Consider the following 68,746-nt stretch of genomic DNA (forward strand, 5'->3'; position numbering starts at 1 on the left):
CATCCATCTTGCTCCCACATAGAGTATTTGAAATCTTTCTAGATCCAAGTACACTAAATAGTCGTCTAAAAATTGCTCGATCTAAATAATTATGGCTCTCTGTAGACTCTTGTTTAGTGCTAGTAACTCAGTAGAATGATTGTGATGAGATTCAGAGTTAGTAAGCAATAAAACCGCTTTCCCTTGATTTTTGACTTGAACCTTGCCTCGCCTTCTTGTCTTTCAATCTGTTGAGGTGGAGTTTGACTGTTTCCAGCTACTGGTTTGTTGTTTTTAGTTGGTTGACCTGAAGTTGGATCTAGAGGTGTACTCCCGATTGCTGACCCCCCAGCACAACTGAACCAGTATTATGGCCACATGTGACATCCTCATCATCATCATGATAATCATATGGTTTCTTCTCGTTTTGATGATCCTAATCTTGATCTTTATCCTCATCATCATATTCTTCATAATCCTTATCCTTATATTGCTGAATGTTGATGTACTCAATGATGGATTCATTAACTAGCATTGTCTTGATTGTTGTAGTGTATTGTCTTGCTTTTACTTTGAGCTTTGCCTGGATTGTCTCAATGAAGGTCTGAGTCAAGATTAGATACATTAAGGGTTAGGTCCACATTCTTACCCACAATTTGTACTAAGTTGTGGTAGGTGTATTTCTAGGATATAACGTCTTTTTTTGCTTGACGTGCTTTGAATAGGTCCCTATAATCTGATCTCTTAGCCTCTAGAAATGTCTAGTAACGATCAACATCTCTTAGAGAATCTTCTTTTGACTCTTGCATTATCCAATTTTCCTGAGGAAGTTTTTGAATCTTCTTTTCTAGTCCTTTCTTCTCTCGCTTGTGTTGTTGTTCCTGTATCTCCATGGCTAGGTTTCTGGCTGACCAATTGGTCTTTTGCTCCCTTAGCTTCTTCTACTCCTCCTGGGCCTACTGAAGTTCCTCTTGAAGTGTTGTATTAGCACTAGTGGTAGAGTTTGAGCCTCTATCATTTGACCAATGGCATTCACTATTGTGTTCCAACCACACTTAATACATTTGAATAATGACATTTGTATCCGTTTGATCTATTTCATAGGCTATTACTGGAAATGGATATGGTAAGGCAGCTCTATCTGGTTTCTTTATCACCAGCCTTCCCTTAAGAGGTGTTTTTTGCAACCTCTGTAGCTGATCTAGCTTCATTATTGCTAAATTATTGGTCTTTGGTATAGAGCCATTGCCAAATTCCTAGTTGGTTGCTTCAGTTTGGGTGATTGTTTGTTGCTCCAATGTATGGACTAGTTGGTCTGCATGTTTTTCCTTTTCTTGTGTACTTTTCTTAGTAGAGGTGTCAGTGCTAGCTGATCTTTGAGTTCTGGCTTTGAACACCTTGATCAATCTAGAGTTATGGGCTTCTTAGATGCAAAGCTAGTAGATGTGTCAGTAGCAGGTATTTCTCACCAACTAGCTCCTTGGCCCTTGCCTTTGTCCTCAGATGGCTTGGCTAGACTTTATTTTTCCTATAAACCAGCCCTGTCTAAACCATTTCTATCCTCCGTTTCTTCATTAGTTGAATCTAAATTAATTTTTTTTGTTATTGAAGTAGATATGTTGTCCCAAATTGTCCGAATAGTAACAGGTATAGTAGGTAAACTTTCCCAATAGACAAATTTCCAGACATACCAAGCCTTAAATAGACTTCTGAATTTGGCCTTGGTAATCTGTTGAATGACACTGCTACACAAAAACTATGTAATGTGACTTGGACTTTCTGCCCATACACAACTCAAATGAAGAAGTGCTAGTTAAAGATGACTTACTTGTTTTTGATGTTGTAAACGAGTCATTGAAGGAGTAGTGTAGTAGTGCAGTGTGTTGGGGATGGTATAGTTGCAAAACGGCTACGTGGCGAAGAAGCAGGTATGTGTGGGCTTGAAGCGTTCTCTGCAGGTTGAGAGGCAAGCGGCACTAAGGTTTGCAATTAAATTGTAGATGGGTGAACCCATTGTATAGTTATATGTATCCTTGCCATGAATTTTCCACTAGCTTCCCGCCCTTGATCTCTACGCTCTGCTTGTGACGTGTCAAACATGCATTGGCTTATATGGTTAATCATTATCGAGAGGAGATGTTAGAGATTGGGTATTCTCAAATGGAACAATGAGACTCAGAGATTTGTCGGGTCTATTGTTGCCTGGAGTATACAATGGGCACTGTTCCCTCATAGGGTCCTGACCATGCTATTTTTAGGTTCGATTTCTTTGGTCCTAGTTTGGACTGGTAGAGCAAAAGTAAGTCACCTCTCTAAAACTCTTTGACCTTGATCTTGTTATCATTCCAATTCTTCCTTATCTCCTGCACCACTTCTTGTTCCAATATAGCCCTCTCTTGTATCTCATCTAATTGTAGTAGATCATCTAATCGTTGCTTCAAGTTCTTATTAAAGTCCATCCCATATTCAACTGCCAGTCATAAACTTGGAATTACAAATTCCATGGGCACTACTGCTTCTTTTCCATGAACCAGTTTAAATGGATTTATTCCCGTAGTGACTTTGTAAGCAGTTCGGTAGGCCCATAGTGTTCTCTGAATTTTGGCATCCCACTGGTGTGGTTTCTTTTGAACAATCTTTGTAAGGATATTTTTGATGGTTTTATTACTACTTTTAGCTTGGACATTACATCTGTGATAATATGGAGTTGACTTCTTGTGTTTGAATGAAAACATCTCCATGAGAATTTCCATCGAATCACTAATGAAATGAGTGCCATGGTCTCACACTATTTCAAAAGGACAACCATATCTACACATGATATTCTCATAGATAAATGAAGGAGTAGAACTAGAAATATTATATGGAAGAGCTTTAGTCTCCACTCATTTGCTAACATAGCATGTAGCCATAATGATGTACTTGTTCTTCCTGGTAGTTACCTTCTTGAATGGTCCCATGAAGTCAAGTCTCTATTTCATAAAAACTCACATTGGTAGAAGTGTAGTTAGTGGTGTCATGTCAGTTGTTGTAGGCTTATCCATCCTTTGCATATATCACATGTTTTACAAAAAGCTATGACATCTGCCATCATGGATTGCCACCATAATCCAACTTGAAGGAATTTCTTATATGTGATGCCAATTAAAAAATGATCGCCTGCATCACAAATATGTGCCTCAATGATAACCTACATTCGTCCTTTTAATGGTACACATTGTCGAAGTACACCATCAATACCCAATCTATAAAGTGCTCTAGTAATAATGGTGAACTTTAGACTTTGAATAATTAGTGCTTTTTTTCTTGTTTTGAGACCAATCTTCTGGGAATTTGCCTAGCAAAGGAAATCATACACTTCTTGCCATTTTGGACCTGGCTCTTCCTCAGTTGTGCTCTTACATGATTCAATAGCTACTAGTTCATCTTGCAAGGATGTTTCAAATAGCCTTCAATGCTTCTAGAAATAAAATCAGCGCCGCAATGTGAGTTTTCTAGCTTGTGGAAAATCTTGACTTCAAATTCCATTAGGAACATCATCCACCTAATTAGCCTCCCTTGTTCTGATTACTTTATTGATTAGAAACAATAAGGCCTGATGATCAACATAAAAGTGGAATAAATTTCCCAATAGATAATGTCTAAATTTATTTGCATTGAGCACCATTCCCAATGTCTCCCTATATGTTGTTGAATATCCTTGTTTTGATGAATTGAATTTGCGATTGGAGAAGTAGACTGGGTAGTTTGTCTTCCCATTAGGCTGAGCCAGTGTATCCCCCATCGCCATTCCTGAAGCGTCAACATGTACATGAAATAGAATATCCCACTTGGGGCTGGTGAAGGACTAGCTTCTGCTGATCGCATCTTTCAAGCATTGGAAAATGCGTTCACATTCTTCAATCCAAATGTATTTATTCCCTTTCTTTGTGAGCTCATAGAGGGGTAATGCTTTGGCTGCAAACATATGAACAAATCATTGATAAAATATAATGTACCCCAAGGAATGAACTTAATTTTGAAATAGTGTTCGATGATCTAGCTTGTTGAATACTCTTAATCTTATCTTCAGCCATCTCAATGTCATTTCTTGAAACAATATGTCCCAGTAACTGACCTTTCTAGACCATAAAAACAGACTTGAACAAATTTACACAGATCTTCTTCTCCTTGCACCTTTTGAAGACCATTTTCGAAAAAAAATTGCATTTCTTCACTGGAAAAGAGAGTAAAATTATCCACGAAGATGGCGAGAAATTTGTGCAAAAACTCACTGAAGATTTCCATCCTACACCATTGAAAGGTTGCTGGAGCATTACAAAGTCCAACAAATGGCACTACCAAATACATAAATGCTCCCCATTGAGTGGTAAATGTCATTTTAGCTATGTTTTCTGGTGCAATCTTCAGTTGATTGTAGCCACTGTAGCCATCCATGAAGCTATACATCCCATGGCCAGCAATCTCATCTAACATCCTATCTGTGAATGGTAATGGGGAAGGGATCTTTAATGGTATGGGCATTTAGTTTCCTATAATCCACGCACACTCTAAGCTTGTCGTTCTTATTTGGGACAACCACTATAGGAAATAGCCAGTCCTCGCTGCTTGCCACCTCTGTGATGAAACCAGCTTTGAGCAAAGTATCAATTTCCTCCTTGACTTTCTTTGCATAATTAGGATGCATTTTGTATCTCTGCAGTCATATTGGTCTTCCATCGGGTTCCAGTGGTATATAGTGCTAGCACACTTCTGGATCTACTCCCTTCAGATCGATATGTTCCCCGGCAAATACGTCTTTGTATTTTTGGAATAGTGCCTTGGCTTTTTTCTTGATCTTTGGCTTCAAATGTTTGTTGATTTTGATTATTCTAGGATTATCCTCTGAGCCAAGATTCCATTCTTCTACTTCTTGATCATCTGGAAGCAACCATTTTGGCCCACCCCCCTTTCTCTTGTTCAATGATTCTGCTTCCTTGTTTGTTCTAAAACCAGCACCATATTCATTAAATGAATTATTGCAGATCATTATAAAAATCTGGTTGTAGTACTACTAGAATTATTCATCAACCACTGCATCATTCACTAAATTGGGTTCTGGTCTGAAGTTAAGCTTTTCTGGTGTAGACTGATCTATTACCCGAGCATCAATTTAGATTGGTCTTTCCCCTGTGTTCAATTTAGTAAATTGTTATGGATACTACAGCTTTTGTTGTTCAGCTTGTTCCTTCTCCATCAGTATTGCATTGAGGTCAATATTTTTTTAAAGGAAAGATGTTCATGGAAGCTAACATCCTCTCAATATTCCTTGTACCATACTTCTTACATAGCTCTTCTGGTCTCAGTGCTTTCCTCCATGTCCTAGTGTTATCTGTCTTTATTTGAATTCTTCTACTAGAGCCTTGAATCATTAATGTTTGGTTTTCATAGTCATGTATAGCCCCATCAGTTGTGAGCCATGGTCTTCTGAGAAACATTCCATGGGCTCCTTGAATGTCCAAGACCAGAAGGCGTTTTGAATCTTTTCCTTCCCCACCCTTATCTGCATGTTTTTTATAAGACCAATGGCTTGGACAACTCTATGATCTGCCATCCTTATTTTGAATGGAGTTGGATTCATTTCAATTATTCCTAGCTTTTGTCAAAGATGCTTGCCACGAATATGCACCCTTTCTCCTCCATCCAGAATGACACCAAATTATTGTTCCCATTGATTTTTGAGCTTATAGTCTATCTGGATCACTGGAACTTCATCATCTCTGATGGCTATCAAATACACCATTCTGGCCTCTACTCCAACTTTTCTCTTTTGTCTAATAAATTTAGCCACCTCAAGCAATGTGCATCGGATGTTGTCTAATTCAATTGTTAATTTCTAAATTCATTCATAAACCTTGACATATTTTACATATTGCTCATTGCCCGAGATCCCATTGTCTGACCAGAAGACTTCTCCTCCTGAGAATCTTCACAGTTCCATTTCATTGGTTTTCCTGTAATTGTTGGCTAGCTCCATGATAAATCCACCTGATTCTTCCCTAGGCTAGTGTTTCCAGCTTTGGCCAAGTCTACTTTGACTTGCCTTGTTTCTTCTACTAGGCTCTGTACTACAGGAATCATAGACTCTTCAAGTCTATCTGCTGGTTTCTCTTGTCTTGGTTCTAAAAATTGAGGTGGTATTTTGTGAATGGTCCGAGATTTTGAACTTTTTGGTCGTTCTTGTAGCTTTCTTGACAAGTTCTCAATGCTTTTCATTGCAGGTTCCCTTTGTTTGTTCCATTCATCTACAATCTTTTCTTTACCCTTAGCCTTCCACACCTTCCTTTGTTGTTCCAACTCCTTGGCCTCAACAATTTAATTCTTGTCTTTAGTAGGGATCACTTCAATCTTTAATCCCTTGCTTCTGGTGACCATTCTTACTGGTATTGGCTCTGGCAGGTTTTGGTCGGCTACCTCTGGCTTTGGTGTATCTAAACACTGAGTTGCAAAGTGGTCATACTTTCCACAACCATAGTAGTTCATATTCCTCTTAGAGAAGTCTCCTCTACCTCTATCCTTGCCAACTCCATTCTGGTAGCATCCTCTGCCCCCTCCAATGCTTGTACTAACTTCATTTTCTCTAGCTCCATTGGCTTCATCAGCCTTAGGTGCTTTTGAATTGGTAAGTGCAATCATTGACAAGTCCTTTCCCTTTTTTAAACGATGAATTCTAACTCCACAAATGTTCCAGAAGTGACCAAAGGCCTTGCAATATGTACATTGAGAACACTCATTTGACATGTGGTCCTTTGATCTGCATTTAGAGCACCAGATTTTTGCTTTCTTCACTGAGAGTCTTGTCTTGGCTATCTCAGCAATTTTCTTGGACATTTCTTCAATTTTTTTGGTCCAAGACCCTTTCTTAGATTCACTTTTGTCAACTGGCTTGCTTCCAGAAGAACTCAAACTAGAAGTGGATTCAGAACTCCCTTCAATAGAGGATTCATCATCATTGGACTGCCTTCTCCTATGGCCTTTCTCCTTTTTTGCCTGCTACTCCAATTTTAGTGCTCTTTGTACCAAGTCATTGAATTTATTTGTTGATGATGGTACTTCCTGCTCCCTCAACTTCTTACTCTTAAAGCCATTCAGGAACCAAGCTCTCGACCTTTTTTCTGAGGGAGGTTCTTACAGTTGTCTGGTTAGTTTTTTAATCTTTTCTACATAGCTTCTAATTGACAACTTTCCTTGCTTGATCTTATCAAGCTCACAGAGAATATCTTCGTCCCCTTATTGTCTAAGTATTCCAACTTTAAGGCTTTAATAAGCTTGTGATACAATCTGAGTCAGCAAGCTGGTAATGGTTACTAGTACCATTTCCTAGCTGCATCATTCAGTGTTTGAGGGAAATACTCCCCCCATTCATCTTCGTCAATATATTTCATCTCTACATACTGCTCAAAATCTTGTATGTGTACATCAAGGTCATCCTTTTTCCCTCCTTTGAATATTGGAAAGGAAATTTTTAGGTCAGTGGAATGCTCCTTGCTTTTCTTGATTCTGGTTCTGTCACGAGTTGCATTATATGTTATACAAGAAACATATAATACGTCATATACGGGCGTATTTTATTTGACCTCACATTATACGGGTGTATTATACGGTGCCACATCAATAAAAACGAGCAACGTATTTTTTTCCCAAATTTTTGATTGAAAGAAATTCAGGACAAAATATTTTTTGATCGAAGAATGTTTTGATTAAAAAAAAAAGTATGTATATCTTCTCTGCAGTGAGCCAAGTGGTTGCACATCACGAGAAAAGTGACTAGTTTCTACCCACTTTTGGAGTGAGCCGGATGGCTACACACCACGAAGTGGCTTATAACCTGCAAGCCAACTCTATGGTGAGAGAAAAACAACTGCACCACACAAATCTGGCACAACACACTAAAATAAGTTAGAAAAAAAAGTAACTTCAAAATTATACCTCAAGCTTCAGCTGCCTAATGCTCCTTCTCCTGCACTCGCTGGTTTCAATCGAAACCGGCAATGGGGCTTATATAAATATTTTTTTGATCAAAAGATCTTTCAATCAAAAAGAAATAAAATGGCTATTCAGTGATTATTTGGGATTTTGGCATATAATGACGTTTTATATGTATATTTTTTTCCGTAGGAACGTATAAATGCAATGCAAGTTTTGTGTATTGGCTTCTTGTCACGTGACTTTTTCTTGTCATAGTGGTCAGTATCAACCTCATAGTTCTTTGTCTTTTTCTTTGGGATCGTCTCTTCTACTGCCTTCTTGGTTTCCTTGTGTGGTGAGCGATGCGTTTTTTCACTCCTTTACTTTCATCAGTTTGCTTTTGACTTTTAGATCCCTAAGACCTATTCCTTTGTGCAACCCTCTCAGCCCTGTGGCACCTAGAATGACTAGAAGGCTATGAATCCCTTGATTTGTCAATAGTTGCCCCTCTTGGAGTAACCTCAGTTTCATTCCTAGGGTGCGGATCGGTTTCAGAGCCTACTTCAGTCTCTTCTAAAATTGGATTGACCCTTTCTTAGTTTTCCATAAAGCGAGTTGTTGGTCGTTGACCTTTTGTGCTCGTTTTGGGTGGCATTGTGGGCATACAATAGCTCTAATACCAGTTGGGGGGTAGCTCACATGTCTTAGAGCAACTTAGCTCAAACCACCGTGATCACCAAAATGGAATGAGTTGGATGTGTTCAAACAGGTATTCTAGGTTGGTACTTAGATGAAAGATGTCAAACACAGATAGCACTTTAGATTAACACTTTAGAATATTGGAACTGAAAAGATAGGACACTGGAATTGAAAACACAAGATACTGCAGCTAAGATGGAACTAGGATTGAATTCAAAATATCATATTACAACTAGTTAGTCTCTAGTATGCCAGTAGTTGGATTTGGAATTACAGAGAGAGAGAGAGAGAGAGAGAGAGAGAGAGAGAGAGAGAGAGAGAGAGAGAGAGAGAGAGAGAGAGAGAGCAACAAATGATTAAAAAGTGATACAAGAGTACAAGTGGCTCAAAATCTGGGCATCTAAGGATTTTAGGGAGTTAGAGGTTGTACAAAATGAGTAATGAATCTTATTTATAGGCCGTCAAACTAGTGTTTGGTTGACTGTACATTGTCGGTTACTATGGTAGCTCATTGGTTCTTCTTTTGAAAGCTTCATACATCTGCCAATCCTACTAGAGGTAGTTTCCACCTTCTACATTCAAAATGGAATGATTTGGATGTGTTCAGACAGCTATTCCATGTTGGTACTTAGAACTAAAGATGTCAGACCTAGATATCAATTCAGACTAAGACTTGTGGACTGCACTTCTTTGACACAAAACCAACATTGATAGCCTAGTTAGGTGGTCCATACTATTCTTTGAGGTGGGAGGTGTTGAGGTCAACTTGTACTACCTGTTTTTAGGTTTTTAGGCACCTTGGGTGGGTTTCAAAAATCATACATTGCATCCTATGATGTATAGTAGGTCTGCAAAGCCCCTTTCCCATGCTAGCCATGACAAATGAGCAGTTCCCCTTTTGAAGACAAGTGCCTTCTTAACCAGCAGTCTCTCATGCTAATATAGCAAGCACTCCCACGACACATCTTTTGGCCACTAATAAACACACACAAGAAGACCTTTCCATGGTCTACAAGCCCTGCAAACCCAAACTTTGCAAAGAATTTGTTCCCACGGCCCACTAGCCCTGCAATATCAAACCCTCAAGGCCTCTGTATAGAGTGCAACACATAATCCTTGCTTCCAACAACTTGAATTATGCCTTGCTCATATGAAGCTCAAGTTTTTATTTTATCCGTGCTTTACAACAAGTGAAGAGTGGATTCACAAAACTCCATCATTTTGTAAAAAACCCTTGCAGATTAGTCACATAGAGACTAGACACTACACATGGGTAAGACCTTCTCTACACTACACATGGGGTACACCATGGGCAAGGAAAATCTAACCATTGGGATGGCCAAGGATTCCATATCTGGAAAATCAAAATGAAGGGATACTTAATAAAGAAGCAGCTATGGTACTCCACAGTCATACCATTGGGAGAGGGGGAGAGAATTATGACAGACAGTCTCAAGTATAGTTCACAGCACGAGATGAGCAAGCATTGGGAATCCTTCTCACCATTTTAGGGGATCATTACATCCACTACCTAAATGAATGCACTACTTCCTATGATGCATGGGCCACACTTGAGAGACACTTTGGGGCCATAGCCAAACAATCCAAAATATCTTTCAAAATGCAGAACTATGGTCTCACCATGGAAACAGGAGAAGATCTCCCTTCTCTTTTCAATAGAAGGAAGAAATTTGCACCCAATTGGCATACATAAAATTACCAGTGGAAAATGAAGAGGAAATAGCCATTCTATTCAAAGCGGTACTAGATGCACACTGCAATCAGATTGTCATAGTAGTAAAGGAAAAAGAGCCCGTACCAAACCCGGGAGGACTTCATCAACTAGACCCAAGAGCACAAGAAGAATATCTCAGATACAAAACTTCAGGAGGATGTTACAAAATCAACCCTTGTTTGCATTTTGGTAATTTTAATCACGAGTCTAATTAGTGTCTGTAAAAGGATCAAAATAGAGATAAAGGAAAAGTCAACATAAATGAAGAATCTAGTGAAGAAGACAATACAATAGTGTGCTATGTAGAAGTACTCTGAGACACTTACATTCTCCTACACCCTAGTTGCTTACAATTCTCTAGAGGAGGAATTCTACCCTACGCTCTTATTGTCCGTCATTCTCAAGGGGAGGGATTTTTGGCCTAAACCCTACTGCCATCACTCTTTAGGGGAGGCCCTCTTTTGTACACATATCTAGATGGGAGACTTAGAACCCATTATAAGGTCTCTTTGACATTTTGATGTGCTCAAACTCAAAAGGGAATAACTTTCAAGCTTTGTGACTAAGCCCACACCATGGAGCTCTCCCCTTACTTCACTTTTTCTAGATTCAATGTATCTGCCTACTACACATACCCACACACACTCATGGAGTACATACACAACCTAGAAGATATTTGGGATGATTTTGATGACTGCCATTATCTATGATGTCATCCAAAGATCCCTCCATAAGCCTATATCATGGCTCATTATGTACTTACATTGTAGTTCAATAATCAATCCAATTTGTGCTTGTTATATTTGTGTATTGAGTCTCCTAAATGTGCTTAGTTGATTGAACATGATGCTTTAACCATCACCCTGAATGCAAGCCTAATTTATTCCCCTTAAGCTATGTACTTAACAAGAAAACCTACAAAATATAGAGAAATTGGGTTTAAAAGCCTTCAAATACAATAAAGTTGCCCCTTCTCATACGTAAGTTTTCCAAGTTTTTAACGTGCCTCAACTCGATTAAGTGTAACCCCATACAAATTTTTGAGATTTTTGTTGAAAAATATAATTTTCCTTTAAGAGCTCAAAAAATTCTAGATTTAGTGCATTCCCACATTGAATTTGGAGATTCACCTTTAAACTCCATGTCAACCCTAAGGTGAGAGCACCAATAAAGCTCAAAGAAATCTAGCATAAAAACCTTAAAAATAGTCAAGAGTTGTCGGAGCTGCCTCCCGTTGTCTACCTTTGCCATCTGTTGAGGTCCACTCTTGCCTTGGGCTTTCATGCCTTTTGAATGGATCCGTCGATCAAACTTTCTTGCCTATGTCGATTTCCAATTTCGTAGATGTTGATGTCTATTTTAAATTCTCGATTCTTGATTGCAGATTCCATTGATTGTTGCTTGTTGATTGTAATATCAGTGATTATTCTCCCTCCCCTCTCTCCCTAGTGCTAGGGTAAGAGCCCTCTCTCTCTCTCTCTCTCTCTCTCTCTCTCTCTCTCTCTCTCTCTCTCTCTCTCTCTCTCTCTCTCTCTCTCTCTCTCTCTCTCTCTCTCTCTCTCTCTCTCACACACACACACACACACACACACACACACGCACGCACGCACACACAATCATCTATATACTAGATAGTAACCAAATTATCATAAGATTTGATATCTCTCTAGCTATAGTATGCATTGAACTCCACCTCAGTGTCTATTAATATGTCTCTTTATCTTAGGCTTGAGTTGGTTGTGAACCTTTACTCTACCCTGGTGCACACGCACGCACACACACACACACACACTCAAGAATTTAGTCTCTATTTCTTAATAACCTAACCACCTACTATGGGAATTTTTACGATAGGCTATTGTAATAGTTGTGATCTATGACATACACCCATGTACATCCACACATTATCTAAACATGCACTGAACATATATCCTATTGAAGGCGCACTTGGAAGTTTTCACTGGAGGATTTTCATACATCGAGTCTTTTGAAGGGTGGCTTTTACAATTGAGTTAAATGTTGGGGATTGCTTGTGGTTGATAACTCAACATATACTGCATGCCTACACTTATGGCAGATGCACTAAGAATATTTTACATGCTATAGCTGCACACATTAATCACCACACTATTGGCATAGCTTAGTTGGGGCACTTGCTTCATTAATGGCAAAACTAGTGCATGCTACTTCATGCTACTTATTGCATTCAATTAAGCCTCGCAATCTAGCAGTGACTATCTAAAACCATATTGGTTTACCTGCTCAACACGTGTGTGCTACTCAATATGTGGGCGCGTTCATGGCTTGCTTGTGAAATTCAAAAATGATATGCCTCATCTACTTTTAAAAAAAATTTGGTTGTTGTTGGTCCATAGGCTCCTTGTTAGAACACATGCAACTTTTGGTTGTACCAACTATTTCTCTCGGCCCTTCTCAAATTGCCCTCCCATTTTCTTGCTTTGCAATCTCACAAGCATGATCATTTTCAATATCTGCTCTCTGTGTGCACACGAATAGCCTTTTGGGGGTCCTTTGTTTGACTTCACATTTCACAGTTGCCCGCCCTTGCCCCCTGCATAGTTGGTTGCAACACTCATGTCGATATCTTGTATGTTGTGGATTGTGTAGATCATGTCGTACCCCTTCCCCCTAGGGCCTACACAAGCACACACTACACCTCCCCCCAAAAACTACACATGCACATATATCACCGGCCCACCCACACACACAAAAACACACTTACTTACTTGAACACGCAAGCCCTCACAGATATTTTTTATCTAATTCCATACATCAACAGAATGATTTTTTGCTACAACCATTCATCAGTGTACTCAAGTATTTTCTAGTTAATGATAAGCTGACAAAATGCTGGTTTTTAATTGTTACATGATTGTTAGCCCAATCTCCCTCCTAATGGTATTAATCTGGAAACATGAATATGAAAGATAGCACTAAGTAATGGAGATACTGGAAAATTTCCTTAATAGCTTATGGGCCAACTTGACAATCTACTAGGTGCTTTCTAAAAAATGGTATGCCTTCATATGATGATCTACTGGTTTTTTTGAACAATGGTCCGCTATACAAGTGAAATGTTGGTAGAATTCTTGCAAATTTTATCTTACTTGTTAATAAGGAAAAGCGTACACACCATGTCATAGTGTGAGATTTGTTAGGAAATAGGACGTAGCTAAATAGATATTTGGTAGCTTACTTAATGGAGAGAGACAAATTTTCACACACAAGAGATTAGAGAGAGAGAGAGAGAGAGAGAGAGAGAGAGAGAGAGAGAGAGCACTTGATGTACATGGTTCACCGATTGTGGGCCACATCCACGGGAAAGCAGCCACTCAATGGATTTAGTACTTCAAACAAGAAGTAGGTTACAAAGGGATTATACCCTTAATAGAGCTCTCACCTTGCTTCACTCTCACCACCTCACACCCACCTTGTTGCATCAACTTCACACTCCAAAATGTGTGTAGAAATGGCCTCCTTTTATAGTTCAAAAGGGTTGCCCTCTCTCATGAGAGCCAGCCGTGTGTAGCAGCCACCCTTGTGTAGACAAGTCAAAATTGGACTCTCCAATCCGCCCATGTGTGGCCGCCCTTGAGAAGACAAGTACGCCTTTGAAATTGGCCACTGGCCATTGACTATCGGCCAACTGGCCAGATCGGTCGTAATCTGACCACTTTCCGACCGTTGTCCGCCGACCGTTGTCCGGCCATAATATTCCGACAAAAAGGAATATTTCCGTGAAAAGCTCGAGACTGGCCGTGAAAATTTTGGTTTCCGACGAGTGATTTTTCTTCATGCAGGGTGGCTTCTCCCCGTAACGGGGGCCTTACAAATGTGCGTTTTTAATACAAAAAATTGCAAGGGGTAAATCAGGCTCTATACTTAACAAGAATTTGGGCCAATACTTATCATAGGTGATTTTTGAGATCCATGATAATGCTGCGCTTTAGATTTGCATGCCTTCAGCCTCAAGTGAGGGTCTCTATAAGATGGCCATAAGAGGAATTTTTTGAAAAAATGATATAAATACAAACAAAATGCTTGCAATTTGCAAACAATAGTAGGATTTTGGGTGGTTTATTTATTTTCATGGATGGGTTCTTGTTATTTGATCTCATTATTGAATTGTTTGGTAATTAAATTCATAACATATATGTGATTGCAAACGTAGTTGCAGATCACACTCAGACTAAAGCATGTACAAAAAGTGGATTCAAGCCTTTTTCTCTTGTGGAATTTCCTTTAATATAATATGTAACCCTATCTTCAAGGATGCTTTATTGAGCACAACAAATAAAGGATTTGTGGAACATGATTACAACAAGATGCATATGGAATATTTAGATAAAGGTAAAGCTTCATCAGAGAGGAAGCACAGAGTGCTTGAGTACATGCCACAATATGGATGTGCAATTTCTCTTGATGGATGGACAAATTATTTTTAAAAAATCCTTGATAAATTTGATGTTGATTTTCTCGAGGGGGCCCATTTCCATTGTAGAAACTGATACATCCTTGAAAGAAACAACAAGAAATTTTCTAGCAGGCATCTATGAGCGTGCAATTCAAAAAACTAGTGGCCCAAAAATGCTACTACTATTGTCACAGAGAATGCATCTAACTACAAAGGTGCAGGGCGTGCAATCAAAATCAAGTATCCTGAACTTACTTAGGTTCCATGTGCTACCCACACTTTGAATTTGCTTCCCTAAGACTTTGAAAAAGTGTCATCAGTGCAAGAGACTTTAATAAATGCTAATCATGTCGTCTAAAGAACATGCTTTTACTCATCTACTTTTTAGAACTAAATCACTCGGCAAGAATGTGTAGATCTTTTGTGAGACATAATTTTCAATTGTTTACTACATTGTTGAAACGTTGTGAAAGGTTAAGCCGGCCCTTTGTGAAACAATTTCAAATAGAAGATGGGATATTTGCATTGATAATTATCCTTGCTATGAGCCCACAGCCACTAAGTTCTTTCAGCTTGTGAGATCTCCTTCTAATAATGAGGTCATTAATAATCATGAGAAAGTGTATGCACAACTATTGGGTGATGCATATGCCAAGGTAGCTTACATGCAGAAGACGGCTTACACCAATAGAGAAGGAATGTTTGGAGATCCAAGGCACATAGATGCAATCCATACAATGAGTATACTTGTTTGGTGGAATGAATATGGTGGGGATAAAGTGGAGCTATAGAACATGGCTGTCAAAGTCTTGTCAGTGGCCACCTCTAGTGGAAGTTGTGAGAAAAATTGATCATCTTTTCCTTTGTACACACTAAGAAAAGAAATCAATTGAGTTCAAAATGGGTTGCAAATTTATTGTACGTCAATCCGGCAAGGATAGTTCTTGGGGGGGGGAAGGGGGGGGGGGGGGGGGGGGGTTGATTTGTGCTAATATTTTTAGGAGTTGTCCATGGATAATCTCTGTGTGTGAGACTATGCTCTACAACAATAGGGCCAGCACAATAAAAGTTAATCACAAATAATAAACAATTAGGAAAGTGTACTAATCACCTCAAGTAGCTCTTCAAGGGCTCTGGCTAGTCAACCATAGGGGAATTCTGACAGTTTGTTTGAATTGTCAATGCCCTTTTTTTATATAAAAAAGACAAGTTCAATCAAAATATAGTTTGATCAAAATATATTTCTATTGAGCTATACTTTTACATGGGTAAACGTGTATAATACAAGTATATATCATTTAATTCTATTTTATACTTATTATAAAAATCATTATTTGGGCATATAAATACAACTTAGCATGCAGATTGTAGTAGGAAAAATTGTGCGCTTGATAGCGTTCATGTGTCTATGCACACGCACACATGTATGCACTCTGTGTGTCATCACCTTGTGTTAGAGAGAGAGAGAGAGAGAGAGAGAGAGAGAGAGAGAGAGAGAGAGAGCTACCACTAGAAAGTAGACAAAGAAAGAGAAAGAGTGCGGTGGGTCACCAAGACTAGGACTAAGGCCAGGACGAGGGTAGTTGGTGGTGATCATGTATAGGTATGGTAGGCCGACAAGAGATGGTATCACTACATTCAGCAGTAGTAACTCGATTGTGAAGCAAAAGAAAATAGGAGACATGCACCACCTGCTAGTGGGGAGTGCTTTGTAATAGCAGATGGGTGCTCAAGGCAGCAGGTTTACATAGGTTTGCTCAAGCTAGTGAGTATTGCAGTTGGTAGTGAGAGGGTAAAGAGCTAATGGTTTAGGTGGGAGCAACTCCAGTCGCAAATCAAAAAAGAGAGAGAGAGAGAGAGAGAGAGAGAGAGAGAGAGAGAGAGAGAGAGAGTGAGTGAGTGAGAGAGAGAGAGAGAGAGACCTTAAAAAAGGTTTATTATCTCATTTTTTTATATTAATTGTATGTTTGGTCCTATATAGCCCAAAGTTTTATAAGTCCTTAGATAGATATTTAACATACATATCATTTTTATCAAAAGTCCATTACCCTTTTGATCCAAGTGTCCTATTTTAACCCATAGGTTAGTTTTTAATTTTTTGTTTTGCCATATTTCGAGGCCAGAAAATCCTAAGTGTCATAAAGTATACAGTAAACTAATTTAACAACTTGAGTTAAGTACGATCACTTTTGGTTTAAGTAAAAACCAAAACTTGTAGGCCCTCATGGGTATATCCAATCCAACTTACCTCCTTCAGTATGTGTTATGATAAAGCGAGAAATCTACTAAAACACTCCTAGATTTAAACTATTTTTCACAAAAAAATGACTTTAAAAAATTGCATTTTCAAGCTGTAGATTATTTGGATATGAACTTATAATCAGTTTTTTGTCATTTGCAAATTCCCACAACTTATCTCTTTAGAATAGTCGTACTTCGGAGCCAACTTTACCATTAACTAAGTGTTAGAGGTAAAAAACCTTTTTTTTAAAAGCTACATTTTATCAAGAAATATCAATCTCATGGAAATACCCAGTGTCCAAAGTTTTATCTTTATTTTGTTGTTCAATCCACGGCGTTACCTAGCCACAAGAATTAAGGATAGCTAGAAGTCTTAATCATAAGTCAATATACAAGCTAACCAACAATTTTCTGTGTCCTAGACCAAAATAATGAAACGACCAATACCCTACCATGAAAAAACCAAAAAAACATAAGTTTACAACGTGATATGTTTATAGATTACAAGATCATTAATCCACTCAATGAACAAAAACCAATGTTGCAACTCACCCATTCAACAAGCCGGTTTATGTACAGTACGCAGTCATGGAATAATATCAACAAAAATCCAATCGATAATAACTGCTCAGTTTTAGCAAAAAATAAAACCCCACCCTATTTTATGCATATTATGAAGTTGCGACATAGTTTCCTAAAAAAACAAACCTTTCCTCACTTTATGCACAGTATGCATTCCCAGCTTTAAAAAAACAAAAAAACCAGTCCATACATGCGCAGAAAAAAAGCAGACAATATCAAGAACTTTTCAAAGTAATACGACCAACCAGTGTTGGTAGTTCGACAACCTCCATTGCGGCACACTATCAAATCTCTCACTCCTTACTTTGAAAAACACACACAGAGAAAGAATACCCAAAGACTAAGTGAGGGGCTTGAAGCACCCTCATCTTTTTATAGGCTATTCGAGTTGCTCAACGACAGTAGACGCCCCACGATCTGCATTTTTAATGGTTAGATCCCAAAGTGGCTTCATGGTCAGTCCTGCACTCGTAATGGTGGTTGAGAGGGAGAGAGATTTCACAGTAGGCTGTGGTGTGTGTTGATCAAGCTAGCCAAATAGAGCAAGGGCATGAACGGGTCAAGTCAGGCTCGTGCTTGATAGGGAGAGAGATTTGCAAGTAGGTGTGCGCAGTAGTCTGTGATGTACAGTAAGACAAATAGAGCAAGGAGGTGAGAAGTTTTAGGGTATTCATGAAGGCAACATATCATGCATATAATGCCTAAGGGTGGGTACCCATGTAAGGCTACCTGGGAGAGGTATATCTCCCCTCCCCCCCCCCCCAAAAAAAAAAAAACAAGACTAAGGTACATAGTACTCTTTGCGAGGAACAAAAAATATATATATAAGCTGTTGTTTAAGTATATGTGTGTGTGTGTGTGTGTGTGTGTGTGTGTGTGTGTGTGTGTGTGTGTGTGTGTGTGTGTGTGTGTGTGTGTGTGTGTGTGTGTGTGTGTGTGAGAGAGAGAGAGAGAGAGATCAAAGATCTACCTGACAAGCCATGATCTCAAGGCATGTGTGTGTGTGTGTGTGTGTGTGTGAGAGAGAGAGAGAGAGAGAGAGAGAGAGATCTACTTGATGAGCCCTAATCTCAAGGCATGTGTGTGTGTGTGTGTGTGTGTGTGTGTGTGTGTGAGAGAGAGAGAGAGAGAGACAAAAAAAGTAGCAAGAAACTCCCTTGTTCTGTGAGTTTGCCTTGTGCTCACCTCACCTCCTTTGTGCGTACCTGTTATTTCACACGTTCCTTGCTCCCTGCTCCTGCACGCAGTGCCCTTCAGTCCCCTACAGGTTTTGTACAGCTCGCGAGTTTTCAGCTTTCGCTTCGTGGTGGTGGTGATGTGTGTGTGTGCGTGCGTGCATGCGTACGTGCACGCACGTGTGTGTGTGTGTGTGTGTGTGTGTGTGTGTGTGTGTGTGTGTGTGTGTGTGTGTGTGTGTGTGTGTGTGTGTGTGTGTGTGTGTGTGTGTGTGTAGGGTGGCATCGTCTATGTCCTCTCGACTTCTGCACGAGTAGTATTTGGCCTAACCTATTTTCCACCAATGACCTGCAATTTTCTATTCAGCTTGTCAAGTCCCTAGTTCGGGTTTGGTGCTAGTGTGTGACATAGACAATGTCTCATTATCTCTCCAGCTTAGGCACACTTCAGTTTCATTAATAATAGGCTTGTGTACAAAGAACTTTTTTGGGTACAGTATTGTGGCAGTGTACAAAATATATTCTTTTTGGCTTCCAATAGTCAGCAGTACATAAACGCTAAGCTCTCAGTGTATGTCAGATTCCGGTGTGCCCTTTATCGGCTCATACAAACGCAAAAAACAGATGGCACCTGAGTCTTCAAAAATGGGTGAAATTCGAGCTTGTTTGTTAGAAGATTTTGAAGGTGCTCGAAACACTTGGGAGGGGCAGGGACCCGCTACTCAAGTGCTCATTCCTATTCAAGCTTTGATGGACCCAGTGGTGCAATATGCTTTAAAATGCTATCATCTTTTTCTTCCTGGGCAAGATGCCTACTGCACAAGATGTGGGTCAATGGGTAGACTTGTTGGGTTTTTAGGGTGGATACACACATGTAGCATTCATGTTGTAGACACAAAATAAGGAGAGATGAGAGAGAAATAAAATGTCTATGCAAGAGGAGAACTTACACCATTGAAATGAACAAAATAACTAGTGCATAAGCAAAGCTTGTAAAGTACAAGTGATGTCTAGAGCTTATGGAGGGTGCCTTCTTATGTAGTCTCTCATGAGATGTTCTAGAGTGTTCTAGGGCTAGTTCCCACATGGCTAAGAGATGGAGTGAAGGCATGTGCTTAATCCTTACAAACTCCCCCTTAAACTCATGCTTGGAACTCCTAAGGTTGCACAAAGGTATGTAGAAGGTTCATACATTTTGGATACATCATTTTTGGGTCTAATGTGGTACATAATGGTTCTCATATGGATATAACATTATGCCCTACATTGATACAACATAAAATGGTGCTTAAAGAGATACAAAGCATCATCACCCTTAGGATACAACTTAAGGAGTGGGTAACTAAACGTAATGGGCTGAAAATGAACATTTAGTAAATATCATCATACTCATAATTGGATTTGGATTTTGAGCCATATTTGGGGTTACCCTCCACATGATTTTTATTAGAAAAACTAGAGGAAGGAGAAGAGATGGCTGAATGGATGAAGTTGATGCTCTCGGCATCCTCGTTGTCGTCATCTCCGTCGTCGTCATCATCACTATGCATATAGTGAACCTTGTTGGAAGACCTTTTACCTCGTTGAATGTCAGAGGTAGTGTCGGTGTTGAGCCCATTGTGGTTACAAAATTGAGGCGCACGCCCCTCTTTACCACACTTCACACACTTCTTGATTTTGTAGCAATTGAAAGACATATGATTTGTCTTTCCACAATGCTTAAATGCTTTGAAGTTCTTTTTAGAAGAAGATGAAACATACAAAGCTTGTGAGGTGTTCTCTTCTTTATGTGTGTGTTTCTTCTATTGTTCTTGTAAAGAGTTGACAATGCTCTCAAGTGAAGGAATTGGTTCCTTCTCTTTTAAGACCGTCATGATATTATCATATTGCAATGGAAGAGACTTAAGTAATACGGCAATTTTGTCTTCTTCTTCAATGTTGCATTCTATGTAACTTAGTTGCGTGCAAATTCTTTTTAGTCTATTGACTAAGCTAGATAAGCTTTCACCCTCTTGCATAACTAAGCTATAGAGTTGCATTTTAAGAGAAATCTTAGAGTGTTCTGATTTTGCCCCAAAATTCCTCTCAAGTATCTCCCATGCATGCTTAGCGGTAGTGGATTGGTCTAAATAGTGAACTATCTCATCCACTACACTTGTGAGAAGAATGCCCAATGCTTTTTCATCCTTAATTTGAAGTTCACGTTGTTGTGCACGTGAAGGTGGGTTATCTTCATCAATAATAGATGTGATTATGCTCCATAACCCTTTCTTCATTAGATATCCCTTTACCTTAACTTGCCAAGTGTGGAATCCTACCCCATTAAAGATAGATAGATTATCATTACCCATAGTGTATGATGGTAGGTGAATATGCAATGGCAAGAGCGGTCCTATCAAGAGACTCTCTTGATGGTGTCTTGGCCTGTTACAATAGCATACAAATGAAGCAAGTAAAATGTAGCATATAAAGTTACAAAATGCTTGTTTTGGGTTACCAAGTGCGGCAATGTATTGCCACTTCAAAGTAGAGTTGAGGCACCCTTTTCCCCCATTGTTGAAGAGTGTGGAATGATGAGAAATAAGCCTATTGCTTGCTATTTTTGCTGATTTGAAATGTCCCCCTTTGTTGAAGTAGAATCGGCCTCAAACTAGTGATGTAGATGCTCCCGATTGATGTAGTCTTTGTCAGCAAGTGTCGTAGAGTGTTGCCCACGCCTTAAGAGTGCTTAATAGAGCATAAAAATTAGATATAAGGGCCTATGTTCCACTTTTAATTTTCTGATATGAAAACAGAGAATTAATGAAGCTTAAAACTCATCAAAATGTGACTAGTAGCTAGTGACTAGTTAGCTAGTCTTGTACTATTAATGTACGGAGCTTTAGGCATCAAAGGAGCATGAAATGGGGCTGATTAGAGCAAGTAAATGGACTTTTTTTGAAGAAAACACAGTCATGGAAACTTTGTGAAGTAGAGGATAAGATAGACGAAGATAGGAGCTAGTAGAAGCCTAGTCTTGCAAGAATGAAGCAAGTGAGAGTAAGGAGCATTGAGATCAAGCTTGGGGCTGATGGAGAGCTGAAGCTTTCCATGAAAGCTTGGTGGGAAGAAGGAGAATCTCCTAGAGGATAGAGAAAGTAGGTGGTTGAATGAGCACGAATCAAGTGAAGAGCACTTCCACATTTCAAGGCCACTTGTCCACTTGCATGCCCACTTGTGAGGCTTGACTTTCTCCTCTTTTAGCTCTTCCAAAAACTTTTTAGAGAGAGTGTGTGAGAAAACCACCTAAAAGTGAATGCTAGTGTGTGCTAGTGAGCCCATGAGGGTCTTTAATGCTCTGATACCAGTTGTTGGGTTTTTAGGGTGAATACACACATGTAGCATTCATGTTGTAGACACAAAATGAGGAGAAATGAGGGAGAAATAAAATGTATATGCAAGAGGAGAACTTACACCATTGAAATGAACAAAATAATGAGTGCATAAGCAAAGCTTGTAAACTACAAGTGATGTCTAGAGCTTGTGGAGGGTGCCTTCTTATGTAGGCTCTCATAAGATGTTCTAGAGTGTTCTAGGGCTAGTTCCCACATGGCTAAGAGATGGAGTGAAGGCATGTGTTTAATCCTTACAAGAATTCCTTCTTAAACGCCAGGCGGTTTGACGTGTTTACTTTCGTGCCAAAGGATTTTATGAAGTTTTGTTAGCATACACTAATGCCCGTAATATGTTTCTTAAGTTGTCTCCTTTGTTGTTTGGTACTCAGATGACACATGTATTTCCGTGGGACCTTACCAAGGATTATCAAAGTTTAATCCGTCATAAGTGCCCGATATGGGTGGAAATCCTCGATTTCCCATGCACTTGGAGCCACTTTCTTCCTATGCTCACCTCACATTTGGGGAAAGTGATTTGTCCTCCCAACTTTGATGCCAATACAAATCGCTTTTGTGTGCTTTGGGATACAAATATTCCCACCCTTGAAGGTATTAGTGTCAATTTGGGAGACCCACTCATTGGGAAAAGCTCTTTTAAGCTCAGATGGGGGAAATTTGCGGATTCATTTTTTCGCTGTGGAGAATTTGGACATATGCAATCTAAATGTTCTGAGCCTATTTTGCAACCCCCTCCTTCACCTATCCCGCAACTTGTGGTTTCTATTGGGAGAGATTCTCTAATCCCAGATCTATCGTGCTGTTGTGGCTTCTGTGTTGTCTGATGCTTTATCTATGAATAAAGGCAAGGTCAAACCTGTTGTTTCCCCCAATCCTCAGGGTAAAGGAAATTCTGTGTCTACTCTTGAAACCAAAAACAAGGGGAAAAAGGTGGACTCAATGGATGAATCTCCCTGGGTGACTCCCAAGAAATCTGTTAAGATGCGTTTGCAGCTCTCCTCTCGTAATTATGTACCCCCTGAGGTGAAATCTGTGGGCAAACACATCTTCCCTGTAATAATAATTGCACTCTTGTGGATACATGGAATAAGGTGGTGCACTCTTACAGAGATGTCGTGGTTCATGGGACTTCTCAATCGCTTGCAGTTCTTGTTGCCTCTGAGATAGGCATGCAGAATATTATGGTTGAGTCGTGGGTTGTTGATGTTGATGTGCTTATGGGCACGTCAACCTAGTCCCTTCCTTACTTTGCCTTTGTACATATCTCTTGAATGCATAGTTGTGTTAAATGCATTTCATATAATGTGCATGGATTATGTAACCTTGAAAAATGGAGATTAACCTAGCACTATGTACATACATGTAAGGTAGACATTGTGGTTTTGCAAGAGCATAGTCAGCATGAATATGCTGGGCAATGCTCGTATTTTGCAGGATATTGGATAGCATATGTTGGTTTGTCAGGTTTTTTAGTTGTTTTGATTATGGTTAGGCATGAGTTGCAGCCAGTTCTGGTGTGTAATGATCTAGAGGGTCATTGAATGGTGGTCCAATGTACGATCAATGGCTAGATTTATGAATTTGGTGGTGTATATGCGTATATAACCTCGGGACAACGAGCTGCTTTGTGGCGTGAGATATCTTCTTATCCATGGCTTTCCAATGCCCTGCTTTGTGGCGATTTTAACAATGCACCCGCTTTATTGGATAACACCACAAGGTTGGCAAGCTTGGCCAGATCTTGTTGCATGCACACAGATGTTGGATTTGTGGACCCTCTTGCATACCAATGTTTCAGGGTACACATTTCAACATAATGCTTTTTCTTGCAAGATTAGATCCGTGGTATGTCCTCGACATGCAAAAATTTGATGAGTTTGTATGAAAAATGCACATAGACCATTCTTTGCTTTTATCTGATCATACTCCTGTTGTGATGTTGTTGCACTATGTGCAACTACACTCTGATCAACAATTCTTATCTTTCACATGAAGCATTCCACGAGATGATTTATGATGTTATTCCCCTTTATTTGCCCAAATGTATCTTGATCTTGATGTTGCTTGGGTGCGCTTTGTTGTACATGTGCAGAGTGTAATTCAGGACTATGGAAAGCAGTACATGTTTCAATTACATGGTGATGTTGAGGATGCCAAACATATGTATCAACAACTCCAACTCTTAGCTGACACACATTTGTTGTTGGAAAGTGAATTGATAGCTCTTTTGCAGGCTCGGATGTGTTTGCAGCATCATGATAAACAAAAATTGGTTAAATGACAGATTCGTGCTCACCGACATTTATGGACAAGGGATGTGCCTCAAAACAATTTTTTAAGCACTTGCATCATTCAAGGGCTTCTCAAACTATTAAGTGGGCTATATTCCGACCTGGAGCCTGGACAACCTCAAAGCGCTAGCTTGAAGATGCCATGGTGTCACATTTTAGGAATGTTTTCGCCACCCCCCTTGCGGCATCTGCTGAAATTATAAATGCACGCAAAAAAAATTTATCTACACTGCATTCAATTCTCTTGCCTCATGATGCTTTGGCCATGGAGACGGATTTTACAGAAAATGAATTGCACTCGGCATTGCTTGCTCTAGGAAGATGGCATTCACCAAGCTGGGACGGGCTCACTGTGGAATTTTTTAGCTCCTTTTGGGAGCCTTTGAAAGAAACTTTGCTTTACATGATGAAAATTGCACGGGTGAAACAGTGTTTGCCGATGTCTTGGAAAGAGGGTTTGCTGAAATTATTGCCCAAACAAGCGCTTTGTGAGCAGTTCTCGCATTGGCGGTTGATAACTCTTATGCCGGTTATATATAAAATCCTGGATAAAATCATTTTGAACCGTATCAAGGAACCTCTTATGGTTGGGATCCATTCCATGTATGGCTTTATTCCTCGTCGCCAAATTTTGGATAATCGTATTGATTGGAATGGAATATGCAAAGTATACCGAGCAGGATGTTCATGTGATGCAGGTAGACATTGAAAGGCTTTCGATACGGTACAATGGAATTTCATTGCTGCCATGATGTGGGCCCTTGGATTTGATCCTAAGATGGTCAATGTGGTTTACTTCTTGTATGCTCACAGTATATCTTCAGGCCTCCTTGATGGGGAGCTGAACCTTGGCCTCTTGGATGCTTTGTGAGACAGGGTTGCCCGCTTAGCGCCTTGTTGTATGCCATTGCCACTCACCCCTTGTTATTGCATTTGGATCATTTGACTTCGCTCGGTCGTCTTCATGGGATGAAATTATCTAATGGGAAAGACTTTGCAGGGCAAGCCTATGTTGATGATTCGTTGTTGATGCCCACAATAACCAGGATGATGTGCGTGAAATTATGCAAGCATTGGATACATTTGGCTTGGTTGCAGGCCTTAAGGTTAACTTTCACAACTCCAAACTCTTGCCTCTGGATTTTTGTGACTGGCATCGTCTTCTATGGCTTGGAGAGATTCTTGATCCGCATGTGGTGGTCAGGCACTTAAAATACCCTATCATCCGGCAAGTAACTAATACACAGCAAATTGATTGGGCCATGCAATGATTGAATGTCAAATTGCACTATTGGAAACTGTCTACATGGCCTCTACATGTTTGACTTTGTATTGTGCAAAGTATCATGATGGTTTATGTTCAATTTTACTTGTCATTGTTGCATTGGCCTCGCTCTCGTCTCCCATTGCTTATGTCTAATATTGTATTTCACTTGTGGCACACTAGTTCTCATAAGAAAGGCCTCTGTTTGTTAGCAATGGAGAAACTTTGCACTCTGAAGCGTCTTGGGGGGCTGAATATTTTGGACCTTTGACGACATGCATTGGCAAGGAAGGCAATGTTATTGCCTACTCTTGTGCGGCAATCTCATCCATGGATAGTTATGGTTGTTGATCTATATCGGCACGTTACCACTCCCACTTTTGGTCGTTGGCATACTTCCCTTTGGGAGATTGTGTTTGGCAAGATGGATGATTATGTTCCTAGTTTCTTATTCACCTCTGGCTTTCTCTCTGCTTGGAAAGATGTTACGGATCGTCTCTTTTGGCATAGCAGGCAGCAAGCATATGGAAATTCGTTGCGTTTGGAAAGCATTCACTAGAGTAAGGTGCTCTCTATTACCCTGGTTGATCAATCACCTCGTCCAGCCTACTTCCTCTCTGGTCATGGCATAGGCACAGTGGATGATGTGGTGGATTCATCTGAGAATTTGCTTACTTTTTCTCAGGCAATGGCACACTTTGGGTCGGGCATGCATTATCATCATATTTGGAGCCTACTTCACTACATGTTGGCTGATTTCCTCCTTATTCCACGGCTAACAGGTGGTTGTCATATGCAGGATTGAATCTATGGGACACTCATGTGGATGCAATTTCTGCCTGACATATCTATGGGACACTCACGGCTAACACGTGGTTGTCGTATGCAGGATTGAATCTATGGGACACTCATGTGGATGCAATTTCTGCCCGACATATCTATGGGACACTCACGGCTAACAGGTGGTTGTCGTATGCAGGATTGAATCTATGGGACACTCATGTGGATGCAATTTCTGCCCGACATATCTATGCTTCCCTTGTGAAAGACTCTTGGCTGGCTGATCACTATAATGTGCTCTAGAAAATCTGAAAGATGGTGAGTGTCATAATAATCAATATCTAATTCTCCTAAATGATTTTCTCATGTTAAACTGATCATTTAATATGGGGAAGTGCCAGGGGAGAAAAAGCTAGAATATTGGTTAAGTTAGCAGATTGGCCACAGTAGGGATCCAAAGGAGGGAAAATAGGGATCCAAAGGGGGGGGCATCTGCAAAAGAGCTATGTGCACCAATGGGCTTCAAAGACCCTAAGGTTCAGCCCATTAAGACTTCCAAAATGCTAAGATTCCAAAATTCAAAGGTTGAGTCCAAAGGTCAAACATTAGGGAAATTGGATGCTTTGTGTGTGCCCCAAAAGTCTTCATCCATCCCTACATAGGAGGGGGCAAGCCTTGCAAGTAGGGGATGAGAGAGAAAATCACACACACACACACACAAGCTCCCTTTACACAAAGAGAATGAGGGACACATGTCAGCTCCCTAGCCCAGATGCCCACAAGGTGTATTCAAATCCTATTGGATGGCCTTGGAGGTGGACCAATGAGAATTAGGCTAGAGTAAATCTAGTTTAATTAATTTAAAAACACTTAATATTAGAACCAATGGGAATTAAGCTCTCTAGAAGACTATTGGACAGTCTCCCAAGGGGTCCAATGAGCATTCAGCAGCCCAATCGCTTGCTTGATTCCTATTGGCCAGGAGGCAAAGGGTCCAATGAGAGTTTAGTTGCATTACCCAAAGCTCTCACAAAAGGGTGTCAGAAGGCTATCACTTATGCTGCTTAATTACCATTGGCTAAGCCAGGGGAGGTCCAATAGGATGCTAGCAAGAGCAAATAGCAAGAGGGGTTGACCAAGAGAGACAGGGGGCTGATTTTGAAAGGCATTATCACCTACACACTCACACTAGCTCATGTGTGGAGTAAGAAGACTCTCTCTCCTTCTCAAGCTTTAATGGAAATCTTATCACCTACTCCAAGCTTGTGAGAAGGAAGGCCTACAACAACAACTCTTGGCTTTGTGATGCAAATACAACCAAGAGCCAAGCTTCAATGCATGCTCATCTCCTCTACCATGCTAATTACTAAGCTAAGCTATGCTAATATGAGTTATGTGAGGAAATGTACATCTTTCTTGTAAGAATACTCCTTCTTCCTCTCAATCTACTCTCATACACTGCTAGCTCTCACCATCTTCAAAGGTGTGTGAGGTCTGGGGTCTGAGACCATGAGGGAATTGATGTTGTGTTTGATAAGTGTTTTTCTTAGTGCATGAAGTTTCCATCTTCATTGCACTAGCTTGTATTGAAGGAACACAAAGAATTGTATTGTAAAATGTCTCTCTTGATGGGAGAAACCACAATATAAAGCCTTTTGGAGGGGGGACCGGCTCCATTCAAATACGGTCCTCAACTGTTGTCAATTGCTTAATTTCTCTCTCTTTTGAAGTATTGTTCATGCTATCTAACTAGGTGTTATGCTTTTTGTTGCTCTCTCCACCCAAGCACTCTTGTTATTCTCATTAGGAAGCTATTCTAATGAAATGCTCACTATGTTCATGCTATTTTTCCACTACACACAAGTTACTAGACCATTAAATGTTACAGTGGAGACATGCTTTCGCTACGATTTGGAAGTCTCGCTTGCCTTTTAAGGAGCGTCTATTTCTTTGGTGTTGTTTGTTGGGAGTTTATCTGGTTGTAACTCTCCTTGCGGCCCACCACATTAGCTCATCTCGTTGTGTTAGCTGCTCTGCTGCTGATGAGAATGTCAGACATCTGCTTTGGGATTGACGATGCACCATGACTTTCCTTCGATGTGTTTCTACTTGTATGCATCTTCAATATCCCTCGGTGGTTTTCCACAAACATTTCTGGCTTTTTGGCATTTTTCCGACTTCCCTCCAACGTTTTGCCATCTTCTTCTCTTGGGTCAGATTTTGGTTGATGTGGTCCCTCTGGCACCATCACAATCTCCTATGTTTCATCGACATGAGGCGGATCCATTTCCATCATTCAAGATTTCGTTGAGGAAATCCTTACATTTTTCCTTCAACACTGGGGACAAATCCATGGAAATCTTGCAACTTTTCTTTTAGTGATTTTACATCGCAGAACACAATTGTGTTCTTCCCCTTGTATTTGATCTTTTTGGTGGGTTTTCCTCGCTTTGAGGTTTCCCACTTGTAAATTAATCAAATCATATTTACAAAAAAATGTGTGTGTGTGTGTGTGTGTGCGTGTGTGTGTGTGTAGCTGTTTGACCATAAATAATATGACATAATTGAACTTTTTACATTCAAAAGACAACTGGCTTTAAAAAAAGGAAAATGATAATTACAAAAACAACTCAGTTTTAGAATTTTTTGTACAATGTTTGTAAGAATGAGGCCTCATTCCAGTATACAAATAACATAAGAACTTCCCGAGTAGTAAGTGAATGTGTAATCCAGTGTAGGACAGCTTGCCAAAGCTAAAGAAAACCTTCCAAGACAAGATAGAGTCCTTACCTGCATCCATCCAAACAAGACAATAGATATGTTAGTCTTGGATGTGTTTTACAGGTATCAATGGACTATACCAGTTGTTATCCATGTCCATCTTACGAACTTTTTTCAACTTTTTACAAGCTAAGTCCATAGTAACTGTTTTTTCAAAAAAGAACCCAAAAATTTCCGATTTATAGAAGAATTTTACATCATTCTGATTAGAAGGCCATCACCCCTTCTAATCTAAGTGTCAGAATCCCCCCCTCTCTTATTATCACAGTTCATCATTTAATGAAAGCACCAATTAGTGCAGTAGGTTTTCTTTAGTAAATGTAAAAATTTGTTTAATAGTTCCAATCCAACCTTGGGCTAGTTCAATGTTTGTTTTTAAGTTGGGCAAAGTTTAGGCCCACCATGTTATTAGAACTCACCAGTTTTGTAAGTGACCTACCTTATACATCCTTATGGCCAACCCAAGTGGCAAGAAGCCCTTGTTGAATCAAATTAAGAACATGAGTCTTCCCTCTTTTTTTAAAAAAAAATATGCTATACAGTATGCAATTCCTTATGTGAATAAAAGAAGGAGATCCTTGTAGTACTTTTATCATGACGGTTTTAGCCATTCAACTAGTAACCAAAAGAAGTGGGGCCAAAAAAGAACCATCTAACACCCGTAAGCAGCAGGTTCAAGCCCTACTTTCATTGTAATTTACAAAACCATAGTGCCTATGTAAACTCAAAAGGCATTAAATCAACCAAAATTTGGGAACGGTCACATAAGCCGTAATGGAATGCAGTCATGGCGACATCCCATACCATAGTGATGGAATGAAGTCATGGCGACATCCCATATCATAGTGATGGATATAGCATTGTGCAATTGTAAACCCTCTTTATTTGTTCAAAAAACCTTCCTAAGCAACAGTCGACAGTATCCCAAAAAAAAACCAAGTACCAAAAGGGAGCAATAACTGCTAGTGAGTCAGCAAAAAAACATAAAGTATTGCCTTTTTACCCTAGTTATAAAGCCATGTTCAAAAATAGTAATAGCATGCCACCAGTCCCAAAACCTATTCACTACCAGTGTGCAGAGGGTGGAACAACACCCCCTATTTCAAGCTCTCCATCAATAGAATAACATAAGGTTTAACCAGTCATAGAGCAATAATCATGCAACAAGACACTAGTTAGCCTACCAACCTGCAATCAAATTAGTAAGCACCAAGAAAATGTATGTTTGTATCGGTTGTTGGGTTTTCAAGCCCTTGTTGTCATAACCCATGGGAAACGGTTCTTCTACAACATGCAAATTAAGTTCAGTGTGCATGGCAAGTTTGTGGTTATATATATGTAATAGGCTTTAATCAAAATATAGAGTGAGTTTTCTTTTGTGCTGAGTATCGAATCTCTCTCCCTCTCTCGCTCTTGTTCTCTGCACATCATCCTTCTCACCATGGCACCTCTTAGGTGGAACCCTCCATAGCCATTGCACCCATCATATGGTATCAGAGCACCCAGGCAACGAGTCCTAGGCAGGCTAGAAGACCTTGGCGCTAAGCAGGTGAATTCACAGTAGCATCTTGAAACGCTGCCCCTGACAAGGTAAAGATCGTCGCAGGCAAGGCAGCAGATTCTCAAAATTCACGCAAAAGGAAGCATCTCAAGACGCAGTCAGGAGGTTGGCATATCAAAACACACGTGTGGAGGTTGTAGCAGGGCGTGCTCACTATGGTGGTGTAGACAGCATCTCAAAATGCCCTATTTGTGGCAGTTTTGTATTATGCAAAGTAGGAAATTTTGTGAACATCTCAAAAGGCTGCCAACACTAGTTTCATCAATTAAAGACATTGAAGGTTGGGCAATTTTTGAGCCTATCAAAAGGGTAATGTATGTAGCTAGTTGGTGTTTTTTGAACATCTCAAAACGCTCAGAAGTTAAGCCAAATGGGCCTGTCAACAAAGGTATTTCAAAACCTCCTTTGGCAAAGGTTGATAGTGTTTCAAAAGCCATCTCATGGGGATTTGTCTTATGCTTTATGGCTTCAAAGGGGTTCACCAAGAGGTGATATAACAATAGAGACTAATCCGATGAGACAAGTTGTTCTCACAAAAGGTGATATGATCAATGAAAAGCATTTGGTACATCAACAAATGCAACACATGAAGATATTCTTTGAGATTGCAGTACAAGTTTTCAAAACCATTTTTTCCACTTTTAGTATCCTAGATTTGTCAGACTTTGTTTATTGCCAAAACAACCATACACTTTTGAGTCAAAGCCTTATTTCAACCTTTAATTTGTCGGTTATTTCCATGCAGTCAAAATTTTGTACAGGGTTATAGACACTGCCACATAACAAGTGGTAAAACCACCCTTTTGTTGTTTGGTCGGGTTCTGGTATGTCTCACGCTGATGATTGTTTGAGGGAAGTACACACACACCTATGTTATAGTCAAGGGGGGGGGGGGGGGGGGGGGGGCTTCTACTCATGGTTTTAGGTGATTGGACTCTGCCATGGTCTGTATCAAGTCCATAGTCAGTGGTTTGGGCTTGAGGGGGGGGTTGTTGGGTTTTCAAGCCCTTGTGGTCATAACCCATGGGAAACGGTTCTTCTACAGCATGCAAATTAAGTTCAGTGTGCATGGCAAGTTTGTGGTTATATATATGTGATAGGCTTTAATCAAAATATAGCGTGAGTTTTCTTTTGTGCTGAGTATCGAATCTCTCTCCCTTTCTCGCTCTTGTTCTTTGCACATCACCCTTCTCGCCATGGCACCGGTTACTAGGGCAAAAATCCATAAGCAAACCAGTGGTCAAACCATCGAATAGTAGTTAGTAGGTAGATTTCCATTTTGATAGAAAAACCACGGTTTAATAGCGACAGTATGTAGTAAGCTATACCAAAATGAACCATCAAAAATAACACGACACAGAGAACCCCAATACTGGGATTAAATCCTTGTAGGAAAACACAACCATAGTTTCCTACTATACTATGTAAAAAATCCTCTCAAAGTGACATGCCTACGCAGCATAAACATATTGCCCTAAAGCAAGTGAAAATAACCATAAAATAAAAGTTGTCGACCTGTGTTACTTGAGTTGAGAGCTCCATGCTTTGATGCAGTAGAGATACAGACACGCAGTCACTTTCTTTATGCAAAAAAACAGAGTACAAACAAAGCTAAGTGAGGGGTAGAGATGCGTCCTCACCTTTTAAATAGAGGAAGGAGGGAGTTCGCCATAACTGCATAGCGTGCAGATTTCCATGAGAGGAGAGTTATCCAGTTGAGATGGTGATGCTGCCTGCAAGGTGCAATGAAGAGGCAACCTAGGTGCTTTCACGGCCGGGTTTTACCCGAGGTAATACCATGATGTAGTCACTCATGTAATGAGAACGGCTATGTCCCAATGTAGTGACCATAGGTGGTGGGTTTCAGTAGAATCCTAGGAGCTAAGTAAGCTTGGGATTACATACTAGGTAGGTGGTACAGTGTGTGTGTGTGTGTGTGTGTGTGTGTGTGTGTGTGTGTGTGTGTGTGTGTGTGTGTGTGTGTGTGCCATTTAGCCAAGGCAGAAAAAATTCACCACCACAACAAGTTTTTAGTAATTCCGAAGGGCCAAGTCCTATAGTGGAGACCCAACAAACTGAAGTTTTAGGGGGTGAGTGACAAATAAGTTAGGAGTTTTAAAGTACTATAGTGTGTGTGTGTGTGTGTGTGTGTGTGTGTGTGTGTGTGTGTGTGTGTGTGTGAGAGAGAGAGAGAGAGAGAGAGAACATAATTTTTAACAGCATAGGAACATTCCACCGGAGCATTTCACCAACCAAAACATGTCTTGCTCCAACCAACTAAGGTTCATGAGAAGCCCGTTTTTTGGCAAGCCATGGTTTTGATAGCATGGCACAGTAGTAGTAAGCTAGTAGAAATCTGGTACATTGTCATTGGTTGATGAGCAGGGAGATATGGGCAGCTTGGATTTATTAAAAGGTGTGTGAAGGATGACTCAATCACAACCGGTCGGCTAAAAGCACTCTATGCGCTCATTGAGAGAGAGAGAGAGAGAGAGAGAGAGAGAGAGAGAGAGAGAGAGAGAGAGAGAGAGAGAGAGAGAGAGAGAGAGAGAGACCCAGCAAGTCTTCAACTCAAAAAAAAATGAGAAGGGACAAAAATAAGGTGGAAAAAGAGATATCAAAGATTTAGTCGATGAGTTTTGATATCAATATCTAATATGAGAGAGAGAGAGAGAGAGAGAGAGACATTAGGAGAAACTTGGACTCAATTTTGGGCCCTGTAAGAAACGCCAACTCAGCATAGAGAGAGGTAATTATGAAAAATGCAAAAGTTCTTTTTTGGAATTCTATTTCTCATATTACATACGTACAAGTTTGCTCAATCACTTAAATGCATGCTCATACAAAATGCTTTTTGAGAGCCCAACTTAAGTGTACACAAAAATCCATGTCTGTGAATCTTAATGAGTGATGTGATGTGCGATGAGAGAAAACACATAAGAGTTGTTTTCAAAATACAAAAATAATGCCATGGATGCATCCGGAACGTCCAAAAACCTTAGGATAGCTCTTTAAAACGCTGAAATCTGACGTCTCTAGCTCAAGATATGGCATTTTTAAGCATAGGGCCTCATGGGGTCAGTACCAAGCGAATCAAGGCCCTTGATTCGCTTGGTACTGACCCCATGAGGCCCTATGCTTAAAAATGCCATATCTTGAGCTAGAGACGTCAGATTTCAGCGTTTTAAAGAGCTATCCTAAGGTTTTTGGACGTTCCGGATGCATCTATGGGCTTTAAAAATGCGATATCTTAATCCTAGGGCCTCATGAGGTCAGAACCAAGCGAATAGAGGTACCAGAGACCCCTCAAGAGCCTCTATTCGCTTGGTTTTGACTCCTTCATAGTTTTAAATAGTACCTATCAATCACTATCAAGTACGATTTGTTCAAATTTAAATTGCGAGTACTTCATAAAAAGGTGATTGATACTTATGCGAGATGCACAAGTACAAGTACTTTACTTTATAGGATAGCAACAGCGGGTCATAAAAAGACGTTCGGCGCTTCTGCAAGATGTCATTATCAAGCGCCTGCTTTTCTGATGATAGTGACAATTCCACCAAAATGGTTTTCATGGATATTTTCAAAATGAGAAAAAAGGTTTTTTGAACGTAACGTTAGCCTTCTTCCTATTGGCTAAGGAGCATTCTCTCACTAGAGCTAAAAGGCCCGAAAATGAGTCCATTTCTTTCCTAATGGAGAGAGAGAGAGAGAGAGAGAGAGAGAGAGAGAGAGAAGGCATACCTACGCATTGTTATCTTCCTAGAGTGATTCCAAGGATTACTGTTCCATTCTCCTCACATGTGGGCACATAGTATCTACAATTTTTATCTAGCTTATTCTGATTGTGCCTCATTATTTTTCTTGTTTTATGATTTTTGAACAACCTTCTTCTGTGGGCTTCTGCCACATGTATCAAAGCAAGGACCTTGCCTAACACTGTGTGCGAGCCACAGATGACTCCAAGCATGCAACTAGCCTAAACTAGTAAGCTCAAAGATGACGATGGTGTGTCACTCACCGCTCTATGCTTGCTGTCGTGGACGATTTCTCGCCGCAAAGAAGAAAGAGCCACCGCTGTGCCGCACTCAATTACCTTCGCTGCCATCACGCTGCCGCAATGCTTAGTCACACACGCCCCATCTCTCTCTCTCTCTCTCTCTCTCTCTCTCTCTCTCTCTCTCTCTCTCTCTCTCTCTCTCTCTCTCTCTCTCTCTCTCAAACACACACACACACACACACACACACACACACAAAAGTACACAAAGGAGACGGAGAAGGAGATGGAGCAAGAGCACTCTTCTTGCATTGCACAATGAGAGAATGAGGTATTTTAGGTTTAGATTGACTTTTATATGGGCTTGCATGTTCACATTTGGGCGCCCACAATTAGCCAATCTTACCCAAACGTTATAGGTTCCAGTTTTAGAGTGCGCCTCTCATCGACGATCACTCTTAACCATTTCAACCTGACCGACAAGCCCGGCCAATAACATAATACACTACCAGCAGGTCCAACAAGCCCGGCCCATGGCTACATAAAAGGTGGTCGCTTGGTGGTGGTGATCGCTTGGTGGTAACATGCCCCCCTTCCTGATGTAGATTTCATCCTCGGAATCTAGTGATAGAAAGCCCGTTTTGTCCATGTTGTAGAGCATCTGGATTTGAATCTGCAAGGCAAAGTCATTGTTTTATGAAAGCGAAATTACATGGCAATAAATCAGGAGAGGAATGTAGAGTACATGTGGAAATGAGTAAATGCAATATTTATGAAATGCTAGACTACTATTAAGGACAAATAAATTGCACATTGATGAAATTAATTAATCAAGATTTTTGGGCTTATGGGTGATTTTATCAATTAGTTAGCTATGACTAAGGTTAAAACAACTATAGTACTAGCTAAGCTAACAAGATTATCTAAATGCAAGATTCCCTAATTGTGCTTTTCAGCTTTGATTAGCCAACTAGCTCTCACAACTCCAAACAAAAGCTTGATATTTTAAATGTAAGCTCGATGGAAGTCTTTTAAATGTCTTTTTTTCTCTTTTACTTTGATTCACAAGCATTTGACATGTGTGCTTATTTTGTATGTCCGGGACTTTTTGCTTCTCAAGGAAAAGCGCCCACACTGGGAGCCTCTAGGGCTTTAGTACCATAGACAATACATGTGAGTGAAGTACCAAATCAAGCCAGGATTTCTCTTCCAACGTAAGATTTTTCATTTGTGGCACTTATGTTTTTTGCTTCCATTTTCTTGGTATTCTCACTAGTGTCTTTTGTTGTTTAAGTGATCAAGCTTCTCTATGCCTAAAACATTCCTAAGGTCTCAAACACTCATATAGTTTTATCAACTAGAACCAGTGGTCAAGTAAATGAGTTAACCTAAAGTCACGGTCTCCTAATCTCAAGGCTCATCTATAAGATTAAACTCTAGTTCAATCAACTTAAGCAAAGACAAACTTATACATCTATAATGGCAGATAAAAAACATAACTATTGTACTCAAACAAACCATGCAAAACCATAATTAGCAATTATACATATCCACCAGCATGAATCATGGAAAGTAGTACACCTAAAGGGATGGAGTTGCTCATTTCATCGAAGAAGATGTCCTCAGCCATGTGGATGGAAATACATATAAGTCCTACATAACAATATCAAACAACAAGGCACTATACCTCGAGGAGACATGTCAGTGTGAAAAAATTAAAACTCCTAGAACACAAACTCAAAACACAATCCAGACCCCTAACCTACCTATATGTCGTCCCTTTTAGAATCAAGAAAAGAGTATATTATATAAACCATGTGGCATCCCTAAGGCTAGGCCTCTATCCTCATCATCTAGATAAACGAAATCATTTTCCATGAGGCCATAGTCTTCCTCGGTCTCTATCATTTCTTCTTCATCATCCCTTTGCGCAAGCATGTAAATCAAGAACCTCGTTATGCGTGGATACTCATCTTGTGCAAAAGAATAAGCATGTGCCACTAGAGAAACATTCACTACTGGGTAGGGATCACTAGTTATCCGTAGACGTATCAGCCATTCTAACTCCTCAAAATTTCTCTCACGTACAAGTCTCTCTACCAAATCCCATTCGCAAGAAAGTACAGGGTAGCAGATGTGAAACACTTGAGAAAAATAAAAAGCGTACCTTTTGTTAGTGGGTCGTCGTGACAGACGTCTGCAACATAGTTTTCTAGCACTAACATAATGTCAATACTCAGGGAAAGTGACTCGGATGGGGCACGGAGACTCTATGAGATCGTCAATATCACAAAGTGTACCTTAACAAGCAAACATACTAGCTCAACAAGCAAACCAACACTCAATGATCAGGGAAATTTGTCTATGTCCTTTCTCACAGCTCTAGGTCATCACGCCATTTCGGCACTCGAACGGACTCGAAATGCAACGAAACTTTAGGAGGAGGTCTAGGACACCTAGGGGCACTATCCTAGCAAGTTTGGTCGCAATCCGACTCTATGAGATCGTCAATATCACAAAGTGTACCTTAACAAGCAAACACACTAGCTCAACAAGCAAACCAACACTCAATGATCAGGGAAATCTGTCTATGTCCTTTCTCACAGCTCTAGGTCATCACGCCATTTCGGCACTCGAACGGACTCGAAATGCAACGAAACTTTAGGAGGAGGTCTAGGACACCTAGGGGCACTATCCTAGCAAGTCTGGTCGCAATCCGACAAGGTACCAAAATCATGATCCATCATGAAAAATGTCCTGAAAATTGCAACAGATCGGTCCAAAAAGGTCGCCCTATGGTCTAAGAACACTCTCCTATGGTCAAAACGACTAAAAACAATGATTTAAGCACTCAGACCTGCAATTATAGCTCACAGACGCATAATCGCGAACCACAACAGAATTGACAGTGCTTACACTTAGTTTAAAGACCAAAGAGAGAGGAACACAATGCAAGTTTCGGAATTGAAAACAAATTACCAAATCATTAGTTGCATCGATTACAAGTTTGGAGTAGCTTGTAGCTTGGGCGTATGTTTTTTGAGCTCCCTCCTTCTCAAGATAAGCCCCCTTTCACATTGAGGTTATTGACCTTTATACCTAGGGCATTCTAAATGGCCAGTGGCCGGGTCACATGGACCTTTATAATTGTCATGACAATATTACAACTCATGGAATTGACCTTCTACTCTGGAATTAGTATTTACACAGAGTATCACTACACTAGCTCGGACAATTAACAGAGTACAAATGTGGTGTCCGGCTACGTGTCCGACTAGGTGGACGCCCGTTTGATCTTTCCTCAAACATTCCCCCCTTCCTAAATCATGTCGTCCCTTGACACGACCTTGTACATGGATCACGATCCATGTTCAACCACATCTGGACTTGTCCTCTTAGGGGTTTGTTCCTGACTATGTCCACAAGCTAAATCTCAAATATTTTTGGATTTGGACTTGTTTTGACATGTCAAATACCCAATACTAGGTATGCACTTCGGTTTTCTGTGTGTCACCTGTTTTGCTCCCTTTTGACCCAAATTTGCTCAATTTTTTCCAAAACTGGACATGGGGATATGTTTTCTTGTGTAAGCACTACTGATCTGGAAAGTTTTCAGGTTAAGCTGTCACTAGGGTACATGGATCGTGATCCATGTTTGGAGCCCAAATTGACTTCTCTTGGTATCATTAGATTCACCATGCTTAGGAGGTCCTATGGTATCAATTTTTTTTGAAAATGGACCTCTGGATTGAAAGTTAGGTCAGCTCTGGTACTTGCACAGAGTACTTTGCAGTTCTGGGCTTTTGGACTGGTTTTTGGTATCCAGATTCACTTTTGAAAAGACCATTAGACTCCTGGTGATGAGCTCTAGCTATGGTGCAAATATGATATCAGTCTGTGACAAAGGAACATGGATCGCGATCCATGTACCTATGTGTCAGATTTCATTGAAACTTGGCACACAGCTTGCCCTTGGCTCACTGATCCCTGCTTTATGGTTTTTATGTGATTTGGACTTGTTTAGGTCAGGCAAAAGTCAATTCACATGTCTGTTTTAGAGTTTTCACCTTGAGCAATTTTTGGCTCTTTTCACCCACTTTTTGAACTTTTTTTACAAAATTTCTTTGGAGACTTTTGTTCACAATGGTCTCTGCTACTACAAGCTAGAAAAGTTTTTGTCCAAAAATTTCACAGGGGTACATGGATCGCGATCCATGTTCCACCACTTTTGTATCTGAAGGTTTGGTGTGCTAATAGCTTGTGATGTTTGTAGGTTGCTCACATATTTTTTTGGAATTTGGATCAATTTTGCCCTACCAAATCTGACTTCTACAGTCTGCTACGACAGTTTTGATAATGTTCTATTTTTGGCTCTTTTGACCACATTTTACAACTTTTTTGCATATGATTCTTTTGGGAAAGTTTTTCCAAATGGTACCAGCTACCTACTGCTCAAATCTCAACCAAAAAATTTTCAAAAAAAAAAATCATGAGGTACATGGATCGCGATCCATGTTTGTCCACATTTTGACATGAAACTTGGTCAGCTTGTAGTCACATGTTATGGTGATACTCTTCCCCAAATATTTTTTAATTTAGCCAACTTTTTTCTAATCAAAAGTGAGTTTTTCTGTCTGCCCTACAATTTTTGACTAGTTTCTGTATTTGGCTATTTTGACTAACTTTTTCCAATTTTTTGGCATGGTCCTTTTTGGCAAAGTTGTTTCAAATGATATCAAGGATGTACTTGTCAAATATCAACCCCAAATGTCAAAAAGGTACATGGATCACGATCCATGTTTGGTAGCATTTTTTCATTAATTTTGTTCTGTTGGTTCTTTATGCCCTGTAAAAGCCAAATCTCACCCCTTTTTGAATTTGGATCCCAAAATCTCAAGATCTACTCAATTTTGTGTCTGAAATGCCTATTTTGTTGTTTTTTCCCTAATAGCCAATTCTGATGTGATTTTTGAGTTTTTCTTTCCGACAAACTTGATGAGAGCAGTTTCCCTATGATGTACATTGTAACTGGTCACTTTTCACCAAAAATTGTTTTTTGGGGTACATGGATTGCGATCCATGTTCCTCCACAGATTCTTGTCAAACTTTCTAGATTGATTCTAGAGAGTATGTTGATGCCCTTGATCCACAAATTTTTGAATTTGGATCACTTTTGAGCTCTCTACCATCAAATTTTCAAGATTTCAGAGTTATGGTCGTTTTTGCCAAAATATGGTTTTCACCCTTTTTTCCTCAATCTTTTAGCCCAAATTTGATGGTGGTAGTTTCTACTTACCCTACTCCTAAGTATTGAAATGAAACATGAAACAAAAACAAACACAACGGTACAAAATAAAGTCGAAACGAAAAACGGAACATCACTCTGAAAGTAATGAGAAAATTGAAGAATGAAATGCTTTTGGCTATCTCACTCACAACCCTCTTTACTTCTCAAGAACAGATCTAGCAAGTTCTCGACTTCTAAACTCTACCAAGCACTAAACCCTGTGTCTAGCTGCTTCACTGCTAAGGTGTAAAGGGAATGGAGAGACAAATCTTTGAAAAGAACGCTCTAAATACGCACTAGGTCACTCACCATCTAAGGATCATATCCCCGGCAGCGGCGCCAATGTTAGCAAGTCGCCGCGATGGACGTCTGCATCATAGTTTTTTTGCACTGACATAATGTCAATACTCAGGGAAAGTGATTCGGATGGGGCACGGAGACTCTATGAGATCGTCAATCTCACGAAGTGTACCTTAACAAGCAAACACACTAGCTCAACAAGCAAACCAACACTCAATGATCAGGGAAATCTGCCTATGTCCTTTCTCACAGCTCTAGGTCGTCACGCCATTTTGCACCCGAACGGACTCAAAATGCAACAAAACTTTAGGAGGAGGTCTAGGACACCTAGGGGCACTATCTTAGCAAGTTTTGTCGCAATCTGACAAGGTACCAAAATCACGATCCATCATGAAAAAGGTCCTGAAGACTGCAACATATCAGTCCAAAAAGGTCACCCTATGGTCTAAGAACACTCTCCTCTGGTCCAAACGACTAAAAACAATGATTTAAGCACTCAAATCTGTAATTATAGCTCACAAATGCATAGTCGAAAACCACAACAAAACTAACAATGCTTCCACTTAATTTAAAGAGCAAAGAGAGAGGAACACAATGCAAGTTTCGGAATTGAAAACAAATTACCAAATCATTAGTTGTGTCGATTACAAGTTTGGAGCAGCTCGTAGCTTGAGCGTACGTTTTTTGAGCTCCCTCCTTCTTCTCAAGATAAGCCCCCATTCACATTAAGGTTATTGACCTTTATACCTAGGGCATTCTAAATGGCCAGTGGCCGGTTCACATGGACCTTTATAATTGTCATGACAATATTACAACTCATGGAATTGACCTACTACTTTGGAATTAGGATTTACACAGAGTATCACTACACTAACAATTAATAGAGTACAAATGTGGTGTCCGGCTACGTGTCCGACCAGGTGGATGCCCGTTTGATCTTTCCTGAAACACCTTTCATCAAAAATAGAAGCGCATGCCTTTGGTGAACTAGCCATCTTTGAGAATACAAATAGATTTGGTAGGTCTTTAAAACATAAGAGTTGTTTTTGTGTGCTGCTTGATGTGGCATGGTGAACTCGGACTTATGTGTAGGATCTGATAGGGTGCTCTCTCGTTGCTAGTTGCTCTTGATCTTTTACTATTTGCTATATTTTTCTTTTTGTTCACTAGAACTAGTATAAGGCTATGTATACAATCCCTCAATTGCAGAGTTCAGATGTCAAGGAAGAAAATTTAAGAGGATGGGGATATTGACGTGAGTGAGGACTCCCCCCTTCCTTGGGTAGGTCATACTACTCTTTGAAACCAATTGTTTCAGTTGGTAATAGCCGTGTCACCCTGGCTTCCACCCAGTTTGTCACATAGTCAATGGCAACAATAATATATCGAGATTAAGTGCTACAAGCTGCCGGACTAATTGGGCCTACAAAGTCCAAACCCCACTTTTCAAATGGTTGAGTCAATTTAACGGGATGTAAGGGCATCTTATCCTTTTGTTGTGTGATCTTGTAATGTTGGCATTCATCACATCCTTTTGCAAAAAGTGATGCATCCTTGAATAATGTAGGCCACCAATAGCTTGATTGCAACACCTTTCTAGCTATTAGTTCCCCTAAGAAATGTCCTCCGGCTATACCCATGTGGGCTTCTTGAAGTATGTATACATACTCATCCTCACGAGCACGTCGTCTAAGAATATCATCCTTCCCTACCTTGTAGAGAGTTCTTGCAATGAGAGAATAAGGTTCACATTCTTTTTTTAAAAATTGAGCTATGTCCTTACGAAGCTCTTTGGGTGGAAAACCATTAACTAGAACGTTCATAATCTTCTCACTCCATTCAGGTATGGTCTCGACTAGGAATAGAGAAGTTTCAGGCAATTCATCATCAACTCCAGTAGGGGATTCACCATTGGGTATGGCAGACAAATGGTCCACCATGACATGTTTTTTACCAGGTCTTACTACAATGGTAAAATCAAACTCAAGGAGAATTAACAACCATCATGTAATTCTTCCCGTGGAACAAGGTTTATTTACTAGATACAACAAGGCTTGATGATCCACATAGAAAACAAACTTGTTGGCAAGAAGGTAGTAGTGGAATTTCTTTACTACATAAATCATAGCTAAACCTTCTCGCTCTATAGTGGTGTAGTTTCTCTTGGAATCATTCAATTGACAACTTGCAAAGCTAATGGGGTAGTCCAATTTATGTTCTCCTAGTTGATCTCTAACACACCCAATAGCAAAGTTCGATGCATCAATATGCACATGGAAAATTACATTCCAATCGGCCACTCATAGAATATGAGTGCTAGTCAAGGTCTTTTTCAATGACTCATGAGCATGGTCACACTCCGCGATCTAGTGAAACTCAATAAGAAGTTTGTACAATGGACCAGCTATCTCGACAAAGTTTAAAATAAACCATCGATAATAACCAACACGGCCCATGAACCTTTGAACTCCTTTAAATAGCTTGTAGGTGGTGGCAATTCAGCAATGGCTTTAATTTTGCTCTTATCTGCTCGGGGGGTTCACTATGTGTAAAACTACCATATCACGTGCGTTCAAGACATATTTGTAAAACCCCTTATCTGTGAATTTTTTAAGGAATATAATATACCCTTTTCTTTTAAAATCTGTAAGTTTTTTTCAAATTCGAAAAAATAATTCCCTTCTGTATATATATTTTTGTAAGTTTCAAGAACTTTAAATACCCTTCTGTTGAACTCACGTGATAGGTTACATTTTTATTAGGTGATCTCCCCGGGCTCATCTGTGGAAATCCCATTTTTGGACACTATATGCCCTAAAATGAATCCATGCTTAACCCAAAATTGACAGTTGAAAGGGTTTAAGGAGATGCAATACAATCTGCACTTCTCAAACACTTTTTTTAAGCATGATAGATGTTCTTTCCAAGAGGAATAAACGCAAAGGTCATCTAAGAAAGCTTCGCAAGACTCCCTCAAATATTCTGTAAAAGCAGTGTTTATTAATCTTTGAAAGGTAGCAGGGGCATTGGTCAAGCCAAAAGCCATAACACGAAATGCGACAGTCCAAATTCGGTTATAAAGGCTGTTTTAGCTTGGTCCTCTAGCGCAATTGTGATTTGATTGTAGCCAAAGTACCCATCTAAAAAGCTATAGTCTTCCTTCCTTGCAACTCTTTCAAGCAATGTACTGAATATGGCTAGGGGTGATGATCCCTCCTAGTGGCGGCATTGACCTTCTTGAGATCCACGCACACCCTAAATTTCCCATTCTTTTTTGGCACAATCACTATTGGAGACACCCATTCTAAGTGCTTGATAGGGTATATGAATCCGCATTTCACAAGCTTTTCAATCTCTTCTTGAACGATCTTTGCATATTTAGGATTCATTGGGTAGGGTCATTGCTGAACTGCTTTAGCCATGCTATTCATGGGAATTGTGTGTTGCACCATGGAAGGTGGAACACCTTTCATATCATGATATGTCCAAGCAAATATATCCCTAAATTCCTTGAGAAGTTCTTTAAGTACACACTCCTCAGTCTCTTTCAGATCTTGGGCAATGAAAACAGGTTTGGACTCTTCTCCTAGGTCTGTTAACTCTATTTCCTTAACTATCATTGGACCGTCATAGACTCCATTGCTTCCATCGATAGGTTTTCTTTGAGCCTTTGTACACACAACCTTACATTCCTCTGTGGTGTAGAATTTGAAATATTGAGGTGTAGGGTGTAAGTCTGTGGTGTCCTGTTGTTCTGTGGACTGTGATTTCACTTTTAATTTCTTTTTTTGTTGATCTAACTCTCGATTTTGTCGTCTCCTTATGGTACAGCTCAACTTTGGCTTCTCTATAGCCTCTAGTCGTGCGATGTCAATGGGTTGTGGACTACATCACATAACGCTTTGAAGGTATTCACCCCAGTTATCTACCAACTTCCAATGAGCATCACATGCCCCTATATAATTAAGCCATTCTATGATAGATTTTCTTTCATTTATTCTAGCAACAAATTTTCTCTATATTGTTGCCTCTTATATCTCTTACTCTTCTTGTCTAATTTTTTATTACGGCGGATCTCTAGTGAAGAGACACTATATGAATTGCTACTTGTGTCTTTTGCTCCCTTGGATAGATTGTCATCTAGGGTACCACTGGGCTTTGAATGGTTTGTCCCCACATTTGCACTAAGATTTAACTCAAATTATTTGTCCTTAGAGTCAATTTCAATTGATGATTCTGACCCCAAATCGTGTGGGCTATAGTCTTGTGAGACGCTACTGGTTCCAATGCCAGTCAAACCTTCATTTTGTAGGTCATCAGAAGCTATATGCATTGCTTCTAGCATATTTAAGGGTACGAGTGCTGGAATTTCATCCTTCTCATGTGTCACCCAGGTCGTCCCCTTGTTTCCCCAAGTGTATATGTTTGCTGCTAGGTGGACCCAATCCACATTGTCTGACTCAGTAATCCCAGGAAGTACATCCATATAAGGAGAATCTTCCCCAATGTCAGTGTCCGCTTTACACGTGTAACAATATTGTAATGGGGCCAAGTGAACTGCAGTGTCAGATCTATGATCAATTATAAACCTGTTTCCTAGAGGATGTGCTCGACCATACAAGATCCACTCGAATGACAGAATCTTGGAGCTGCAAGTAGACATGGTTTTTAGACCAGTCAAGCACCATTTTTGCTGCCCTCATGAAAGGACGTCCTAAGATCATCTTAGATGCCATAGTGTGCTTGGAGAAATCCATAGCAATAAAGGTAATTCTTATTTGATGTCCAAAGACCTTGATCTTGAAATCTTCTAGCATCCCAATAGGTTTAACAATAGACCCATTGGTCATCTTTACTACTATGGTTGTGGTTCCAAGGTGAGGTCTTCCCATAGTTTCCCAGCAATTTTTAGTCAAAATGCTAACCCCAGCGCCACCATCAAGGATTCTCTTCACTGTTAATCCCTTGGTAGTGATTGGTATGATTGCATTGGATTCATCTCCCTCAAAGTATTGACCCAACTTGTTAATAGGTATTTCTACAATAGGGTTCTCATCTAGGTTGGTTTGTGGATCTGAGTGTTCCTCCTTTATTGGCATCTCCCTAACTGCATCCATCTATGCAAATTGTGGTATCCCAGCCTTCAATTCTCCATTGAGGAAAGCTCGAAGAGCTAAGAATAGCTCAGGGTCTCCATATAGTTTGGACATGATGGTGGTTCTAACTTCGGAAGCCATGAAATCCATCAATTTGGAAATATTTAACGGCACCTTTTGGGCTTCAGTCCCTTGACGTGGGGAAGGTGGGATCTCCATTTCTTCGATAGGGTCACGTAGTCCCTCTGTAAACATTCTTTCCAACAAGAAGGGAGTACGCCCACTTTCCCATGACTTTAAGTCACTTTCTTCTTGGATGACACTAGGTATGGCTAGGGGTCTATGGACTTTCTGAGGTTGTTGTTGCGTAGGGAACATTGTGTCTGTAATTTGGATCTACCTAGGTGCTGGCTCTAGATCCGTTTGGGTATCTTCTACCAAACTCCTTAATTGCTTGACCCGCTCGATCTCCTCTATAGGGTTTGGATAAGTTCCTATCTTCTTCTTGGATCATGGCCATTGCGGCTCATGATGATCTTCCTTGTTGGTTTCTTTCCTAGTGGTCGTTTTGGTCTCCATGGTCTCACCTAAATCATAATCCTCTTCAGCATCGTTCATATTTACAGGGTCGTCACCAGTCCCTATATGATGGTCTTTGAACTGGGATCTGACTTTGTTGCTTTTTGCAATCTCTTCCTTCGTGTTTTCTTCTTCTTCTGAGATTGGGAAATTGATGTCGTGTCTCTTTCTTCCAAAATATAATTTTGTTTTTGGAGCATCAATCGTGTGAGTACGTTTATTGGTACCACAAGTGTACTTTGTGATGGCTCCTCAGTAACCTCAATCAAGTTTAATGGCATGAACTCCACATCGATGACACATGAGTATCGGCATTGTAGACGTGCTCGCTTGATTGGTTTGCATTAGTGTAGCGTTCTTTGTAGCCTAATAGGACACTCGGTCACACAATGTGGACCTCCACACTCATAGAATTGAAGAGGTGGCCTCTTAGCAGTGTAATTGATATTTTGGCCTCTTGCAGCAAGAGAAGCTACTTGATAGATAGGTTTGACTTGTCCTCAATAGTCCTCCATGTAGTATTGTGGACTTTCTTCAAGCGCATCAATCCCATAGGCAATATTAGGGTCTATATCTTCCTCACAACCTTCCAAACAAGCAATAGATGACTCACAACCCACTTGATTCACAGAAGTAATTCTCGAATGTGGTGGTTGCATTCCTAGCACTGGAGGTGGTAAGGGTGTTGTTTGAACAACATTTTGGGCCCTAGGGACCATGTGTTGTGACGTTTGTTCAAGAGATGGAGCCAGCATCAATGCAAGCACTTGAGGTGTGTGTGTCCATGCTAAGGTTGGTCTATTGGCCATCACGCGCTTAAATACTATGCAATCCTTAGCTTGATGACCATACCTCCCACGTACATTGAAGTTCACTCTATAAGTAGGGAATTCACTGGTACTATGCGGACCATAGCATACTGAGCACCGTTGTTTCTCCCTTCTTGGATACATATGATTGTTTTGTGAAGCACGATTGTCTTTAAGACTCTCTTGAGTGGCCTTGGTAGATCTGCTAAAGTCATCTCATATATCTTTGGCTCCTTAGCAAAAATAGTCTTTAGGGTCATTGGCTGATGCCCCGATGCTTGCGAGCTAATAGATTCAGGCTCAGCAAACAATCTTTCTCCTTGAATCATTAAATATCCTCCAATTGGATCGCATTGATGGTGACTGCTTCCCAAGTGGTGATACCTCTAATGACTAGGCCATTGTAGATATCCTCATGTCGTAATCCCCTAATGAATCTACAAGCAATTGATTATTATTGAAGTGCTCATTTGGATTACAACAAGAATTTAAATGCTTTAAGCGACTAATAAAGTCTCTCACCAACTCTCCTTCCTCTCGTTGGGCTTTTTGGAGCTAAGAGGCTACACCCCAAAGCACTCCCTCTCGTATGTATTCTTTCAAGAACAGTCTCCTAAGAGTAGGGTAAATCATTTTTTCTTCCACCCTTAGGGTTCTATACCAATCCCCAGCCTTCCCACTTAAGGTTCGGCTTAAAGCATTACTCTTATGCAGGTCATTGTGTTCTCCTAGAGAATCGCATAGTTGTTCAAACACTTTAATATTCTTTCTCACATCCCCATCTCCACTAAACTTTTGTGTGAGCTTGGCTATTTGTATTGTCTTACCTCTAGGTTCTCTATCAGGCGTGTTACACATATTCTCAACAATAGATCGACCGATAGCTTGAGCAAATGTTGCCAAGTCACCTAAGTGAGCAGGCACCGTGGGTGAAGGCGCTCCAGAGACTACATGTGAAGTAGGTATTGGCATTGGGCTTGTCGCATATGAAGCCCTTGGGTTCCACGTTTGGTACGGTGTTGTGCCATGTGGCGGTCCAAAGTTCATATGTGTGGCCCTAGGCATAGCAGACGTCGGATGTGACATGAAAATGCTAGCCGGTATGGTCCCATGGAAATAAGAGCTTGGGTGTTGTGGTTGTGGACCATAGGTTGTTGAAACAATGGGAGGGTAGGGGCTACATGAGTGTGAGGACCCTACACACTTGTAGGTACTGTTGTAGGCATTCAGCTACCATGTAGGGGTGCTTCACTAACAAATGAGGTCCATAGCGTGTTTCTCGGCATGCCCATCATTGGGGTAGGCATGGTAGCCGTGGTGTCATCAAGGGAAAGATGAGCTAGACTTGGAAAAGTAAAGCTATCACTTGTGGGCTCAGATTGCATTGAGACCCCTAGCGAAACAACATATGGAGGATCCATCGGACTTATCAAAGAAGTCTCCATTTGCAATAAGGTTGGTTGTTTATCCTTCCCTGTATCCAAGAATCTCATGAGACCCGTTGAAGGCATGTGGATCCCCTTGTTCTGTCTCTCTAGCTCTATAACCCTATGGATGACCTCACAAACTCTTTGTTGTTGATCCTCCACACTAGTAGCACCCATTGTGGATTGCAGGACATCTTACCAACCCACGTGATACGTGTGACCAGTGTATAGGTCGGTTAGAGTTTCCGTTTGTAGTTCGTACTCCCAGTTCTCATTTAGGAATGCTCCATCTAGGATTGAGGTGCTAGGGGTGTCCTTTGAACTAGATGCAATGTGGCTCTCTATGGATTGACCCTTAGCGGTCGCTAATTTAGGAGCACTCGATTGCTCTCCTAGCAATGATATTGACATAGGGGCTTTCACTTTTAACTCGCTTCGTTGCTCCGCCTTGTGTAAACTCTAGATTTCCTTTTCCCTAGCCGCAATGATATATCGTTCAACTTCTTGTACTTCGGCAAGGCTTCTACCTTCAGGTAATATAGCCTCGAAGGGGAATAGCTCTGAAGAGTCAGGGGGTGCAGTTAATGGAGTATTAACGTACACACTCTCTAAGGGAATAGGGTCTACGTTGGTCATGAATGGAGAATTTACTTCCCTACCCCCCTCATTTACATCGTTAGCTCCATGTTCGGAGAGAGTGGCTCTACTAAAGGTTTCCCTCAAGCGGCTAAGCACACTTGGCCTGGACCGTGGATCCATGGCATGCATGTCTTGGCATGAATTTTCAAGATTAGGCATTCGGTAACCCTCCATGGCGTTGTAGTCAGAGGAAGAGTCACTAGACGCTATTTGCGGGTCCTGAGTGGTAACACCTTGGGTTCCCGCTGAGGGCCTAGAGCCTAAGGTAGAGGAATAATGAGTGCTCGCGTAAACGGAGACACTCTCGATGTGCTCGTCCTCTAGCACACAACCAGAGCGTAGGTGCATGTGACATCGACACTCTAGAGGTGTTGGTGAGTGCCCGTGAAGTCCACTCACCTAGTTTTTTAGGTGCTTACAACCCAAAAATTTTTGCATTTTTGGTCCCTTTTTTTAACCGAGCCACAGAATATGGCGTGCGATAGCTCAAAACGAGTGTCTTGGCTAGAGGGACGTGTCGTGCTTTACAGCCCTCAGAATCCTAAAACTAGTCTTTTTCTAGGTGGGGAGAGGACTAGAATTAGTAAGTCCAAAGGGTGAGTGTGAAGGGAATGGTGGAGGACTTGAGGAACTTGTCCCACATGCCCTCATTCCTTCTTGTGGGGGTAGGGTATATATATAAGAGTGAGTCTAGTATATATCATAAGATTGAGGACTGAGGCCTGTGCTTGGGCTTGGGCTTGGGGAAATGATCCCAACCCAAAAATTTTGTAGAACACACTCACGCCTCACGCTTAAATAATTTTGGTTTTTTGTTTTTTTTAGGCAGTCACCGCGGGCACGGGTTCAGTGGCCTTTTTGGACCACACACACACTACACCTTTACCTACTCTCCTAGCTAACCTAACCTTATCTCTACAACTAACTACTCTGCTAACTAATCTTAACTACTAACTGCTAACTCATAGTGAAGCTTCCTACTGCTTAATCATTCACTACCTAACACACTAACTACTAAATGTGCAAATAAAAAACTGTGTAAAAGCAGACATTGACAGAAAACAAGCTATTCACTAACTATGTAAAGACTGTGTGCAGGTAGACATTGGCTAAAAACACTCATTCACTTGTAGAAAAATAACTTCTTCTTCTTCCTCTTCCTTCCTAGCCCAAACACTCATATAAGCACAGAGTTCCTCTTGAGCTTAGTGCAGGGAGATTCCCCGGCAATGGTGCCAAAAATGTGGGCTTCTACCGTACATATCGAAGCAAGGACCTTGCCTAACACTGTGTGCGAGCCACAGATGGCTCCAAGCATGCAACTAGCTTCAACTAGTAGGCTCAAAGATGACGATGGTGTGTCACTCACTGCTCTACGCTTGCTGTCGTGGAGGATTCCTCGCCGCGAAGAAGAAGGAGCCGCTGATGTGCCACGCTCAACCATCGTCGTGCCGTCACAATGCTCTCTCCCTCTCTCTCTCTCTCTCTCTCTCTCTCTCTCTCTCTCTCTCTCTCTCTCTCTCTCAAACACACACACACACACACACACACTCTAGTACACAAAGGAGACGGAGAAGGAGATGGAGCAAGAGCACTCTTCTTGCATTGCACAAATGAAAGAATGAGGTATTTTAGGTTTAGATTGATTTTTATATGGGCTTGCTCATTCACATTTGGGCACCCACACTTAGCCAATCTTACCCAAACGTTATAGGGTCCAGTTTTAGATTGCACCTCTCATCAGAGATCACTCTTAACCATTCCTACCTAACCAACAAGCTCGACCAATAACATAATACACTACTAGGGGGTCCGACAAGCCCGACCCATGGCTACATAAAAGGTGGTCGCTTGGTGGTGGTGATCGCCTGGTGGTAACATCGTTATAGTGAAAGGCAACCAAGTAAATGAGGTGCTAGGTTAGAGCGTGTAAATGGCTTAGCTACATTTTTGTAGCATTGTGTTAGCTGCCAGTCATAAATATTTCACCAACATTAGGAAAAATATGGACTCTCCTTGGGCCTTTTTTATTAGTGAAGGCTTAAGGGAGAACCAATGAGAGGGCTCTTGGGATATCACCTAAAGGGGGAGGAATGGTAGGGGTGCAGCCTAATTGTCTCTTCAATGCTTGGTTCTTAGAGAGTGGGGGGAGAGAGGCTGGGGGGGGGGGGGGTAAAGGGGTAAAAGCCCTAAAATATGAAATTTTTTTAAAAGTGTCAAAATTGACTCATTTGCCTCCAAAACTGTCCCAAAACATATACTAACTTCAAAAAGTCAAATTCCCCCTCCAAAATCCACTTTTCTCTCCCTCTATCACTACTTTTCTCTCCCACACTCTCCCTCTTCTCCGTCCTCCCATTCTCTCTCTACATTCAAGGTAGCCATAGCCAAAATCTTTCCACCACTCTCTTCCTCTCTCCATAGCTCCCCCTTCTCTCACACCTCCATGAACCCTCTATAGTCCCACACCCCATAGCCCACAGCTCACCACTATCCTCTCTACCTCTCACTCCTCCCCTCTTTCTCTATCTCTACTGTCAAAGCCACCATAGCCACCATAGGCAGCTCACCTCACCCTCCCTTTAGCTCCTCATTCTCTCTCCACAGTACCCACACAAAAATAGCCAACAGCCTTGCCCACTTCTCTCCCTCACCTTCCTCCCACCCATTCCCAATCCCTTCCTAAGTCCAACTTGCCAAGCATGACCACCGCTAATACGCATAGACGGCCCAAACCAGAGATACAGAAGATTGTGTTGCACAACACAAAAAATTCAGAGGGGGGATGGATCCCACAGGTATTCAAGAAGGGTTCATGGGTCTACATGCAATCGTCCAGTGTTGGACCTCATCGCGTATGATGTCAAAGTGTATTGGAACACCATTGGAAGGGAAGACTATTGGCATTCAAAGAAACCAAGTTCGGAATGGTGGCCATCGTGCGACACGTGTACAGTGCAGCTGAGATCCACCTGCAGAGAGCTTCAACTCAATTTGCACCTCATTGTAAGTCCTCATGGTTTAGCTATCTCATGCATATATCATGTTTAACGTGCATGCGATCATTTTGTGTGACTAAGGGCATTTGTAAAGATTTTTTTCCATCCAGCTTAGTTGAGGAGCAGTCGCTTGAGTGCCTCTCAGGCACGTTCATGGTTGTATATGCTCACATTGGGGATCTTATGTTTCCTAATGTCTCATCGAAAAAACTTACCGAGCAGCGAATATTCATGTACTCCCACAAGTACGTGGTACCAAAGTCAAGCCAAAGCTATGGTAGGTTAGAATCCGTGGAGACACCCTCATTACAGAGTGCAAAATGGCCAACTCCAGACCATTAGGCCTTGCTTTCTTTCAAGTGCAAGGTGCTGCAAGATTTCCAAGGGTCCCTACAGTTCGGTAAGGCAACCAGATCAGTGGGTCTCACTTGGCATTGTCCCATCCATTTGTTTGTGCATGCATTCTGCTCTCTGCCGATTGTGGAAACACCGACAATGTTTGTTTGCAAAGAAGTTGATGTAGATGCAATGGACACCATTCTAGGTGTCAATTGGGGCTATGTTGACGGTTTGCATGATGGTGACCGTTACAAGTGCAATGTGTCCCCCACACAGCTTTGCCTTCGATATTTGAAGGCAAGGTGCACCTTGTATGCACGGTTTAGCTACGAAAGGTGGATGCACAAAAGTGGCAAATGGATACCCTTGCAGCTGACGGTCGAAGAGGTTCAATCCTTTGAAATTTGTGTTTGCATGCCCAATAATGAGGTGGAGGTGGTTGCAGTGAACCCATATTGGACTCTTGCCAATCTTCGGGGACATTTTGTCATAATAGGATTCGAGGATGTCGGCAATGCAAGTTTCAAACTGGAACAACGCAAGTCTGCTTTGTGCTTGATTAGCTACCTTTTCTTAATTTTTTGGGTATTTGTATCTTGATTGCCCATTTTTTGGTTGTGTCGAAGGTGGATGGAGGCCACTATGCTTGTTTACAAAGATTGGGCTACATACGAAGTCATCTTGTCTAAGTGAATTGGCTTGTAACTTTATTCTTTTATATATTGGATATTTTATTAAAGATTTTGAAAATTTTTAGGGTGTTGTACTTGAATTTTAAGGCGTTCTGTAATTTTATTTTTAAAACGCATATTTTAATTTTTTTTCGAGATGGAATATGTCTATAAAAGTGGGACCACCTCCTCATTTTACCATTTTCATCCCAGCATTGCAGAGAGACCTAGCATACCCAGTTACGCAAAGAGAAAGCATGGCTGCAACTAGTGCTTTAGATGCATTCCTTAGTGAGGATGGGCATGCAAATCGCTCTGAGCTTCATGCATTTTTCACAACCCAACCCAATTTCGAAACCACCTTAACCCTCCACTCTCAATCTCTTGAGCACATCACTTCATACATTTGCACGTGCATGGGGAGATTCATTGTTGAGTTACCAAACCGGCAAGGGCAATGGGTCCTGAGGGCCTTCTGCACCACATCTACAAAGAGGACAGGCCATTTCATCAGCGGCTTTAATGCTTTGCCACCATAGCACAACCCGCCGGACAATATGTGCGGCTTGAAGAGGATGATGTGCGAGCAATGCATAAGGGGAAGATCGGAAACACTTTTTTCTCTGTCCAAGCCATAATGATCTTCCTCCTTCACAAGTGCCCAGCAGGCCCTGACGTAGTGCTACCACACTTGCATATCGGCAGGGTCCTGGTTGATGTGAAGGACGCCAAGCCCGTGCCCATTGACACATCCACAGAGGAGAGGACACTTGCCTTGACCTACCCCTTAGGGATTCAAGGCCTCTTGGAGGCCTCTCCATCTGTTGGTTCATCCTCGGGGCTGCCAGAAGGAACCAACACTCAGGATGCCATCCCTAAGGTAGAGACTACTCGTTTCTCCTCCATTGTGGTGGGTGGGGAGGAGTTTGTGTTTTTGCATGATCTGGAGAAATCCTTTGAGCTTCACATGGATGAGTGTTTCGCCATCCTCGATGCCCATGGAAAGTTTGAGGTTGATACCACCACCTCCCATGATGATCATCTCCTACTGCCCTTGGGGAATACTGTGGCGGACACAGCGGCGATCGCACAAGCCGAGGTGGCAGCGGCCGAGTAGGCCAAGGTCTCTGAGGAGGAGTTTGTGGCAGTGCAAGCCATGTGTTTGGCTAAAAACACAAGAGTGGATTCACCATCACCTGCTACAACACCTGTTTTTCTTGATCCAAAGGGGAAGTCAAGTGTGGATCTTTACTTGCACCCAGATGCTGATGAGGAGGATCGTAGACAAGAGGTATAGATGCTCACTTAAACTTGATTGTTACAAATGATTATGTTAATGTTATAACTAACTTTTGCCATATTTCTCACAAAACCTATGTTTTGCAGGATGTTTTGGAGGTGGACGCCTGGGCGCAATGGTCAGGGGGGAGGAGGACCCTGTTCGGACCTCAAGCGGCACTTGCTCACTACCTCGGCACACTTTTGACTGGTGACGTGGTGTTTGTGCATGCCGACTACTCCCCCAATGGATGCTACAACATTTTTGCCCTCAGTTCACTCTCCAAGGCATTGTGCTTAACAACCCTTGCCCAATCGGCCAACCTTGTAGTGCTTGTAAAGAAAGATTTTTCAATATCCACATTCGGCATCAACTTTCGCGGGTGCCTCATCGCCAATGTCGGCATGAACCAAGCTGTAGGGATTAATGACACCCAAGAAATTACAACCACTTTGCTTAACAAGGAGCCACCCCAAAAGGCCAAGCACCAAAAAATTGTAATTTGAAAGATCCTAAAGCAAAAGCCGGATATCATGTAAAGCTTTGACTTCCTTAATGAATCTACTTTTTGTTGTCTATGACTCTCTCTTGCTTGCAAGCTTTTGAATTTGTTATATGTTTGGCTTCCAATGTGTTTATGAGAAGCACCAAAATTATTGATATGCCTACTAAAGGGCTTGGGAGGCCCCAAAATTTACTTTGTTATATGTTTGGCTTCCAAAGTTATTGATATGCCCACTAAAGGGCTTGGGAGGCCCCAAAATGGGCTACCACAAGGGCATGCATTTGGGTCTTCCATCAGCATATGGAAGGGGCAAATGCGCGCCCTTGTGGCAACCCATTTTGGAGTATCTCAAGCCCTTATAAAGGCTTATCAATACCCAGATAATTTACAGTTGCAAAACCAAAGCACAAGAGACAACCATGTTTCAAAAAATCTATGCTACATGGACTTAGTGGGGCATGCACTTCCTGATGCATTCATTCTATGTGAAGCATCAAGCAAGGGAAATATCCCTAATGCTTGGTAAAAGTTTTTGGAAAGCCTTGGAAAGGGCTTGGAATGGCCTAAGAATGGCTGCCACAAGGGCGCGCATTTTGTCCATTCATCTACCTTTGGAAGCACCAAATGCGCGCCCTTGTGGCATCCACTTTGGGGGCATTCCAATCCCTTTCCAAGGCTTTCCAGAAACTTTTACCATGCATTAGGGATATTTCCCTTTCTTCAATGCTTCACATAGCATGGATGTATCAGGAAGTGCATGCTTGACTTAGCCAAGGTGCTTAACGTAGGCAAGTTTTCCCAATGCCAATCTTTAAGCTACATACATAAAAAAGAAGGTAGACAAAACATGAACCACTGCTACATCGCATGGTGCACAGTTAAAGCAATACAATGCACAAAGAGTGGGGTATACAATCAAAAGACGCTTATATTCAAATTCTTCCCAATCTTGGCAGTTCCGTAAATACAAAAGATGTTTGATGCTATTGCTCATGGCGCAAACGACGATCAAGCTGCATATCCTTGGGCATAATCATTACACGCTTTGCATGGATGGCACATAGGTTCGCATCCTCGAATATGCTAGTTAGATATAGCTCTACTGCCTCTTGGACTGCCTCTATGGCCACGACGCCCATTCGAAACTCAGTGTTGTACATTTGCAAAACCTCCTTGCAAAGCCTTGCAAAAGGGGCCCCCCGAATCAAGAGCTCGGTGCTCTTCTGATAGTGGCGAATATCCGCAAAAGCACGGCTGCACTTTCGCACCTTCTGAGGTCGACGGGGAGGTGCATTTGTTGCACGAGTTGGGGGAGCCTGCTTCCTCTGCTTGTAGACAATGATCTTTCTCTTTTTCGGTCGCACAGGTACCTCCAACACCTCATAATACGATTCCAACCACTCTTCATCTGATTCGTGCTCTTCACTATTGAGCGGATGTGATGGTGTGGGTCCACTCCCTGTAGGGAGTGTCTTACCCCCAGTAGACATGTGAGCGCCATAAGTTTGTATTTTGACGCCAATCCATGGGGGATCTTCATCCATTTGTGTCTCTTCTAAGCCTTCTGACGGCTGCTTTTGGTTGTTTGTTTCTTTGCCTTGGTCGCTCTCATCTGCCGTGTTGCCCTCAGAATCGTTGGAGTCCGATGAATAGACAACAAGGCGATGCTTCCTTCTCTCTTTTGCTACTATAGAGGACTGACCATGTTGATTTGAAGCTCCAGCTTCTTCTGTGTGGACCTCACCTTGAGCTTGTGAAGTTCCAGCTTCTATTGCTATGGCTTGGATTCGTTGGCCATCTAGGCCCTCTAGATATGCAATCCTTGCCATTTTTTTTGTTCTTGCCATGGTAGCATCTAGTATGGAAAATGAAAAAATGAGCGCCTTCAATCTTTAAATAGGGGTTTTTGAGATTTGGGCCCTTTCACACTATGCGGCCAATTAAGTAAAAAACTCAAATAAACCAATTAAGTTTAACAAGTAAACCTGGATCATGCGGACGACTGGCGCGACACCCAAACGTTGCCTTTTCAATACTTAGTTGCACGCCAAGCCTCATGGCCCAGGGCCGCTCGCGAGCGTTTCCACTTCTCGGATGCTGCAGTACGGAAGGCCTTGCGTAACTGCTTTGCTAACATCGACTCTCTTGCCTTCTCAATAGTGCGAGTTCTCCCAAAGGTGTGCCTAAAAAACCAGTTAAACATCTCTTGGAGGTAGTTAGAGTGTGAACCACCACCACCATGCCGAGTATTCTTGAAGTAGACTCCTTTTGCTCGATAGTGGGACTTCTCCATGCGTTGTGTACTCCATATATCAAGCGAACCATAGCGTTCCATGAAGTATGCACCATGCACATAGAGAATGTGCTAAAACAACCAAAAAGGAGATAAGCCAATAGAAAAGTTGAACTTTCAAACATTGCATATCTATTAAGTCCGTTAAAATAAACCATGTAGTGTGTAATCTTGCTTTCAGACCATCCGTCCTTAGTGGCCTTTATGAACTCATACAACACCTTCTTGAACTCCTCTCGCTGCTCAACGGTGGTGCTTGAAAGATTCATCAATTGCACAACCTTTTGAAAGGATGACCATACTAACTTGCGTTGGTTAGCAACCTCCACATTGGGATCTTTGTCCGTCGTGCATGAACACAAATCTTTCCACAACTCCCACCGCTTCTCACTTGCTAGATTGACACTTGCCTTGGGTACCTACATTGGAGACTTTGACATCTTCTTGAAAAATCGACGTGCCTTGGCTCCATTCATGGAAAACCTTCTGTGCCACCTCATATGTCTTCTCCCTACAAGTCTCTGCTACAATGTTCACCCTTGATCGGTGACATCCAATCTCATTAAGGAGCGTCTCCACCCCCTGCAAGGAGTCTTTTGACCGTTGAAGGGGCTTCATTGTGAAATCATAATCAATGTGATGCTTTAGCATCCTATCAAATATTCACATAAACGCATGCAATGTACAAAAGTGAACATTGTTGAGGGAGAAGGGAATTATGGGGTTCCACCCAGGATCTTTGCTATCCCTATTGGGCACCTCTAGCATATCACATGAAAGAACCGAAGTTTGCCACTCCCTATTTATATGATCATCGTTATCTTCGTCCTGACCTTCCACTTGAGTTGCTCGACTTGTCTTGTGCCCTTTCACACAGAATGGGCAGGGAAGTAAAGAATGTGCACCTTGTTTGCATCCAAGCATGCACTTTATGGTCTTTAGATCACCACCTAAATTCCATTCAACATCAAACTCCCCATGCCCTGGAACCATGAGCTTCTCACCATTTATTTGTGCTTTAATGACCTCTGTGACCCATGGGATTCTACTAAAAATCGATGCAAGGACTTCATGTGTCTCTTTTGGAACTTCAATTGCACCAAGCCACCATATATCCTTCTCTGATTGCACACTAAAAGAGGGCTTTGTCGCTTCACTCGAACTGCAGGATTGCTTGGCATAAGTTAGGGCTTCATTCATAAGTGTGATGCTCATTCTCTCCAACTTTCTCCCTTTTACAATTACACACTCATCCAACTTCAACACAAACACAAGCTTGCCTTCAAGAACTACCAACAAAATAAAGCCTCAAAATGCATGTTATGACACATCATAGAGCATGTAGGCAACCCTAAACTAACCTGCATCACTCGAATTGTAGAAAACAGCCATGGAGTGCTGCAATCGTATCAAGTCCACAAAAATTTGGTGTAAACAAAGCCTTCGGTCCGCAACACACTCTTAGAAACAGCATCGCTTCCCTTCCTGCGGCCCTTCCTTCCTTGCGATTTGCTACGGAGCAGTTGAAGAGGCATCGTGTCCTCAATATACAAGTAGTCCCCTAATCAGTGAACAACATCTTCATTTGACACCCTCTTGGCAATCGCCACTCTGTGAGGAAGTGGAAATAGGTTTTCTGTGACTCCTCGACTTCTTAATGCATCTTTTAACACTTGATGTATTGCTTGATAGCCCTTCGTACTAATCCCAACAGCATCACAAATATCCTGAACATCTACGTCAGTGACAATATTAGAAAAATCACTAAGAACTCTCTTAGTGATTGCGTCTTTCAAGTGTTTTGCTTCTGGAGCATCAAGCATCCCAATAAAGTCCTCTTTGTTGAAACAAGAATGAAGTAAAGAATCAAGATGCCCGAGCTGACGCATTCTCGTTGCCGCATGTTTCTTGGACGAAGTTCCTACTACCCAAAACAACAATAATGAGCGGTACTAGACTTAAACAACATGAGGGGCAGAACATCTTACCTCATAGCTGTCACCCTTCGTTTTCTTGCCCCACCACGTGGTGCAAGAGTCTGAATTTCGGACAACTCCCGTTTCCTTACCCTACCTCCCATGGAAGTACTCTTCATGTGTGAGAGAGTATCCTCAAGCTTTTTAATTTCATTTTCCTTGGTTGCGATGGTGCTCTTTGCCTCCTCGAGCGCACTAGTAGCTATTTGCATCTGATCTTGAAGATTGTGGAAACTCCCATTCAGCAATTGTCAATGACGCAAGTAGATCTCGGACCGAGCAATCTCGTGTCTGTTGAGTCTCTTGCAATAGACCAACAAACCTTGCTCTCCATTTCCAACATATTGCAACAGTGATGGAAGGTTTGTAAAAGGCGGATGGACATTGAGAGAAGGATCCTTTGGGTACAAGCATCCCTCTGTCCAGAGATCCATATTCTTCTCCCCTTGAGCCCGACGTTCGTTGGCTGAAGGTAATGTACGCAAGCATGTCTTCTTTGTTGGAACATACTCTTGAGGTAGGCGCAAGAAAAGACCTGGAGACCTACCGTATGAAGAGCTTGCTGGGACATTGGTCACGTCCTCAAGAGGCATTGTAGGATGGAGAGATGGAGCTTGAAGGATGGAGAGATGGAAAGGAGATGGGTGTGTAGGTGCAGCAGCAGGTGCATGTGCAAGGGGGATGGATGTAGGAGAAGAGCTTAGATTAGGAGGGAAGGTCGTCAATTTTGGGGGGAAATTCTTAAAAGTTTTGGAGGGAGTCAAAAAATGCTGAATTATGATTAATTTAGCTTAAAAATATATTTTTTTATATGTATATATATTGGGGCCACTTTTTAGGGGAAAATAGAGTTTATTTGAAAGATTTTGAAAAAAATCATTTTTTTTACTTCTTTGACCCACGGATTTGCTTAGGTGGCATGGGAGAGTTAAGAGGCCACTTACAAGTTGGCAAAAAAGCTAGAGAGAGAAGATAGCATTCTCCCCCCTACTTTTCAAATGGTTTACCCCCCCCCCCCCCCCCCACACCTTTTTAGGGGTCAAAGGTGGAGGAGACCCTACCAAAACAGCCCCATTCAAAGCCTTTGTCCCCCTTAATCTTGACACGCTTCTTTGTAATTAGGGATTCTTACAAGGCCCATGGAGAGTCCATATTTTTCCTAATGAGACCATATTTCCTAGTTTCCAAACCTCAGATTTTCATGAAAATTTTCTACAATGACAATAAAGGTAGCCTATTAGACATCAAAACTATGAAGAAGTTTGATTGAGGAAGACTCCAAATCCTCAAAGGAGTATCTACCTAAAGAAAATTTTGTATTAAGACATTTCTCAAATTTTTGGTAGTTCTATCGGATTATTTGTGTGAAGCACCTCATTGGCTAGATTTTGGTAATTCTATTTAATTATTTGGGTAAAGTACCTCATTGGCTAAATCATGTCTAAATATTTTGTGACATAAATGTCATTATGTGCCTTTTCTATGGTGGTGATGTACTAATTTTGTTGTACATAAAGGGATTAGACAATAGCAAGGAGTCCTTTTAAAGACCTTCCCTTCACACACATCATAGCCATTGTTCATTGTCAAGTCATATGAAAGATTAGCCTTGACAACTTCAAGGTGTTGGGCTATACACCTGGCAAGCCAAAGTTTGGGGCTGCCCAATGAGTAAAAATCTCTAGAAAATTTCCAATTCCAACACCACCCAAAGGTGACACCATTGCTTGGCAGATCACTATCCCTCCAAGGCAAGCCAAAGATAAGCGATTGTTTGGAATCATTCTCACTTCTTTGGATGATATTATCATCCATCACTTGGTGAGGTCAATTTTCACACATGGCAAGCCAAATTTTAGGGCTACCTTGTGAGAAAAAATCTTTCGTGCACTGTCATTTCCAACACCACCCAAAGGTACACCAATGTCTGGCACTTTGTTATCACTCCAAGGCAAGGCAAAGATAAGCATCACTGACAATTCACTAGATGATAATATCATCCACTACATGGTGAGATCACTTTTCTCTTCAGTCTTGGCAAGACTTAGAAATATGTTCGGTGCTTAGCCCAAAAAATCCGCATTTTCACTAAATATGCAACTCTAGAGTCACACAATGGAGGAAGGAGTTGATTTGGCAAGCGTAGTCAATAGGTTCAAAATCATTGTACTAATTGGTGTGCATCAAAGACAAAGATGATAAGAAATCCATCCTCTTAGTCTTGCCTAAAGCACTACAATCAAATTTTCACAATGCTAAAGGTGAAGGAGCTGATACTCAAGATCAAGGAGGTATTCATCTCTCTCCAAAATGAGAAGAAGGAGATTAGAGGACTAAGAAGAGAAAACCATGGAGGCACTATCATTACAACTATCAACAATACTCTAGCGGCAAGCTCTCAAATGCTCCAACAAAATTCAACCAACGGAGAAGGCTGAAGACATCAAAGGTAAATTGAAGCTCATGTTTCTAAAGGAGGAGTCACATATTTTTGCTAATTTTCAAATGATGATATTCTGTGGGTTGATGTTTGTCTAGCATAGGCTCTACTACCTTTTCCACCACTTGGGAATGCTTTTTGTGAGAATTATACCTTCATTGTATCTAGATATGATGTTAATTAAATCCATGTATTCCATTTCAAGCTGGATGAGAATGCAATTCTTTCTTGTTTTGCAATGAATGGGTCTCTCTATTTTCCCCCTTAGTGTACTATATTCACTATTGAACTCCTTGAACCATGGTAGTTGACAAAATATAGAGTAAAGCTAAACAAAAAAATAAAACCAAAGCAATTATCTTGATTAATCCAAAGTGCAATTTTCATGCTATACATATTGAGATCCCCCCGCCCCCCAAAGCCACCCTGTCCCAGTGGCCACGCTTCCCTTCCCTTTATTTTTATTAAGGGTTTATCAAGATGACCTTATCAAGGAGAGGATGTTGGTGATTGAGATTGATATTGTGTCTATGCAAGGATGTGTAAGCGACATTATCATGTAAATGAAGTCAATGCAATTCAAAGACAAATGTTGTGTGAGGAGGGTCTTGAGTGGATTTTTCTAGGGCTTTTGATCTCAAGAATAACAATTGAGAAGATTTTTGGCCAAAAATAATGATCCATGAATGCTATGCGAGTTGTTAGATTGATAAAGGAATATATTAAAGGAATTGAAAAAAAAATTGGGCATCCTATAGCAGGAAAAGTTTGTCGTGCTCTCTACTATATGGGTGCTCCTTAATGCAATATGCATGAAACCTCACTTCAACAAAAAGAAAACACAATAGAGAAATGGAAAAGTGTGTCGTGCTCTCTACTATGGGTGCTCCTTAGTGCAATATGCATGAAACCTCACTCCAATAGAAACAAAACACAATAGAGCAATGGAACAAGCAACTCAAAGACACAACAATAGACTCAGAACTCACAAGAACTTGATTAACTCATGGAACTAGTACCAACTCTAGCTGGCAGTACACTTAGCTCCAAGCCCAAGACTCACAGGTACAATGTGGGTGTCGAGGCTCCTATATGTAGGGAGGGTGCAGATGTGTGGTTTTAGACACGAGATATATGACTCAAGATGCTAGACCATCTCACTATATGTTGGCGTAAGCCTTTAGCTTACACTTAATATGTGACCAACCCCTAAAGACAAGCATAGAAAGTATACATCCTTATGTGTATGCATGCATAGATTTCCCTAAACACATGCTTCTTTATAGTCACATGCTATTTGGTATAGCTACATGCTATTCAACCCTTTTTACACGTGATTCTATTTGACCCTTTTTACACATGTGATGTATATCGTTTTCTAGCATTAAATGCCACCTTTTATTTTGAGCCTATATAAGTCCATAACGCTTAGCTTGTAATTCTCTCTCATCCTAATCACCCAAGCAAGTGTATTTTCGTTGAGTACATTCTCTCTAATCTATTTGCTCCTAATTGCTATGAAACTCTCACTACAATGAAGGCCTCGTTGGTCTATCCACCATAGGCATCACAAGTGGTATCAAAGCCAACAGTTTCATACTTAGGCATATCTATCAATTAATCTCTATTTGCTAGCTCTCTTAATAATCCCACTCCCTAATCACCACTAGAGCATGAGCATGCTCCACTACCCTTTGGTGAGATTAGAGGAGGAAGTCGCACTTAGTGTCTTTTTTTAATTTCTTGCATTACCCTTTGCACTTGGTGTGGTTCTTTTTCATAATTTTTTCCTCCAATTTATTAGTCCGATTTCACAATCTCTTAGCATTAAGGGTGTGTGTGTAAAGCCATTGCTGAGAGCTACCCATCATCTGTCTACTTGTTTCAATTAGGCTTCATATGTGAAATTAATTGGCCGATTAATTTGCAAGATTAATGCTTCCTTACTCTTTGGGTTTTTGCACACTTGCAACAACTCAAAAAATTGTATGTGTGCCCTAAAGGCATTTAATGCCCATTGGACCCTTGTGAAAAGGCATTGCAAGTTGCCCCTTAAAAATCACCCTACCTTGGTGGGAAACCCCTCAAGAATAGGGGCCAAGGATCCACAAAGGGGGACGCTCACACACTAGAAAAATTCCACTTCCCTGCTCGGAGTGCCCGCTCACTGCTCGACCTGATCGAAGGCTCTACCCTCTGCCCATTTCTACTCGCGCTTGCTCGAAGCTGCTCGGCTCTGCCTGCTGCCCGGAGATTCGTGCTCGATCCCTATAAGCGGCAAGAGGCCCTTACCGTGCAATGTCCTGAGCCTTGGGGCTCCTCTTTTGCTAGGGCTCAAAATCCCCTAAGGGGTTGTTTCCATGCCAGGCAGTGCAGCTCCACAAAAGCCACATCCCAACTCCAAAGAGGCCATTCGCATGGCTACTGCCTACAAAGCCCAAGTACCTTGGCCTTGAGCTCCCCCTCTTCGCTAAGGACCAAGCCCCTAGTAAGAGCATTATACCACAATAGTAATAAAGGAAAACAACCATCAAGCTTTCTTTCAAGGAATCTCTCCTCGAGCTCCAAGGCCTCAATCATTGTGAAGAGGTCCTTCTCAAAAGAGAAGAGTGACTTCACACTCGGTCAAAATTTTGTAAATTCACTTGAGGATTCATTTTCACAAATCTTGCGTTGATATATATGAACTATCTAATCCCAATATTAGCAAAAGCCCTTGTAGCATCAAGCCATGCATTTGCACAAGTATTTCTCCATTTTAAACAAGTCTATTACATCCATATTTGCATGTATACAAGCACTATGTCCACCAATAAGAAGGAACATGTAGAAGAAGAAGAAGATAGGAATGTCAACTAAGGTCGTATGAAGATGTATTGTAATGGATTTTAGATAGTGCCCCAAACCCAAAGTTTGGAGGTATGACCTACCCTCTTTTGCATTAGATTCACTTTATGATCCATATGCAGTTACCCTAAAAGTAACCCATATTAGCCTCCTCGATTAGAATCCATGCCCTTCATGTAAGCTTCATCTTATGAGGGTGTTTGTTGGGGTAAGCCTTTAGCTTACACTCAATACGTGATCAACCCCTAAAGCCAAGCATACCAAGTATGCACCCTTATATGTATGCATGCATAGATTTTTCTAAACACGTGCTTCTTTATAGTCACATGCTATTTGGTATAGCCATATGCTCTTTGACCCTTTTTACACATGTGATGTACATCACTAACTAGCATTAAATGCCACCTTTTATTTTGAGCATATATAAGGCCATAATGCTTAGCTTGTAATTATCTCTCATCCTAAACAAGTCTATTTTCATTGCGTACATTCTCTCTAGTCTATTTGCTCTTCATTGTTATGAAACTCTCACTACGATGAATGTCTCATTGGTCTATCCACCATAGGCATTACACTATGTGCAAAAAAAAAAGGCAAACAAAGGAAAGGCCGTTCTTGGCAATGTGAATCTAGCAAAGATGGCAAGAGAAATACATCTCATGATAGATCAAAGTCTCTCATACATTCATTGTCATTTTTGTGAGACGTATGGTCATGTAAAAAAAGATTGTCATGCACGAAAACATGAGAAAGTAAAAAGCAAAGGCAATGACAATGATGCAAAAGAGGAAAAGAGTAAAATTCCAATGAAGATTTAAGAAATCAATTTGGTCACTAATCATGATGATGCATATGAAATCAATTTGCTGATAGAGTCAGATGTGTTTTATGATGTAGAAGAGACTCTATGTTTACAGAGTTCATTGCTAGCTGAATTGCTAGTCAGTGGTGAAGTGTCACATACGTGTATCCTAGATTAATTAGGTGCATCTCTTCATGTAACCCCTGGCACAGGGAGTGGTTTACTCATTATGAAGAAACTGATGGCTCTGTCACATTAGGTGACAGTTATGTTTGTGACATAGTTTGCATTGGTGACATTGTTATAGTTTTTTTGAATGGCATCAAATTTTGTCAATGATTCACAATGTTCTTCAAGTGCCATGTTTGACTCGCAATTTGATTTCAGATGGCAAACTTGATGACGGGTTATAAAGTCACTTTTTCTTAGCAATCCCGGCATATATCCAAAGGCTTGTTGCTTGCTAGTGGTTCTAAAGTTGGCTCTTTGTATCCTCTTTATGTGTCTAACAAAAACAGTGTTCTTTCAATAACCCAGCTGTCAAATGTTTCCTTGTGGCATAACCGGTTGGGACATGTGTCTGAGAAAGGAATGGAAACTCTTTCTTGTTTGGGTTATTTGCCAACTTTATAGTTTTCTTAATTTTCTTTCTATGAGCATTATTAGTATGGGAAGCAAATATGTGCTTCTTGTAATGTTTCATTTGAAAAAAAGAGATGGCCCTTAGAGCTTGTACAAAGTGATATATGCGGCCCCATGCCGATTCTGTGTCTTGGTGCATCTTATTTTGTGACACTTTGGCTATGGATTGGATGGTCACTTTGGCTATTGTTTGTGGGATTTAGAGAGCGGATCTGTTATCTGTGGCAGTGATGTTGTCTTCAATGAAACTAAGATGCATAGACAATCAGTAAAAAAAGGTTAAATTTTGGAAGGTTACATTGTTCGATGTGTCACCTCCTATGCAAATAGCTTAATAGCCTATTATTTTGCAAGTAAATAGTCTAGATGATAGATCTATTGAACTCGCTGGTACTAACCAGTTGAGGAGATCTCAAAGAGCCTTGCATCCACCAGAGCAGTTTGTTCCTGGCGTGGACTTTGTGTTGCTGACAGATAGTGGTTAAAGCATTGCCTTATAAATGGGTCTACAAATGGAATTTTGCATGCAATGTTAGGAAATACAAAGCTCCGTTAGTAGCTAAGGGATTCAAGAAAGAGTATGCAATAGATTTTGAGGAAATATTTTCTCTAGTGTTCAAAATGGAAACAGGGAGATTGTTGCTTGGATTAGTTGCTATAGGGGACTTGGATCTAGTTCAAATGGATGTAATAAGAGCTTTCTTACACAATGATCTTGATAAGGAAATTTATATGCAACAACATGAAGGGTTTGTGCAGAAAGGCAAGGAACATTTGGTGTGCAGACTAAAGAAGAGTCTTTATGGTCTAAAGCAAGCATCAAGGCAGTGGTATCATAAGTTTGATACTTTTATGTGATCCCAAGGATATACACGCAATAGTGAGGATCCATGTATTTATGTGAAAAGATTGTGGGAAGTGGATGACATGCTCATCATTGGTCATTCTAAGAAGGACATTGTTGACCTAAAGCAAAAGCTACCTATTCAGTTTGACATGAAAGATTTGGGTGATGCCATTCATATTCTGGGTATGTGCATTCCTCCATATTGTAATAATAGACTGTTATACGTGTTTTAAAAAGAATATGTGCAAAAAGTGCTTGATCATTTCAATATGCAAAAGGGGAATCCATTGAGTACTCCACTGCCTGCCTATTTGAAACTCAGCAAGAATTACCGTCCCAAATCTATTGAGGAAAAATTTGTGATGGCTAAGGTTTCGTATGCTTCAGCTTGTGGAAGTCTCATGTATGCCATGGTGGCTATGAGCCCTAACATTGCGTATGCAGTGGTATTTGTCAGTAGATACATTCCCAATGCTATCAAATTGATTCTTAGATACTTGAGTGGCACAATAGATGGACAATCATGCTATAGTTGTGGAGAGTTATCCATTAGGGGATATGTTGACAGTGATTATGCAGGTTGTGCTGGCAATCATAAATCAATTACTGGTTGGACTTACACTTTTGTTGTTTTTGCTATTTCTTAGAGATCCATTCTTCAAGACTATATGTCAATTTGCACTACAAAATCTGAGTATGTTACTTTGAGTGAAGCATACAAATAATCTATGTGGCTTGTAACATTTAATGGCCTAGTAACTTGTGTGTAGCGGAAAATAGCATGAACATAGTGAGCATTTCAATAGAATAGATTCCTAATGATAATAACAACAATGCTTGGGTGGAGAGAGCAACAAAAAGCATAACACCTAGTTAGATAGCATGAACAATACTTCAAAAGAGAGATAAATTAAGCAATTGGCAACATTTGAGGACCGGATTTGCATGGAGCCGGTCCCCCCTCCAAAAGGCTTTGTATTATGGTTTCTCCCATGAAGAGAGACATTTTACAATACAATTCTTTGTGTTCCTTCAATACTAGTTAGTGCAATGAAGATGGAAACTTCAAGCACTAAGCAAAACACTTATCAAACACAACATTAATTCCTTCACGGTCTCAGACCCAAGACCTCACACACCTTCAAAGCTAGTGAGAGCTAGCGGGGTATGAGAGTAGATTGAGAGGAAGAAGGAGTAGTCTTACGAGAAAGATGTACATCTCCTCACATAATCACTCATATTAGCATAGCTTAGCTTAGTAATTAGCATGGTAGAGGAGATGAGCATGCATTGAAGCTTGGCTCTTGGTTGGATTTGCATCACAAAGCCAAGAGTTGTTGGTGTCTCGGGGGATTCACCATGGAAAACTTATCTCACCATGTAAGTGCAAGGGAGGGGTTTTTTTTTATAAGTTACATAAGCATATAAGTTAGGGGAAGGCCCCCAATAATTTATCTCCCAAGCTTTAAAAAAAAGAGAGCGGGGGTATCATATTTATTGGGGGGGGGGGGGGGGGGGGGGGGGGGGGGGGAGCTAACCCGGGCCGATTACCTATAATGATTGGTCACCGGTGTGCACTAGAACCTGGATGAATTTTGGGAAAGTTTTTTATCAGGTCACACATCAAATTTTATATCAATCCGATCATAGATAAGTGATGATTTGGAGCAAGTCAAAGATTGATTTACACCAGCTTTGGATGGGTCGGAATTGGATGAGTAGCTAGAGTGCAGACTGATTGGGTACATAAATTGAAAGTCAAACTAAGACACATTGAGGGTACATCTAGTTATCAATAGAAGTGGTTCCTTAGTACATTGCCAGTCACTATGCTACACACTCTTGGACTAGTTTTACTCAGTTAATTAATCATGTGAGACCTCCATTTTATATGTAAGAAAGGGGTATGATAATTTTCTTCATTGATTGTCGTATAAGCATAGAAAGGGGGGTCATATTCCCTAATATGAGTCGTATATAGGGGTTTTACCAAAGTTGTCTGCTCGCAGGTGGCATCCTGTTTTGTACATAGAGTGAATCCCCCGGGGTTGGTGTAGGCCTCCCTTCTCACAAGCTTGTAGTAGGTGATAAGCTTTCCATGAAAGCTCGA

At 40.9% G+C, this 68,746-nt stretch overlaps 1 pseudogene; it reads left to right on the forward strand.

Annotated features, from left to right (window-relative positions):
- The first annotated feature begins 24,618 nt into the window (after positions 1-24,618).
- LOC147453885 (uncharacterized) lies at positions 24,619-54,823 on the forward strand (annotated as a pseudogene).
- The last annotated feature ends 13,923 nt before the right edge of the window (positions 54,824-68,746 follow it).

Source organism: Adiantum capillus-veneris, chromosome 7, assembly GCF_014529385.1.
Source record: "Adiantum capillus-veneris isolate H3 chromosome 7, ASM1452938v2, whole genome shotgun sequence".
In the NCBI taxonomy this organism is placed as follows: Eukaryota; Viridiplantae; Streptophyta; class Polypodiopsida; order Polypodiales; family Pteridaceae; genus Adiantum; species Adiantum capillus-veneris.